At 45.7% G+C, this 61808-nt stretch overlaps 4 protein-coding genes across 6 annotated transcripts; 3 read left to right on the top strand and 1 right to left on the bottom strand.

Moving 5' to 3' along the window:
- Window positions 1–21682: 21682 nt before the first annotated feature.
- LOC100382282 (uncharacterized) lies at window positions 21683–25089 on the bottom strand. Of its 3 annotated transcripts, none has more exons than XM_008663922.3 (4): window positions 24895–25089; window positions 24285–24395; window positions 24072–24147; window positions 21683–23814 (listed from the first exon to the last, which is right to left on the bottom strand). In XM_008663922.3, the coding sequence occupies exons 2-4, from the start codon at window positions 24312–24314 to the stop codon at window positions 22265–22267; spliced, it is 1656 nt and encodes a 551-aa protein (XP_008662144.1). In that variant the 5' UTR covers window positions 24315–24395; window positions 24895–25089; the 3' UTR covers window positions 21683–22264. The 3 variants fall into 3 exon arrangements, with proteins under 3 accessions (XP_008662144.1, XP_020400727.1, NP_001348580.1); XM_020545138.1 differs by lacking the exon at window positions 24895–25089 and adding an exon at window positions 24631–24894; NM_001361651.1 differs by having other exon boundaries at window positions 21728–23814; window positions 24291–24395; window positions 24895–25058.
- Window positions 25090–42005: 16916 nt separating this feature from the next.
- On the top strand, window positions 42006–44512 carry LOC100191896 (uncharacterized). Its single transcript, NM_001358377.1, has 6 exons — window positions 42006–42195; window positions 42531–42664; window positions 43007–43218; window positions 43457–43654; window positions 43745–43804; window positions 44140–44512. Exons 2-6 carry the CDS (start codon window positions 42577–42579, stop codon window positions 44299–44301), a joined length of 720 nt encoding a protein of 239 aa, NP_001345306.1. The 5' UTR covers window positions 42006–42195; window positions 42531–42576; the 3' UTR covers window positions 44302–44512.
- Window positions 44513–45039: 527 nt separating this feature from the next.
- LOC100382492 (uncharacterized) lies at window positions 45040–50326 on the top strand. Its single transcript, NM_001175229.1, has 14 exons — window positions 45040–45058; window positions 45156–45320; window positions 46017–46115; window positions 46502–46588; window positions 46674–46742; window positions 46844–46940; window positions 47027–47129; window positions 47439–47646; window positions 47761–47874; window positions 48034–48165; window positions 48565–48645; window positions 49124–49240; window positions 49702–49801; window positions 49887–50326. The coding sequence occupies exons 3-13, from the start codon at window positions 46023–46025 to the stop codon at window positions 49795–49797; spliced, it is 1197 nt and encodes a 398-aa protein (NP_001168700.1). The 5' UTR covers window positions 45040–45058; window positions 45156–45320; window positions 46017–46022; the 3' UTR covers window positions 49798–49801; window positions 49887–50326.
- A 157-nt stretch (window positions 50327–50483) lies between these two features.
- LOC100283205 (RNA-binding protein 12) lies at window positions 50484–51903 on the top strand. Its single transcript, NM_001156107.2, has 3 exons — window positions 50484–51255; window positions 51384–51446; window positions 51597–51903. The coding sequence occupies exons 1-3, from the start codon at window positions 50568–50570 to the stop codon at window positions 51611–51613; spliced, it is 768 nt and encodes a 255-aa protein (NP_001149579.2). The 5' UTR covers window positions 50484–50567; the 3' UTR covers window positions 51614–51903.
- The last annotated feature ends 9905 nt before the right edge of the window (window positions 51904–61808 follow it).

Genomic DNA, 61808 nt, shown 5'->3' with positions numbered 1-61808 from the left:
TCCGGCCGCTCAATACGGCGCTCAACATATGCCCCCCTGCCTTTTGGTGGAGCTGAGCAAACCAAAAGCAACTAACTCGATGTGATTACATCGGTTTTCTTAGGCATCCTGCCACATACTAGGATGGTACTGTTTGAGGAAACGCCCATTCAAAGCCTTAGGCAAGTCCTTGCCTTGTAATGTTTGCAGCAAATAGGCGTTGCCAGACATCACCTGTTTTACTTTATAAGGGCCTTCCCAGCTTGGTGACCATTTCCCGAACTTCCGGTCTTTACTCCTTAGAGGCAGAATGGTCTTCCACACCAGGTCCCCTACTTGAAATGATTTTGCTTTGACCTTCTTGTTGTAGGCCCTGGCTACCATGATCTTGTCTTTCTCTATTGCTCCCAAAGCTATCATCCTCTTGTCGGTCACCTCATCAATATTATCCATCATTGAATTATAATAATCAGTAGCATTTAAATCATTTTGTCTGGCGAACCTGACAGCATTCAAACTTATCTCCACAGGTAACACTGCTTCCTGCCCATAGACAAGCTCAAAAGGAGACACTTGAGTAGCCCTATGTTTAGATATCCTATGAGCCCATAAAGCTTCAGATAAAATCTTATGCCAATGTTTAGGATTATCAGATATCTTCTTTTTTATCAAATTAATCAATGTCCTATTACTAGACTCGGCCTGTCCATTGGCCTGAGCATAATATGGAGATGAATTAAGCAGCTTAATTCTGTATAATTCAGCAAATTCACGTACCTCCTTTGACATAAAAGAAGTACCTTGATCTGTAGTTAAGGTTTGGGGAATGCCGAATCTATGAATAATATGCTCAGTTATAAACTCGATTACCTCCTTGTGTGTCATGTTCTTTAGAGCAACGGCTTCAGTCCATTTGGTGAAGTAGTCAGTGGCAACTAACACAAACCGATGCCCCTTTGATGATGAAGGATGAATTTCTCCAATAAAGTCTAATCCCCATCCTCTGAACGGCCAAGGTTTGATGATAGGATGTAATTCGGCTGCAGGGACTAACTGTAGGTCGCCGAATTTTTGACACACTTGGCAACCCTTGTAGTACTTGAAACAATCAGCTATCATACTAGGCCAATAAAAACCAGACCTTCGCAACAACCACTTCATCTTTGGAGCTGATTGATGAGTACCACAAATTCCTTCATGTACTTCGGCCATGGCTAATATAGCATCATCTGGGCCCAAGCAATTAAGCAGGATATCATTGACTGTTCGGCGGTAAAGTTCATCACTCATCAAAACATACTTGAAAGCTGTTCGCCGAATGTTCTTATCTGTCCTTATATTGGGATTTTGTAGATAATTAAGTATAGGTGTCCTCCAATCACTTGCATCGGCCTCATTGTTGGCCGAATTGATCGAAAGAACATTTCTGGTAACCCCGGACGGTCCGGCGTCATCACGCGGACGGTCCGCGACCTGGGAATTTGGCTTTGCACCGGTTATCAGATTTTCAGTTTTGTGAAACTTTCCTCTCTTTATCCGATAACCTGATGCATCTTGTGCCAAATCGTTAGCTCTATGATTCTCAACTCTAGAGATATGCCGAATACTGAATTCGTCAAAAGAATGAATCATGCTCCAACATTTCTCAAGGTAACTATTTAGAGTACCATCAAAACATTGATATTCTTCTAACACTTGTTGGACAATCAGCTGAGAATCACCAAATACCTTCACATGTTTTACTCCCATACCATTTAAAAGTTCTAAGCCGAATAGGAGGGCCTCATATTCAGCTTGATTATTAGTGCAATAAGTTTTCAATCGGCTAGAGAAGTCAAAGGAGACATTACTTGGTGAAACAAGCACAATGCCAATTCCTTGGCCTTCATTGCAAACCGATCCATCAAAATATAAAGTCCAAGGAGTAATAGTGAGGTATGACATGTCTAGTTCATGAATATCATTAACCCGATGTTCTACAATGAAATCCGCTATGACTTGGCCTTTCATAGATTTCAATGGTTCATAGGCCAAGTCATATTCTACGAGTGCATAAGCCCATTTACCAATTCTACCACTCATAATTGGGTTATGCAACATGTATTTGATCACATCGGCTTGACCAGAAACAGTACAATGACTAGACAGTAAATAACATCTACATTTGGTGCATGCAAAAAACAAGCATAAGCATAACTTTTCAATAAAAGTGTACCTTGTTTCAGCATCCACCAACCTTCGGCTTAGATATGTCACCACATGCTCCTTCCCCTCGGTTTCTTGTGTCAGAACAGCCCCAATGGCCTTATCCTCAGCTGCAATGTATAATCTGAATGGTACTCCTGCTCGTGGTGCTTTTAATACGGGAGCCGAAGATAAGTATTTTTTGATGAGATCAAATGCTTCTTGTTGTTCTGCCCCCCAAGCGAATTCGGCATCATTCTTAAGCCGAAGAATAGGGGTGAACGCATCAATCTTCCCGGCTAGGTTAGAAATAAACCTTCGTAAATAATTCACCTTGCCGAGAAACCTCTGTACCTCGACCTTACAGGTCGGAGGTCCCACATTCCGAATAGACTTGATTCGGTCAGGGTCTATTTCTATACCATGTTCATGTATGACAAATCCTAAAAACTTACCAGCCGACACTCCAAAAGCACATTTACGTGGGTTCATTTTCAAACCATACTGACGCATTTTATCAAAGGCTTTACGCAAATCAGCTATATGAGAACTAAACTCAGCCGATTTGACTACAATATCATCGATGTAAACTTCCACAGTGTTTCCTAACAATTCATGGAAGATCAAATTCATAGCCCTCTGATAAGTAGCACCAGCATTTTTCAGACCAAATGTCATGACAACCCACTCAAATAAACCAATGAAGCCTGGACATATAAAGGCCGTTTTAGACGTATCTTCTTCGGCCATGAAAATCTGATTATATCCGGCATTACCATCAAGGAAGCTAATAATTCTATTTCCTGATGCATTATTGATTAATGTATCGGCTATGGGCATGGGATATTCGTCTTTAGGAGTTGCTCTATTTAAATTGCGAAAATCAATGCATACTCTAAGTTTACCTGACTCCTTCTTCTCTACCGGCACAATATTGGAGACCCATTCTGCGTATCTGCAAGGTCTGATAAAATCAGCTTCTAGCAGCCGGTGGATTTCGTCCTTGATGCGTGGGAGAAGATCTGGACGAAATGTTCTAGCTCTTTGCTTGAAAGGTCTGAAACCAGATTTAATAGGCAGCCGATGCTCTACGATCTCTCGGCTTAATCCAGGCATTTCAGTATAATTCCAAGCAAAGCAATCTGAATATTCCTTCAATAGACCGATCATCTCATCTCTAGGATCGGTCTCTAGGGTCTTGTTTACAAAAGTCGGCCTTGGAGTTTTACCATCTCCTATGTCAATCTCCTCCAAAGGATCGGCCGATGTAAACCCCTGTCCTAGTTTATCAAGATCTCTGAATTCCTCTATCATGTCCCCCACAGAGGAATCAGATGATCTTTGTGTGATGGCGGACTTTCCGGTCTCGGGGACCGGATCATCCGTAATACTGTCTTTTCGCTGTGATAGATGCTCGGTCTTAAAGTCCGAACTCTTTTGTGAAAGACCAGACCATCCGGCCTTGGCGGCCGAACTGTCTGTGACCAAAGACTCATGAACTTTGTGTGTATTCATCATTTTAACTTTATTTAGGATTTAGCCGATTCTCCATCGGCTCTAGCATTACAGGAATGAAACCTTTCTTATCTATACTTATGAATTGATAATCAGAAAAGTCTACTCCTGTGAGACATGTAGCAGTCTCATAAGTCCAGAGTACAGGGGCATCGGCCACAGCGATGCAGGCCGATACATCAGCATGTACTTGTTCTATGTCATCGCCTACCCATTGTATCAGCATTTGATGTAATGTAGAAGGTATACATTGATTGGCGTGAATCCAATCTCTGCCTAGGATTAAACTGTAATTTCCTTCTACATCAGCGACGAAGAATGCAGCAGCAAGGGTCTTAGTCCCGATGGTTAATTCAACGGACGTGACTCCCCTGGCTTTGATCGAACTATCAGTTCCAACACCGCTGAGGGTCATGTTGGTCTTGACAAGTTCGTCATCTTGTTTACCTAATTTTCTGTATAATGAATAAGGCATCAGATTTACAGCCGCCCCTCCATCTACCAACATCTTAGCAATCGGTATCTCATCAATGTGGCCGCGCACGAAGAGCGGCTTTAAATGATTTACCGATTCTTTTGGTTTAGTAAAGGCGGCTTCTTTAGGACCAAAATCAAACTGGGCGACAACAGGTTCATCGTCGCCGATAATAGTACAATCGGCAGAAAATGTAATAATATTTACATCCATACCTGGGAGTTCTGGAGAAGCCTCGTAGTCGACCAGGTCTTCTCCCAGCAGATCGTCCTCTTCCATTGATGTTGTCGTGTCGTTGGAGGCTTCCTGGTGAACGGCGGACGGTCCGCGTGCGGGGGCCGGACGGACCGCGCCTGGTGCAGGTCGTCCAGAGACTTCCTGGTGAACGGCGGACGGTCCGTGCGCAGGGGCCGGACGGTCCGCGCCTGGTGCAGATTGACTTTCTATTTCTGTGGCCGTTTGTTTTTTCTCAACGGCCTTCGGTCTCCATTTCTTTTGCGGTGGCGGGTATAGTGGATGTGTGTCATTAAATGTCTTTTCCGCCTCCTTCTCCTGGCTCTCCTTTGCTCTTAGGCGCTGTAATTTTCTCTTTTGGGATCGTGTCAATCCCGCTGGGCACCATCGAGGCATGGAGTATTTTGGATCGACTGTTTTGATGGTAGCCGTATCCTTTTCGGTTGTGTTGGCCGATTCGCCGAAAATCATCGGCCCTTTATTATCTTCTTGTATGACAACATCTGCAGTGCCTATTTTGATGATGTCCTTTTTTGTTGTAGGCATATGCCCCCCTGCCGGATTGGTCGGCCTAGGAGGCCGAGTAGTCCGGCAATCTTGTTGGGCCTGTGCCTGATGACCAGATTCAGCAACGCTCAACCGGTCTTGCACTGGCGGCGCCAACCTATCAAAAACGGATGTTTGGGGTGCCCCCCAGGCGGGGTACTGTGGCATCCCAAATGGATATGGTGGCATGCCCCACATTTGATTTGGGACATATGGTGGAGGTAAGTATGTGTATGGATATGGCATAGATGGATAAGGGGGTGGAGGGGTCCATGTCGGCATGTTAGGTCTCAATTGTACAATAGGACCTTTCATTTCTTCCGATTGGTGAAGTGGTCCAATCGGCCTGACCTGACGTTGCTCATGAATGGGTGAGCGGGGTCGCTTCGGTGGCCGGTCACTGGGGCCGGTGATAGTCGCCTAGAGGGGGGGTGAATAGGGCGAAACTGAAATTTACAAAAATAATCACAACTACAAGCCGGGGTTAGCGTTAGTAATAATAAATGAGTCCGCAAGAGAGGGCGCAAAACAAATCGCAAGCAAATAAGGAGAGTGACACGTGGATTTGTTTTACCGAGGTTCGGTTCTTGCAAACCTACTCCCCGTTGAGGAGGCCACAAAGGCCGGGTCTCTTTCAACCCTTCCCTCTCTCAAACGGTCCCTCGGACCGAGCGAGCTTTCCTTCTTCTCAATCAACCGGGAACAAAACTTCCCCACAAGGGCCACCACACAATCGGTGCCTCTTGCCTCGGTTACAATTGAGTGTTGATCACAAGAGCAAAAGAGAAAGAAAGAATGCGATCCAAGCGCAAGAGCTCAAACGAACACGGCAAATCTCTCTCGCTAGTCACTAAAGGCTTGAGTGGAATTGGAGATGATTTGATCTCTTTGTATGTGTCTAGAATTGAATGCCTAGCTCTTGTAAGTGGTTAGAAGTTGGAAAACTTGGATAGCTATGAATGTGGGGTGGTTGGGGTATTTATAGCCCCAACCACCAAAAGTGACCGTTGGCTGGAGGCGTCTGCTCGATGGCGCACCGGACAGTCCGGTGCACACCGGACAGTCCGGTGCCCCTGCCACGTCATCGTTGCCGTTGGATTCTGACCGTTGGAGCTTCTGACTTGTGGGCCCGCCTGGGTGTCCGGTGCACACCGGACATGCACTGTTTGATGTCCGGTGCACCGGTATGGGCAGCCCTGACGTCTGCGCGCGCTGCGCGCGCATTTAATGCACCGCAGGGAGCCGTTGGCGCCGCAGGGAGCCGTTGCTCCGCTGGCACACCGGACAGTCTGGTGCACACCGGACAGTCCGGTGAATTATAGCGGAGCGGCTGCCGCGCGAACCCGAGGCTGGCGAGTTCAGGAGGCCGAGCTTCCTTGGAGCACCGGACATGTCCGGTGCACACCGGACAGTCCGGTGAATTATAGCGCGCCGGCCTCCACGAATTCCCGAGGGCGAAGGGTTGGAGTCTGAGTCCCCTGGTGCACCGGACAGGTACTGTTCACTGTCCGGTGGCACACCGGACAGTCCGGTGCGCCAGACCAGGGGTGCCCTCGGTTGCCCCTTTGCTCCTTTATTGAATCCAAACTTGGTCTTTTTATTGGCTGAGTGTGAACCTTTTACACCTGTATAATCTATACACTTGGGCAAACTAGTTAGTCCAAAGATTTGTGTTGGGCAATTCAACCACCAAAATTATATAGGAACTAGGTGTAAGCCTAATTCCCTTTCAATCTCCCCCTTTTTGGTGATTGATGCCAACACAAACCAAAGCAAATATAGAAGTGCATAATTGAACTAGTTTGCATAATGTAAGTGTAAAGGTTGCTTGGAATTGAGCCAATAAAACTACTTACAAGATATGCATGGAATGTTTCTTTCTTATTTAACATTTTGGACCACGTTTGCACCACATGTTTTGTTTTTGCAAATTCTTTTTGTAAATCCATTTCAAAGATCTTTTGCAAATAGTCAAAGGTACATGAATAAGAGTTTGCAAAGCATTTTCAAGATTTGAAATTGTCTCCCCCTATTTCAAATGCTTTTCCTTTGACTAAACAAAACTCCCCCTAAAAGAGATCCACCTCTTAGTGTTCAAGAGGGTTTTGATATACTATTTTTTGAAATACTACTTTCTCCCCCTTTTGAACACAATAGGGTACCAAATGATAAAGACTTTTGGAAAGCACTAAGTTTTTGAATTTGGTGGTGGTGGTGCGGTCCTTTTGCTTTGGGCTCATTTCTCCCCCTTTTTGGCATGAATCGCCAAAAACGGAATCATTAGAGCCCTCGAAGTGCAATCTTCCCCTTTGGTCATAAATAAGTGAGTTAAGATTATACCAAAGACGAAGTCCTTTTGCGTTTGAGCTTTTACTCTCTCCCCCAAGGATGAAGTCCTTTTCCTTGATGCTCATTTCTCCCCCAAAGACGAGAGAGTTGCTCGGAGTGATGGCGAAGTATGAGTTACGGAGTGGAAGCCTTTGTCTTCGCCGAAGACTCCAATTCCCTTTCAATATACCTATGACTTGGTTTGAAATAAACTTGAAAACACATTAGTCATAGCATATAAAAGAGATATGATCAAAGGTATTCAAAAGAGCTATGTGTGCAAGCTTAGCAAAAGAAATTTCTAGAATCAAGAATATTGAGCTCATGCCTAAGTCTGGTAAAAGATTGTTCATCAAGTGGCTTGGTAAAGATATCGGCTAATTGATCTTTAGAATTAATGTAAGAAATCTCGATATCCCCCTTTTGTTGGTGATCCCTAAGAAAATGATACCGAATGGCTATGTGCTTAGTGCGGCTATGCTCGACGGGATTGTCGGCCATTTTGATTGCACTCTCATTATCACATAGCAAAGGGACTTTGGTTAATTTGTAACCGTAGTCCCGCAGGGTTTGCCTCATCCAAAGCAATTGCGCGCAACAATGTCCTGCGGCAATGTACTCGGCTTCGGCGGTGGAAAGAGCGACCGAATTTTGCTTCTTTGAAGCCCAAGACACCAAGGATCTTCCCAAGAACTGGCAAGTCCCTGATGTGCTCTTCCTATTAATTTTGCACCCCGCCCAATCGGCATTCGAATAACCAATTAAATCAAATGTGGATCCCCGAGGGTACCAAAGCCCAAACTTAGGAGTATAAGCCAAATATCTCAAGATTCGTTTTACGGCCGTAAGGTGTGATTCCTTAGGGTCGGATTGGAATCTTGCACACATGCAAACGGAAAGCATAATGTCCGGTCGAGATGCACATAAATAAAGCAATGAACCAATCATCGACCGGTATACCTTTTGATCTACGGACTTACCTCCCGTGTCGAGGTCGAGATGCCCATTAGTTACCATGGGTGTCTTGATGGGTTTGGCATCCTTCATCCCAAACTTGGTTAGAATGTCTTGAGTGTACTTCGTTTGGCAAATGAAGGTGCCCTCTTGGAGTTGCTTGACTTGGAATCCTAGAAAATACTTCAACTCCCCCATCATCGACATCTCGAATTTCTGTGTCATGATCCTACTAAACTCTTCACATGTAGACTCGTTAGTAGACCCAAATATAATATCATCAACATAAATTTGGCATACAAACAAGTCATTCTCAAGAGTTTTAGTAAAGAGTGTAGGATCGGCCTTGCCGACTTTGAAGCCATTAGCAATAAGGAAATCTCTAAGGCATTCATACCATGCTCTTGGGGCTTGCTTGAGCCCATAAAGCGCCTTAGAGAGCCTATAGACATGATTAGGATACTCACTGTCTTCAAAGCCGGGAGGTTGCTCAACATAGACTTCTTCCTTGATCGGTCCATTGAGGAAGGCACTTTTCACGTCCATTTGATAGAGCTTAAAGCCATGGTAAGTAGCATAGGCCAATAATATGCGAATTGACTCAAGCCTAGCTACGGGTGCATAGGTTTCACCAAAATCCAAACCTTCGATTTGTGAATACCCTTTGGCCACGAGTCGAGCTTTGTTCCTTGTCACCACACCATGCTCATCTTGCTTGTTGCGGAAGACCCATTTGGTTCCTACAACATTTTGGTTAGGACGTGGAACTAAATGCCATACCTCGTTCCTCGTGAAATTGTTGAGCTCCTCTTGCATTGCCACCACCCAATCCGAATCTTGGAGAGCTTCCTCTACCCTGTGTGGCTCAATGGAGGAAACAAAAGAGTAATGTTCACAAAAATGAGCAACCCGAGATCGAGTAGTTACCCCCTTATGAATGTCGCCGAGGATGGTGTCGACGGGGTGATCTCGTTGGATTGCTTGGTGGACTCTTGGGTGTGGCGGTCTTGGTTCTTCCTCATCCTCCTTTTCTTGATCATTTGTATCTCCCCCTTGATCATTGCTATCATCTTGAGGTGGCTCGTCTTCTTGATTTTGCTCTTCATCATTTTGAGCCTCATCCTCATTTTGAGTTGGTGGAGATGCTTGCATGGAGGAGGATGGTTGATCTTGTGTACTTGGAGGCTCTTCGGATTCCTTAGGACACACATCCCCGATGGACATGTTCCTTAGCGCGATGCATGGAGCCTGTTCTTCACCTATCTCATCAAGATCAACTTGCTCTACTTGAGAGCCGTTAGTTTCATCAAACACAACGTCACAAGAGACTTCAACTAGTCCAGTGGACTTGTTAAAGACCCTATATGCCCTTGTGTTTGAGTCATAACCAAGTAAAAAACCTTCTACAGTTTTAGGAGCAAATTTTGATTTTCTACCTCTTTTAATAAGAATGAAGCATTTGCTACCAAAAACTCTAAAATATGAAATATTGGGCTTTCTACCGGTTAGGAGTTCATATGATGTCTTCTTGAGGATTCGGTGAAGATATAACCGGTTGATGGCGTAGCAGGCGGTGTTGACCGCTTCGGCCCAAAACCGGTCCGGTGTCTTGTACTCATCAAGCATGGTTCTTGCCATGTCCAATAGAGTTCGATTCTTCCTCTCCACTACACCATTTTGTTGTGGCGTGTAGGGAGAAGAGAACTCATGCTTGATGCCCTCCTCCTCAAGGAAGCTTTCAATTTGAGAGTTCTTGAACTCCGTCCCATTGTCGCTTCTTATTTTCTTGATCCTTAAGCCGAACTCATTTTGAGCCCGTCTCAAGAATCCTTTTAAAGTCTCTTGGGTTTGAGATTTTTCCTGTAAAAAGAATACCCAAGTGAAGCGAGAATAATCATCCACAATAACTAGACAGTACTTACTCCCGCCGATGCTTATGTAAGCGATCGGGCCGAATAGATCCATGTGTAGGAGCTCCAGTGGCCTGTCAGTCGTCATTATGTTCTTGTGTGGATGATGAGTGCCAACTTGCTTCCCTGCTTGGCATGCGCTACAAATCCTGTCTTTCTCAAAATGAACATCGGTTAGTCCCAAAATGTGTTCTCCCTTTAGTAGTTTGTGAAGATTCTTCATTCCAACATGGGCTAGTCGACGGTGCCAGAGCCAACCCAAGTTAGTCTTAGCAATTAAGCATGTGTCGAGTTCAGCTCTTTCAAAATCTACTAAGTATAGCTGACCCTCTAACACACCCTTAAATGCTACTGAATCATTACTTCTTCTAAAGACAGTAACACCAGTATCAGTAAAAAGACAGTTGTAGCCCATTTGACATAATTGGGATACGGAAAGCAAATTGTAATCTAATGAATCTACAAGAAAAACATTGGAAATAGAATGGTCAGGAGATATAGCAATTTTACCCAAACCTTTGACCAAACCTTGATTTCCATCCCCGAATGTGATAGCTCGTTGGGGATCCTGGTTTTTCTCATATGAGGAGAACATCCTTTTCTCCCCGGTCATGTGGTTTGTGCACCCGCTGTCGAGTATCCAACTTGTGCCCCCGGATGCATAAACCTACAAAACAAGTTTAGTTCTTTGTTTTAGGTACCCAAACGGTTTTGGGTCCTTTAGCATTAGATACAAGAACTTTGGGTACCCAAACACAAGTCTTGGAGCCCTTGTGTTTGCCCCCAACAATTTTGGCAACTACCTTGCCAGATTTGCTAGTCAACACATAAGATGCATCAAAAGTTTTAAATGAAATGGCATGATCATTTGATGCATTAATAGTTTTCTTTCTAGGCAACTTGGCATGGGTTGGTTGCCTAGATCTAGATGTCTCACCCTTATACATAAAAGCATAATTAGGGCCAGAGTGAGACTTCCTAGAATGAATTTTCTTAATCTTATTCTCAGGATACCCGGCAGGGTACAAAATGTAACCCTCGTTATCCTGAGGCATGGGAGCCTTGCCCTTAACAAAGTTAGACAAGTTCTTAGGAGGGGCATTAATTTTGACATTGTCTCCCCTTTGAAAGCCAATGCCGTCCTTAATGCCCGGGCGTCTCCCATTATAGAGCATGCTTCTAGCCAATTTAAATTTTTCATTTTCTAAGTCATGCTCTCTAATTTTAGCATTAAGTTGTGCTATGTGATCATTTTGTTTTTTAATTAAGGCAAGGTGATCATGGATAGCATCAACATTAATATCTCTACATCTAGTGCAAATGGACACATGCTCAATAGTAGATGTAGAGGGTTTGCAAGACTTTAATTCAATAACCTTAGCATGCAACAAATCATTCTTAGTTCTAAGGTCAGAGATAGTAGTATTGCAAACATCAAAATCCTTAGCCTTAGCAATTAATTTCTCATTCTCATTTCTAAGGCTAGCGATGGAAGCATTCAATTCATCAATCCTAGCAAGCAAATCAACATCATCATTTCTAGGATCAATGCAAACATGAGAATCAACCTTAGCCAACAAATTAGCATTTTCATTTCTAAGGTTGTCTAAAATCTCATGGCAAGTGCTTAGCTCACTAGATAATTTTTCACATTTTTCTCTTTCTAGAGCATAAGCATTTTTAACCTTAACATGTTTCTTGTTTTCCTTGATTAGGAAGTCCTCTTGGGAGTCCAAGAGATCATCCTTTTCATGGATAGCACTAATTAGCTCATTTAATTTTTCTTTTTGTTCCATGTTAAGGTTGGCAAAAAGAATACGCAAGTTATCCTCCTCATTTTTATCATCCTCATCACTAGATGTTTCATATTTAGTGGAGGACTTTGATTTTACCTTCTTTTTGCCGTCCTTGGCCATGAGGCACTTGTGGCCGACGTTGGGGAAGAGGAGGCCTTTGGTGACGGCGATGTTGGCGGCGTCCTCGTCGTCGGAGGAGTCGCTTGAGCTTTCGTCGGAGTCCCACTCCCGACAAACATGGGCATCGCCGCCCTTCTTCTTGTAGTACTTCTTCTTCTCCTTCCTCTTGCCCTTCTTGTCGTTGTCCCTGTCACTGTCACTTGATAATGGACATTTAGCAATAAAGTGACCGGGCTTACCACACTTGTAGCAAACCTTCTTGGGACGGGATTTGTAGTCCTTCCCCTTCCGTTGCTTGAGGATTTGCCGGAAGCTTTTGATGATTAGGGCCATCTCCTCGTTGTCGAGCTTGGAGGCGTCAATTGGTTGTCTACTTGGTGTAGACTCCTCCTTCTTCTCCTCCGTTGCCTTGAAGGCCACGGGTTGCGCCTCGGATGTGGAAGGCTCATCAAGCTCGTTGATCTTCTTGGAGCCCTTAATCATGCATTCAAAACTAACAAAATTCCCGATGACTTCCTCGGGGGTCATTTGTGTATATCTAGGATTGCCACGAATTAATTGTACTTGAGTAGGGTTAAGGAAAATAAGGGCTCTCAGAATAACCTTAACCACTTCGTGGTCATCCCATTTTGTGCTCCCGAGGTTGCGCACTTGGTTCACCAAGGTCTTGAGCCGGTTGTACATGTCTTGTGGCTCCTCCCCTTGGCGAAGACGGAAGCGACCGAGCTCCCCCTCGATCGTTTCCCGCTTGGTGATCTTGGTGAGTTCATCACCCTCATGCGCCGTCTTGAGTAGGTCCCAAATCTCCTTGGCGTTCTTCAACCCTTGTACTTTGTTGTATTCCTCCTTGCTTAAAGAGGCAAGGAGAATGGTTGTGGCTTGAGAGTTGAAGTGCTCGATTTGGGCCACTTCGTCCGTGTCGTAGTCCTCATCCCCTACTGATGGTACCTGTACACCATACTCAACAACATCCCATATACTCTTGTGGAGAGAGGTTAGATGAAATCGCATTAAATTACTCCACATAGCATAATCTTCACCATTAAAAGTTGGTGGTTTACCTAATGGGACGGAAAGTAGAGGTGTATGTTTAGGAACACGAGGATAGCGTAGGGGAATCTTACTATACTTCTTACGCTCTTGGCGTTTAGAAGTGACGGATGCCGTGTCGGAGCCGGAGGTGGATGTCGATGAAGTGTCGGTCTCGTAGTAGACCACCTTCCTCATCCTCTTGTGCTTGTCCCCACTCCGATGCGGCTTGTGAGAAGAAGATTTTTCCTTCTTCTCCTTGTAGTGAGAAGAGGGCGATCTTTTCTCCTTCCGTTTGGAGGAGTTCTTCTTCTTCTCCCTTTTCTTGGTGCGGGACTCTTTCGATGAGGTGCTCCCTTGGCTTGTAGTGGGCTTGTCGCCGGTCTCCATCTCCTTCTTGGCGTGATCTCCTGACATCACTTCGAGCGGTTAGGCTCTAATGAAGTACCGGGCTCTGATACCAATTGATAGTCGCCTAGAGGGGGGGTGAATAGGGCGAAACTGAAATTTACAAAAATAATCACAACTACAAGCCGGGGTTAGCGTTAGTAATAATAAATGAGTCCGCAAGAGAGGGCGCAAAACAAATCGCAAGCAAATAAGGAGAGTGACACGTGGATTTGTTTTACCGAGGTTCGGTTCTTGCAAACCTACTCCCCGTTGAGGAGGCCACAAAGGCCGGGTCTCTTTCAACCCTTCCCTCTCTCAAACGGTCCCTCGGACCGAGCGAGCTTTCCTTCTTCTCAATCAACCGGGAACAAAACTTCCCCACAAGGGCCACCACACAATCGGTGCCTCTTGCCTCGGTTACAATTGAGTGTTGATCACAAGAGCAAAATAGAAAGAAAGAATGCGATCCAAGCGCAAGAGCTCAAACGAACACGGCAAATCTCTCTCGCTAGTCACTAAAGGCTTGAGTGGAATTGGAGAGGATTTGATCTCTTTGTATGTGTCTAGAATTGAATGCCTAGCTCTTGTAAGTGGTTAGAAGTTGGAAAACTTGGATAGCTATGAATGTGGGGTGGTTGGGGTATTTATAGCCCCAACCACCAAAAGTGACCGTTGGCTGGAGGCGTCTGCTCGATGGCGCACCGGACAGTCCGGTGCACACCGGACAGTCCGGTGCCCCTGCCACGTCATCGTTGCCGTTGGATTCTGACCGTTGGAGCTTCTGACTTGTGGGCCCGCCTGGGTGTCCGGTGCACACCGGACATGCACTGTTTGATGTCCGGTGCACCGGTATGGGCAGCCCTGACGTCTGCGCGCGCTGCGCGCGCATTTAATGCACCGCAGGGAGCCGTTGGCGCCGCAGGGAGCCGTTGCTCCGCTGGCACACCGGACAGTCCGGTGCACACCGGACAGTCCGGTGAATTATAGCGGAGCGGCTGCCGCGTGAACCCGAGGCTGGCGAGTTCAGGAGGCCGAGCTTCCTTGGAGCACCGGACATGTCCGGTGCACACCGGACAGTCCGGTGAATTATAGCGCGCCGGCCTCCACGAATTCCCGAGGGCGAAGGGTTGGAGTCTGAGTCCCCTGGTGCACCGGACAGGTACTGTTCACTGTCCGGTGGCACACCGGACAGTCCGGTGCGCCAGACCAGGGGTGCCCTCGGTTGCCCCTTTGCTCCTTTATTGAATCCAAACTTGGTCTTTTTATTGGCTGAGTGTGAACCTTTTACACCTGTATAATCTATACACTTGGGCAAACTAGTTAGTCCAAAGATTTGTGTTGGGCAATTCAACCACCAAAATTATATAGGAACTAGGTGTAAGCCTAATTCCCTTTCAGCCGGCCTTCTTTTTCACATATTTAGACAACAATTGATCGAAAGTCGGGCCAGGCTTGATCAGCCGACCAGCTGCTTTAAATGTATTTGTTTTCCACGTACCTATCTCTGGTCGTCGTGGTTTGAAGGTACGTGGTCGCTGCGAGTCCTGAGCATGGCCGGACCGTCCGCTAGAGTCGTCCGGACCGTCCGGGGAAGCGTCGGACCGTCCGCGTCGGGACGGCGGACTGTCCGTGATACGCAGCACGGGTTCCCGCAACTGTCTCCCTGTCTGCGCTTGCCCCCCAGTGTTAGAGGCTGTGATGGTCACCTTCAGTGTCTCCCCTCCATCGGGAGTCTTCTCGGCCACCACCTTCCTGCAAGCAACTTTACAATCTCCATCGGCCCTTTTAGCATTGCCGATGATTGTTTCCTTGCCTTTGCCTTTATCGGCTGTATTTGGCCGAACCAAGACTTTCTTGCCCTCGAAGTCAATCATGTTCATCGGAAAGGGTTCTGTATCCACCTGCATTTCCTGAAATTTCAATCGTCCTTCGTTAATGGCCGATTGAATCTGTCGACGGAATACATTACAATCACTAGTGGCATGAGAAAATGAGTTATGTCACTTGCAATATGCACGACGTTTTAGCTCGTCGGCGGATGGAACAGTGTGATTTATTTTAATGTTGCCATTTTTAAGTAATTCATCAAATATTCTATCACACTTACCAACATTAAATGTAAACTTAACCTCCTCTTGCCGTTTCTTTTGAACCGGCTGTAAGGAGGCACAAGCCGAAGATTTGGCCTGCTTTGGCCAAACCATTTCAGCAGCATACACCTCTGCTGATTCGTCTTCTGAACTACTTTGGTCGCATTCTACTACATGTACGTTGTGACGAATTGTTTTAGCAGTTTCTTTGCTTCGGCCTTCACAAGCCAAAGCTCTCTGGTGTAATTGTGCTAATGTAAAGAATTGGATGCCTTCTAATCTTTCTTTTAAATAATATCGCAGACCATTAAAGGCTAATCCTACTAGCTGTTTCTCTGCTAAATGAATTTGAAAGCATCGGTTTCTTGTATCTCGGAATCTCCGGATGTAATCATTAACCGATTCATCTTTTGTCTGTCGCAACGACACTAAATCTACCAAATCCAACTCATAGTCACCGGAGAAAAAATGATCATGAAATTTTTGTTCTAGATCCCCCCATGATGAAATGGAATTAGGAGGTAAAGTGGCATACCATGCAAACGCGGTTCCTGTTAGCGATAATGAAAATAAACGTATGCGAAATGCCTCTGTGTCGGCCAATTCTCCCAATTGTGCTAAGAACTGGCCTATATGTTCACATGTGTTTTTCCCTTGATCACCCGAAAATTTTGCGAATTCGGGTATCCTGGTTCCCTGTGGGTATGGGTGGTGATCAAATCGGCTGTCATAAGGTTTCCGATATGATTGCCCCCAGGGACCATGCTTACTCCGAGCTTATCTCGGAACGCCCCGGCTATTTCTTCCCTTACTATATCAATGGCAGCCGGTGCGAGACCACCGGCTCTCTGGTCAAACATAGGTGGGGTTGGTTGGACATTAGCATGTTGTCTTTCCCCCCATTGGTTTGAGTTACGTGGTGCATTTTCATTTGCCCCATATGGGTCATAGGTTTGATCGTTTCTTTCCGGCCTCCTGGGTGGGGCCGGGAAGCTTTCCTGGGCTCTGGATCTTGAATTAATGGGTTGATGCATTGTATAGTGCGATGGGAAGTGCTGCTGGGACGGGTGAGGATTCCGGTAACAATCCTCCTCAAAAAGGTCATGTGCGGACTGTCCGTACATTGGCCCGGACCGTCCGTGATTATGTGCGGACCGTCCGTTGTTGTACGCGGACGGTCCGACTGGGTAGTTTAGGTTCTGTGCCGTGCGTGGTGGCTCGGGCGCATATCTAGGTAACTCATTAAAAATAGGCCTGACTGTTGCTGGCCCGGACGGTCCGCGCTCACGTGCGGACGGTCCGGGCATGTGCAGATCGGCTGGTTTGCTGCCGATTTGCGGTTGATTAGGGTATGTGTCCATCGGCATCCCATAAAGGGGTTGTGACTGGTCGTGACAACCTGTAGCCGATGTGTTACACGCGTTATCTCCTAACTCAACCTCGTGCGAAGGAAAATTTGCGGTACTAGATTTATCAAATGCACGTACTAGTCTCTTAAGATCGCTTTGCATACCCCCTATGATATTCTGCATTTGTTCACGCTGATCTTCTACATAATTTCTAAGAGATTGCAGATCGTTGGTATTACTTACATTGGGGATATCTGGCGTGGGTTGGAGCGAAGCCGGATCCGTCGCCCGATGTCGGACGACCTTGTTGTTCCTGTCCACTTTGAAGTTGGTCAAGAACTTTGCTTTCGCCTCTTGGATCATCCGCTCCTTGTGCTCCTCGAACTGGAGCTGCTCGTCAGCCGGCAAGGTTTCCCAAGTCGGCTCTATGATGTTGCTTGGAGAAATATCAGAGCTATCCCTTGAACCGGCCATTGAGGGCCGATTTGATGAGCTTAGATATGTGTCCCCAGCGGAGTCGCCAAAAAGTATGTTGACGCCTTTTCGGAGCGCCAAATACTCAAGAAGAACCGGCGGCGGTGCTCTCTGGTCAGGCGCGGACGGTCCGCGGCCTGGGGCCGGACGGTCCGCGACCTGGCGCAGGGGCTAGGTTTTCCTGCCTGACGTCCGGACGGTCCGCGCCCTGGGGCCGGACGGTCCGCGCGTGTGCAGGGGCGGCGGAAGATCGCCGGCGGCGCCTGGATCTCGCTCCCGGGAGGGACCCCGTCGGGGAGGAGGGATCCTAGGGGTTGTCTAGGCTCGGGCCGGCCGACCTAGACTCCTCTAATCGACGTAGAGTCGAGGAGAGGCGGAGAATTTGGGGATCGAGAGGCTAAACTAGAACTAGGCTAGAACTACTCCTAATTGTACTGGAAATAAATGCGAATAGAAGTTGTATTGATTCGATTGTTGATGATTACAAATCGGCCGTAGACCTCTCTTTATATAGAGGAGGGGGGCTGGACCCTTTACACGACTGGATTCCGTGTTAATTCCGCAAATCTAGCCAACAAACATAGCACAAAACTCGGAACCCTAAACTGCTCTGCGCATGCGCGGACCGTCCGGCTCACAGGCGCGGACTGTCCGGACCGCGGACCGTCCGGCCTCAGGGCCGGACCGTCCGGCCGCTCAATACGGCGCTCAACAGCTCCTAACTAGCTGCACTAACCATGGAGTACAGTCGTGCACCTGGCCAGTAAATAAACAAAAAAATAAATAAAGATGGCTTTGAAGGAATGGAAGGGAAGCAAAGCAATGGAGCACCCACCCACCCAAGAAGCGACCAACCTTCCCTCTCCGGCCTACCGGTGTCTGCGTGCGCTGTTCAGGAGTGGACTGCAATGATTCTTTCCATCTCGATCTCGATTCAGTGCGCCCGGACCAACCCAACCCCAAAACATGGTCCCGGAATGGATGAACTCCGTCGGTCCATCGCGTCCCGGCGGGCCTGCTTGTGCTGTCTGCCTTTTTCTCTTTTTTTTGACCTACTATGGTGCGACGCATATACTCCCTCCGTTTCTTTTTATTTGTCGCTGGATAGTGCAAAATTACACTATCCAGCGACAAATAAAAAGAAACGGAGGGAGTACTAGTATAGCATATAGTAAACACTGAGACTTTGGATCTACTTTTTTCGAAAGAATCTGTCTCTTATACTTTTTTTAGTTAACCTCGTATCGTAAGTGCACCTGCAACACTAAAACATTGGATCGGTTTTTCAAGCATAAGATATATATATATATGCATGGCACAATCCTAGACTTCTGGATCACAAGTGTAGGGGAAAAAATATAAAAGTTTTAGATAAAACAGTTTTGCTCGCTGCTCCGTTTTCGCCACCGACCCATTCTCGATACGACGCTCCTTCCTGGCGGCTCCGTCCCTTGCCCCGTTGTCATCGTGACGACAATTCATCCGACAAGCTAGATCCCGCTCGTCGCAACGATATGATATGATCTGTTCCTGGCAATCGGTAGGCTTGGCTCTTCTGTTGTCTTTCTGACCCTCCATATTCTCATCGTGCTTCCGGTCACTGGTAACAGGGTTGTAGCCAATAAGAGAGCTTAGCTTTTATTTCCGTCTGGGACAAGCTTTCGTCCGGCTTCACGCATCACGGGCCTCGATCGATCATTGCAAAGCAACAGCACAAGAGATGTGCCTTGAAACATTATTTTTTGTTTATGTATGGGGGGTTATTAAATTATTATGGCGTGGCGTGTCCCGTTTAGTAGTAGTAGTGGCTGCGAGAGGCGTGATGAATGATTATATATGATGACGATGATGATGATCAAAAGCGTGCTGCTGCTTCACCTTCACCTTCACGGGCGATCCCACTAGTGGTCCTAAAACGACTAATTAATTAATTAATTGATTGATTAGTGGTAATAATATAGGAGTACTAGTACTGCAGGCCCGCGCGCAGAGAGAGCATGATCCGGTGCTGCCGACAAGCAAACACCGAATCCCAACCCAGCCCAGCCACCATCGGATGACGATACTGCTGCGTACGGCACCATGATACTCTCTGCACACACACTGCACTCTATCTATCCTTCCTCTAGCTGTGTGACCGACGACGACGACGAAGACGACGAGGCCATGTTTGTGCCCAGCCAGCCCAGCAAAAGAGGGTTTTTTTTACTGCGGTTGGGGGTGTGGGTGCTTTGGAGTGACACTGGGATCGGTCAACTATGAGCGTGGAATATTACTAGTACTGAAAAAATAAATTCATTCGTTCGTTCATAGGACTGAGTGGTGACGTGGCGCAGGTGCAGCTGTCTGTCAGTGGCACTAGTAGAACGGGGACAGCGACAGCACTATCTTTCTATCTATCTATCTATCTATCGGAGCTACTAGTATTCTTTACCCCGTCAAAATCAATAATGCAGTGACATGCATGCATGGGCCATACATGCTCGCACAGTACGCGGCCAAATCAAGCACCCACACTTGAACCACGTGGACCCACCCACCTGCTCCATTAGCCATAGCCCATAGCCATCCATCATCATGGTTTCCTCCATTGCGGCCGCAATTATCACCCACCACCACCCTTCGTTTCCTTCCATCTTTTCTCTCTGTCTCCCCCCCCCCCCCCCCCCCCCCCCCTTCCCTTTTTTCTTCTTCTTTTCTTGCTCCAAGCAATCAGTAGCCGCGTTGGACTTGGAGAACCGAGACACGCGGTCATTATTATGTTTGCATCAGCTACGTGCTCACTTAGATCATGTACAACTCCGAGACAACGATTTAGTTTTCTAAGTATAATATACGGCTAAAAAATTACATGGTATAATCTTAAGAAGCCACATATTAAATGAGATTGTACATGCCCTTAACAGTAAATAACCGCTACTACTTTATGATTAGTCGGCTAAACTGCATTGCAAAACTTAAAAAAGGCTAGTCTCTATTTATAAGGCTTAAGAGCATCTCCAAGAGACTCGCTAAAGCTAAATTTTAGCTACTCAATAGTAAATTAAATCTCCAACAGACTAGCTATCTAACTCGCAAGCTATCTGATTCTGTAAATTATCTCTCTCACTAGCTAAATTTGACTAGCCACCTGACTAGCCAAACTAGATAGATAGTCTGTTGCACTGAGATGCTATATATATAGTGTAATATTTATGAAAACGTAAATATATAGTCAAATAGAGAGCAAAAAATGAAGAGTCTCTTGAAGATGCTCTAAAGGCTAGAGACTAAAACAGTTTAGTCTCTATTTTAGTCTTACTGTTTGACAATTTATAGACTAAATGAAGAGACTAATCTTTAGTATCTCAAATCAAACGCGGCCTTAAACTTCTATATTACTACGTAAAATACAAGTTTTTACGCGACGAGCCAATCTTAGCTCTGCCCACACCTACATTTTTCTCACCCTCTTAGGGCTTATTCGGTTCTACCCTAATCCATATAGATTGAGAGGGATCGAGAGGTTTTAATCCCTAGTAAGTCAAAATCTCCTCCAATCCGTATAAATTCCCTCCAAAACATATGGATTGAAAATAACCGAACAAACCCTTATCCGACTTTCTTTCTCGTGCAGTCCGGGGCAAGCTGGTTAGGAGAGAGAAAGAGGGAAAGCGGTAGAAAAGATAGTTTGGCAGGAGCGACTTTTTCGACAGTTTCTTTCTATCCACCGCTAGTTGGCTAACAGCTAGTAGTTCTTGGCTTCACTGTCAATGAGTTCTTTTTTCTATCTCTACTTTTGTAAAAGCATTACTTTTCCTGGTTTCAGGGTTTTCATCGTTATTACACATATTTAAATAATAAAAATATTAAAATTATGTACAATAGGAATTTAAACCGTAGTTATAGGCTCTAACTGCACATCCACATCCACCTAGCGAGAAGAATGTGTTTCATATTCTATACTTAAACATAAATGGTTTCATATTCTATATTTAAACATAAATGAAAAAAATCGAAACAGAGTACTGGTTAAAAGCATCGTCGAGAGCTCCCTAAAAAATAACTCATTAAAATAAGTATGCACTTGGAGATGCTCTTAACTTATATGTTAGAGTTTTTCCAATAGTTGTTGGTTTGACGACTAATTAGTCAATTTAGCTCAGATGTCTGTGCTAATTGTTAATCTCCCGAAGTCTTTTTCTATGTAAAGCTTAGATGACCACTTAGATTTTTATCGGGTGCTCTTTGAACATACAAAGTCTAACCTAAAATTCAACTTCTAAATTTTAATCTGGTGATCCGATGAGCATGCAGAAAGCCATAAAGATTAAAAAAAATGAACGGGGGGACACCAGAGACATTCCATTCCACTAGGGACAGACACGGCACTCGAAAGCACATTGAGATTCACCAAGCTTTTCTACCATGCCACCTCCATACCATCATCACATTGTGGAGCAACAAGAAGGGGGGAGCCATGAGAGCCACCCTTCTTGAGCTACTCCTTACTATAAACCCCATGAACCACCACCACCATCATGTCTTATGCCCACCACTATTGATAATTACTACTATACCTACCTTCGCCTTCAAGGAAGTTGCTTCTTTTTCCCCCTCTTTGTCCAAAGAAAGTAAAGGTGAAAAACAAGCTAGAAAAAAAAGAGAAATACTAGTAGTAGTAGTGAAAAAGAAAAAAAAAGAAGAAAAAAGGGGTAGGGGGGGGCTTCTCATGCATGTCTCATGTATACTGAGATCCAATCCAATCCAATCCGGGGACTTTGTTCCAACCATGGTGACGCTGACCCATGATCGGTCTCTCCCTCCTCCGGAAGAATAGCAGGCAGCAGGAGAAAAAGCTTCGACAGGCCGCAGCGACCTTTGCCTCCTCGCATGCATGACAGGGACATGATCACATCACCGTGCAGCTGTTGGGGTTCTCGTCGCTGAACATGTTGTCGTGCGGGTGCCGCTGCGGCATCGGGTGGTAGTAGTACGGCGGCGGCGGTGGGTACTGCATCGCCGGCCGGCCGTACCCGTACCCCATCGCCGGGTACCCGCCGGCGCCGCCGGCGCCGTGACCATTCATCATCTGCTGTTGCTGCATCATCGCCATGTACTGCTGCTGCTGCGCCGCCATGGCCATGGGGTTCCCGGCCGCCTGCAGCATCTCTGGCCCGGACGGCATGCCGCCGCCGGCTGCACCACCGCCGCCTTGGTAGAACCCAGCAGCATGTCCCGGCATGGCGCCGGCTGGCATGCCATGCACGGCACCGCCACCGCCACCGCCAGGCTGCATCTGCATGCCATTGCCACCCGCACCCATGTGCTGGTGCGGGTGCGGGTGCGGGTGGTGAGGGTGGCCCATCGGCGCGCCGCCCATCTGGCCCATGCCCGGCCCCATGCCACCACCGGGGAAACCGGCGCCGCCCATCATGTTCGGCGGCCTCATCATCATGCCCGGGCCCGGCTGTTGCTGCTGCGGCAGCGGCGGCCGCGGCGCTGGCATTGCCATGCTGCCCATCATCGGGGCGCCAGAACCGGCAGGCGGCCCACCACCGCCGCCGCCGCCGCCCTTCTTGCCCTGCTGGTTCCCGTTCCCGCCGCCCTTGCCGTTCTGCGGCGCCTGCGAGCCGCCGCCGCCGCCGCCGTTCTTCCCGCCTCCCTGGTTCTGCTTCGCGCCCGAGTCCTTCTTGCCGCCGCCGTTGTGCGCGTTCCCCTTCACCTGCACGGGGATCTCGTTCCCACCGCCACCGCCCTTCTTGCCACCGTTCCCGCCTTTCTTGCCGGCGGCCGGCGGCATGGCCACGGGCTTCGCCATCATCTTGGGGTCACCGTACAGGTCGTCATCGTCGAAGCCGTCGTCCTCGAAGTCGTCCTCATCGTCGAAGTCATCGAACTCGTCGTCGAACTCGCTGCCTTCGTCCCCGAACTCGTCGTCCTCGGGGTAGCTGAACTTGGCGGGCTTGGGGTCCTTGGCCGCCGGCGGCGGCGGGCCGGGTGCAGGCGCGGGCGACGGGAACGGCGGCATCTTGCTGCCGCCCATGCCCATGAGGAGCTCAGGAGGCAGCTTCATGCCCTTCATCTGCATCAGCTGCTGCATCTGCTGTGGTGTCGGCTGCGGCAGCACCATGTTCGCATCTTTCCCGCCCTTGCCTCCTCCTCCTCCTCCGCCGCCGCCGCCCTTGGTCTGCTGGCCCTTCCCGCCGCCGTCGCCACCCTTAGGCTGCTGACCCTTGCCCCCGCCGTCGCCACCCTTGGGCTGCTTGTCCTTGCCACCGCCGCCACCGCCGCCGCCGCCAAGCTGCAGCTTCTGGAGCTGGCTCACCACGCCAGGCTTGGCGCCCCACAGCTGCGCCGGCTTGCCCGCCTTGTTGAGCTTCTTGATGACGGTGGCCGGATCCATGAGGCCGGACACCGTCACCTTCCCCTGCTCCGCATCTATGCTGCTCTGGTACACGCCTGCAGATCAGCGCAGCACTTTTTCATTTCTACTCCTACTTAAGATAAGATTAGGAGGGGGCAAATGCTTTTCAGAATAGAAGAACACAGAAGCAGCAAATCTGAGCAGAACAGAACCAAGCATTTACTAGGATCCAACGCAGTGAACTGTGTGAGCACAACACAAGAGAGCAAAGCTCGGGGTCTTTCTTTTTTAAAAAAGAAAAGAAAAGAAAAAGAATGAAGCAATTTGACTTAGAAGAATGTTTGTTTGTTACCATCGATCTTGTGGAGGATCTTCTTGACCTTCTTCTCGCACCCATCGCAGTGGATATTCACTTTCAGCACGCAAGTCTGGGAATGAACCAACCATCCAACAGAAAGAAGAAGAAGAAAAAAGAACGAATGTTCAGAGAACAGGCATGCACACACTTGGTTGAGTCGATCGGCAAGAAAAGAAGAAGAAGCAGAGCGGAGCGGAGCGAACTCACCTGCACCTTGAGCACGTCCTCCTTGCTCATCTTCGCCTCGACTTGACCACGCACCTCAGACAACGCTGCAGCCCGCCGCAACCAGCAATCGCAGAGCAAGCGGCTTCACATCTGGTTCGGAAACGCTGGGATCAGCGGCGGGAGAAGAACACGAACAGCAGCAACATTTCCCGGCGGCCGGTGTGTGTGAGTGTGTGTGTGGGGGTGTGGGGGGGAGTGGGTGTGTGTCGGAGAAGACGGCTCTCATTCAGTAGCGCGCGCGCGTGAGTGAGAGACACAGAGGACTTTAATGGCGCGCAGTAAAACACCGTCCTTGCACACACATACACGCACTCACTCCACTCACTCAGTCACTCACTCACTCACTCACTCAGAGAAGAGTGAATGCAGAGAGAGAAGAAGCAGATCCCTGTCGTCGGCCAGAAAGCCATGAGCGACGCTTGCGATCCAAGCGCCTGCGCCTGCGCCCTGCGGTGTGGTCCAGAGGAGGTGGAGGAGGAAGAAGAGTTCGTGATGGGAGGCGGGAGGAGGAAGAGGAAGAAGAGACGCGCGCCGGCCGGACCCAACTCAGCTCTGCCTACACGTACAGAGACGGGTGCTTACTGCTTACCAAGCTTTTATTTTTGCCTGAGAGAGTCGCTCCCCCGCCCCGCCTTTGGATGGGAAAGCCTTTGCTAGCTCTGCTGCGCCTTCAGCAGCCAGCAGCAGCAAGCAAGCTTCCGAGTAATGGCTGGCTGGCTGGCTGGTTGGGGTGCTTGTGCAAGAGACTGCTAGAGGCAGCGAGCGAAAGAGCGAGGCCGGCCGGTGGGATTTAAATAGGGAGGCCTTGTCAGGAAGTGCTTTATTATTATTTTTATTTTTATTATTATTAGCAGGGAGAAGGGAACGAACGGGGCCGGAGCGGAGATGTGTGAGTGTCGTCGCCGATGACGAGGAGCTTGTTGGGTTAGTAGTAGCTTGAGCGTGCATGTGAGTGGAGGCGCTCGTACGGTACACAGTCGTACTGCTACGTGAGTACAGACTACAGAGTACGTACGTATTATACCCAGCCAGCCAGTCAGGTACAGAACGAATACTCCAAGAGATGTCGTTATACTAGCAGCAGTAGGGTGTACAGTGTGTGTGTACGTGAGAGAGAGAAGCGGTGTGGGTGTGTGTGTGTGAGTGAGTTGTGGGTTGTGGCCGCTGTTTGGGTTGCATGACAGCATGAGTGGAGCGGGAGCGGGCCGGGGGGCCACGCGCGGCGAGCAGAGAGGGGCAGCGCCGCTGCTGCTGCGGCTGCTGCTGCATGAGGCAGGCGCCATGTGACCCTTGTCTCCCCGGCCCGTCGACCTCGAATTCCTAGCTGCTGCTGCCACCTGCTCATCTCTCCCTCTCTCTCTGCACCTGCGCCTGCAGCTGCACCACACCACATCACATCCGGCAGGCAAAAGTTCCATGCGTTCCCTCGACTCGAGCACGAGCACGGGCGCGGGCCACAGGGGCGACTGGCGAGGGCCGGACGAGGCCGAGATCGCCGGGCACGCACCGCACGGCACGGGACGGCAATGCCAAGGTTTCTGCTTCTAACGGCCGGCCACCGTCAGACTGTAGATCGACATATATAAGGGCCTCCTCGTCTCCTCCTGTTCAGTTCAGTTCAGCTTTCTTTCTTCCTTCCTTCCTTCCTTCCCTTATGCAATATACATCTTTTTATTTTCTTTTTTCTAGATCCTATAGGACTTGGCTGGCTTCACTGGCTGCTGGTTTGAGTTCGTTTTGCCTCACAGATTGTAGCATGTTGCGAGCCGTACAAATACAATACGACCTCTCTCCATGCACGTACACGTACTCGCATATATATATAGTACTAGCAGTAGTAGCAGAGAGAGAAGTACTAATAAATAAATAAATAAATAAATAAATAAATAAAACCAGGGCAGGGCATATCACTACTCCTGGTACATGTCAGCAGGCAGCAGGTAGCAAGCATCTTTTTCGTCTGTCTCTCCCTGTTGCGAAACGAGGTCGAGTAGGCAGGGCAGGCAGGCTCGGCTCGCGTCCGGAGAGATTCTCCCGGTCCACTGCGCAGCCGGCACGGACGTGTGCGTGACTGTCCGAACGGACGTACTCGGCGCCATGAATTCGCTGGATGCGTCACTTCACTTCACCAGCACCAGGCTCAGGCTCAGGCTCAGGCCCAGGCCCAGGCCCATCCATCGGCGCCCGCGTGCGTAGGGACGGACGGACGGACCAGATTATATATCTCTACTACTATATAAGACGATAGTGTAGACGTACACACCCAGGATGGTGCACGGTTCTGCCTCCCACGCCGCGGGCCCCACCAAGGCGCAGCTCTGCTCCCTCTCGCGCCCTGCCTTCCCTCTCGCGCCCTGCCTTCCCTCTCGCGCCGTCCCAACGCATGCAACCCAGCAGGCCCATTTCCTCGCCAAGCAAAACAAATATCTACATTACCTAAATTGTTCTCTACTAACGCCATTGAGTCACAAACAAGTTGACATTTGGGGCTGCACCAACGCTTATAAGTCGTTCTCTACCTGTTTCACTAGCCGGTATGGCACTAACCACATTAGTAAAGAAAGCACCACAAACAATGCTGGTGTCGTGGGCTAAAATCGTCATGTGGCCCATATTCCAGCGATGTTTGGTGCGGCCCAGATAGCGAATCAGTACAGCTCGCTCGTGATGCCCCCGCCGCGACACCCGTGTCTCCCTCTCGCCCAACCACCCCCGCCCTCGCCCTAGCCTCGAACCCTCCTGGCGGCGGCCTAACCATCCGCCTCACTCCCTGTCGTGGTGCTCTCCGCCGACCACCATCTGGCCTTGGAGCACCGGTCCCCGCCGCGACACCCGTGTCTCCCTCTCGCCCAACCACCCCCACCCCCGCCCTAGCCACGAACCCTCCTGGCGGCGGCCCCGCGCGTGCAGGCACGCGACATCCTATCGGGAGGCGAGGGGGCTCCGATGACCACCAGCGCCAACCTGATGAACCATCCGCCTCACTGCCTCGCTCCCCGTTGTAATGCTCTCCGCCGACCACCATCTGGCCTTGGAGCACCGGTCCCCCGTGTGACATGATCCTCTGCTCCTACCGACCTCAACCAGTGGGTGAGCAACAGATTCTCCCTTCCCCCGATCTGATCCAACAAGATCTCATGGTGGACACTACCGCGCACGTCAAGTGAGCCATAGATTCTTCCTTCCTCATGCTCCATTTACTGGACCATTATCCGATCCAGCATCATCTCATGGCAGATTCTTTGGTTATTGGTTTGTTTCGTGCAGAGCTGGAAGGACGTCGAGGGGTCGCTGTTTGTTGTCAGGAGGTGAGGGTTTGTGTTGGGTTTTTTTTTTGGCTTGCACTCCTATGCGGTCTGGTTCTGTCAAAAATGTGCTTGATTGGTCCAGGAACTCTGAGTCCCGCTTTCAGTTCATTGTCATGAACACGCACAACACTGGTACATCGGCGATCACTGCTTGGATCGATCACCCGCGGCGCCTAGACACGCATATTGTCAAACTGCTATTATTCTAGAGTTAAACAAAAAAAGCAAGTGTTCTATTGGTTTAATTAATCTAAACTACACTGTTCAAGCAATAATTGAGTTTATTCCCTATAACTTGCAAAGTGTGGCCATGTTATGCCCTGTGGCTGTGCGTGGCCATCTAACCTCCACGTCTATGTTTCCGGCTGCTAGGTTGCTTTGAGCCGTGGTGGATCTCCCGGTGTGACGACATGGGGCTGGGTCTGGGAGCTCTTCTCAAATCCGGGGGCTCTCAGTCTGCTCTTCTCAATTTAGTGTTATCTTTTTCTTTTAGAACAATGCCAAAGAAACATGACAGACTGCCTTTGCTTGTTTTTGACATAATGCAAAAGCAATGGAATCTTTACTTTTAAACCTTTGTTATTTTTGTTTTGATTCAATTTTGATACTGCATAAATGTACGAATATCTATTATTTTGATGCAATAGTGGTGTTTTGCGATGTTTAACAGCTTGTGTGATCCAATTATTATCCCTGCTTTGTATATAAGAGTTTCTTCAGAATATATCAATTCATGTATCCTGCACTTTGAATCGCTTATGTCATTGTTAGCAATCACATAATATTTTTCTTTTCTCTTAGATTTAATTTGTATAATCATATAATCATTCATATATTGGTACAACAGGATTTGGTTTAGCTTCTCACTTTGTTTTTTTAAATGAGAAGAAGCGGACAACAAATTATAGTGAAGGCTCCTCTCATCCCCCGTCGCTTGGTGGATCACCCCCACGAAACCAGTCTAGCCAAAGACAGGTATGTGCATGATGTCATTCTTGGTAGCCTATCATCATCTTTGGCTCAAAGTGCTTCTATAGTTAAATGGATGTAGTGCAAGTTTTATTTTTATTTTCTGCTCCAGTTGTTTTCTATGCTACTTCCTTGGTATTAGTTCACCGTGCATAAGTGATCTGCAGCAAATGTTCTTCTTCCTAACCAACTATATATGCTCTTAATTGTCCTCTAATTTCAAGGAAGTAGCATAGATATGGAATGGAACTGTCAAGGGTGTTTAAATGGGTTCACCCCTTTTACCATCTTGGAGATCTGGAAGAAACAGAATGCAAGAAATTTTTAGAAAGTGCAGAACGAGCTCTCTGTCTGTCTACCTTTTTTTGGTTGCACAAATCAAAGTCGATCTATAGCAGGAGATACATCAAAGGAAAGAGAGCTGCATTTGATTGCTTATTAGATATCTGTTTTTCATCCACAGATATCAAAGGAAAGAGAGAAAAATCCTTGCCTGTTCTGGCGGAGGAACATCAGGCATGATTGCAGCCTGATGCTCAAAACCCACTTCTTCCTTCTGCAAGAGAATCAGTTGAACAGATAGTCAGACCAAATTCACACTGGCATATTTCATGAGGCTGACCTTTGCAGTCCTAAAAAAATTCAACCTAGCAGTAATGCAGTATATATTCTAGCAGTTGTACCACAACAATTTATCCATGGATCATAAGCAACTACACTAATCAAACTAAGACCAAGTCACCAAGAATGATATTGTCTGGTAACTATTGAGACTAAGGATGATATTAATTGGTAGCTGATGAAGATATACCATAAACCTATGGGTTCAATGAACATAAATTTTAGTGAGGTGGGCAAGGGCTACAAGGAGCCATTTTATACAACAGTTCATGTTTCCATTTCAATTAATCTTAAGTTTGATAACAGTTTGGAACAGTACCATTTAATCTAACCAAAGTAACAGTGACTTCATGCGGCGTTTTGGGAGATACAAGGTTCAAAATAGTCATTGACCTTATAACTCAAAAATTGTCAGCATGTACAAGGTAGAGGCATTTTCAAGTTCAAAGGATTCAAAAATGAGAATCATAACTGGTATGAGTTCGTATAAATTATTTAATCCATCCAAAGAAGTTTCAAATATTATCATGTCTAGAAGTATAAGCACCTGGAAAGAAGCAATCAAGGTGAATACAACTAGGCCCTTCTCTTTGCCTCCACTTTTCTTGTATCCAATTTTGTTTCATGTACAATTTGTTTCATGTATCCAGGTGAATAAGATACTCCCTACATCTGCATCCAATTTTGATCTTTGTATGGGCAGCGAGATCAAATAGTGTGCATGCATGTTATATTGATTATTTTGCATGTAGCCAATTTAGATAGCAAAGCTGCATGTATGTTCTCATGCAGGCGAGGTGAGGGATATCCTAGGAGAGGAAAGACTGTACTAGGGGGTTCCTGAGGAAACTTCACTATGGGGTCTCGTAGTCTCTTTGTCGTTCTAGCATTCTCAAACTAGCCCTCACCATGGCAGCTTTTTCCTTCCATTTGGTTCCCTATTTATATATATTGGTTATTTAAGGTGTTTTTACAGCATGCATTGGATAACCACCCCAAACATGCATTTAAGGTGCTTTTACTTTACTGTTTTCAGTTAACAACAAGTTGATAGTCGCCTAGAGGGGGGGTGAATAGGGCGAAACTGAAATTTACAAATATAAACACAACTACAAGCCGGGGTTAGCGTTAGTAATAATAAATGAGTCCGCAAGAGAGGGCGCAAAACAAATCCCAAGCGAATAAGCAAATGAGACACGGAGATTTGTTTTACCGAGGTTCGGTTCTTTCAAACCTACTCCCCGTTGAGGAGGCCACAAAGGCCGGGTCTCTTTCAACCCTTCCCTCTCTCAAACGGTCCCTCGGACCGAGTGAGCTTCTCTTCTCTAATCAAAGCCGGGAACCAAACTTCCCCGCAAGGGCCACCACACTATTGGTGCCTCTTGCCTTGATTACAATGGAGTTGTGATCTCAAGAACAAGTGAGAAAGAAAAGAAGCAATCCAAGCGCAAGAGCTCAAATGAACACGGCAAATCACTCTCTCTAGTCACTAGAGTTTTGTGTGGAATTGGAGAGGATTTGATCTCTTTGAATGTGTCTAGAATTGAATGCCTAGAGCTCTTGTAGTAGTTGAGAAGTGGAAAACTTGGATACTATGAATGGTGGGGTGGTTGGGGTATTTATAGCCCCAACCACCAAACTTGACCGTTGGCTGGAGGCTTCTGTTCGATGGCGCACCGGACAGTCCGGTGCACACCGGACAGTCCGGTGCCCCTGCCACGTCACCACTGCCGTTGGATTCTAGCCGTTGGAGCTTCTGACTTGTGGGCCCGCCTGGGTATCCGGTGCACACCGGACATGCACTGTTTGATGTCCGGTGCATCGGTATGGGCAGCCCTGACGTCTGCGCGCTGCGCGCGCATTTAATGCTGCGCAGGGAGCCGTTGGCGCCGCAGAGAGCCGTTGCTCCGCTGGCACACCGGACAGTCCGGTGCACACCGGACAGTCCGGTGCACACCGGACAGTCCGGTGAATTATAGCGGAGCGGCAGTCGTGAAAACCCGAGGATGACGAGTTCCGGAGGCCGCGGTTCGTTGGCGCACCGGACATGTCCGGTGCACACCGGACAGTCCGGTGAATTATAGCGCGCCGTCTTCCGAGAAATCCCGAGGGCGAAGAGTTTGAGTCTGAGTCCCCTGGTGCACCGGACAGGTACTGTGCACTGTCCGGTGGCACACCGGACAGTCCGGTGCGCCAGACCAGGGGTGCCCTCGGTTGCCCCTTTGCTCCTTTATTGAATCCAACACTTGATCTTTTTATTGGCTAGATGTGAACCTTTTGCACCTGTATAACTTATACACTAGAGCAAACTAGTCAGTCCAATATTTGTGTTGGGCAATTCAACCACCAAAATTATTTAGGAACTAGGTGTAAGCCTAATTCCCTTTCAATCTCCCCCTTTTTGGTGATTGATGCCAACACAAACCAAAGCAAATATAGAAGTGCATAATTGAACTAGTTTGCATAATGTAAGTGAAAGGTTACTTGGAATTGAGCCAATAAAACTACTTACAAGATATGCATGGAATGTTTCTTTCTTATATAACATTTTGGACCACGTTTGCACCACATGTTTTGTTTTTGCAAATTCTTTTTGTAAATCTATTTCAAAGATCTTTTGCAAATAGTCAAAGGTACATGAATAAGAGTTTGCAAAGCATTTTCAAGATTTGAAATTGTCTCCCCCTATTTCAAATGCTTTTCCTTTGACTAAACAAAACTCCCCCTAAAAGAGATCCACCTCTTAGTGTTCAAGAGGGTTTTGATATACCATTTCTGAAATACTACTTTCTCCCCCTTTTGAACACAATAGGATACTAAATGATAAAGACTTTTGGAAAGCACTAAGTTTTTGAATTTGGTGGTGGTGGTGCGGTCCTTTTGCTTTGGGCTCATTTCTCCCCCTTTTTGGCATGAATCGCCAAAAACGGAATCATTAGAGCCCTCGAAGTAAGTTCTTCCCCTTTGGTCATAAGTAAATGAGTTAAGATTATACCAAAGACGAAATCCGGTCCTTTTGCTTTTGAGCTTTTACTCTCTCCTCGAAGGATGAAGTCCTTTTCTTTGATGCTCATTTCTCCCCAAGGAATAGAGAGTTGCTCGGAGTGATGGCGAAGCATGAGTTACGGAGTGGAAGCCTTTGTCTTCGCCGAAGACTCTAATTCCCTTTCAATATACCTATGACTTGGTTTGAAATAGACTTGAAAACACATTAGTCATAGCATATAGAAGAGATATGATCAAAGGTATTCAAATGAGCTATGTGTGCAAGCTTAGCAAAAGAAATTTCTAGAATCAAGAATATTGAGCTCATGCCTAAGTCTGGTAAAAGATTGTTCATCAAGTGGCTTGGTAAAGATATCGGCTAATTGATCTTTAGTATTAATGTAAGAAATCTCGATATCCCCCTTTTGTTGGTGATCCCTAAGAAAATGATACCGAATGGCTATGTGCTTAGTGCGGCTATGCTCGACGGGATTGTCGGCCATTTTAATTGCACTCTCATTATCACATAGCAAAGGGACTTTGGTTAATTTGTAACCGTAGTCCCGCAGGGTTTGCCTCATCCAAAGCAATTGCGCGCAACAATGTCCTGCGGCAATGTACTCGGCTTCGGCGGTGGAAAGAGCGACCGAATTTTGCTTCTTTGAAGCCCAAGACACCAAGGATCTTCCCAAGAACTGGCAAGTCCCTGATGTGCTCTTCCTATTAATTTTGCACCCCGCCCAATCGGCATCCGAATAACCAATTAAATCAAATGTGGATCCCCGAGGGTACCAAAGCCCAAACTTAGGAGTATAAGCCAAATATCTCAAGATTCGTTTTACGGCCGTAAGGTGTGATTCCTTAGGGTCGGATTGGAATCTTGCACACATGCAAACGGAAAGCATAATGTCCGGTCGAGATGCACATAAATAAAGCAATGAACCAATCATTGACCGGTATACCTTTTGATCCACGGACTTACCTCCCGTGTCGAGGTCGAGATGCCCATTAGTTCCCATGGGTGTCTTGATGGGTTTGGCATCCTTCATCCCAAACTTGGTTAGAATGTCTTGAGTGTACTTTGTTTGTCAAATGAAGGTGCCCTCTTGGAGTTGCTTGACTTGGAATCCTAGAAAATACTTCAACTCCCCCATCATCGACATCTCGAATTTCTGTGTCATGATCCTACTAAACTCTTCACATGTAGACTCGTTAGTAGACCCAAATATAATATCATCAACATAAATTTGGCATACAAACAAGTCATTTTCAAGAGTTTTAGTAAAGAGTGTAGGATCGGCCTTGCCAACTTTGAAGCCATTAGCAATAAGGAAATCTCTTAGGCATTCATACCATGCTCTTGGGGCTTGCTTGAGCCCATAAAGCGCCTTAGAGAGCCTATAGACATGGTTAGGGTACTTACTGTCTTCAAAGCCGGGAGGTTGCTCAACATAGACCTCTTCCTTGATTGGTCCGTTGAGGAAGGCACTTTTCACGTCCATTTGATAGAGCTTAAAGCCATGGTAAGTAGCATAGGCCAATAATATGCGAATTGACTCAAGCCTAGCTACGGGTGCATAGGTTTCACCAAAATCCAAACCTTCGACTTGTGAATACCCTTTGGCCACGAGTCGAGCTTTGTTCCTTGTCACCACACCATGCTCATCTTGCTTGTTGCGGAAGACCCATTTGGTTCCTACAACATTTTGGTTAGGACGTGGAACTAAATGCCATACCTCGTTCCTCGTGAAATTGTTGAGCTCCTCTTGCATCGCCACCACCCAATCCGAATCTTGGAGAGCTTCCTCTACCCTGTGTGGCTCAATGGAGGAAACAAAAGAGTAATGTTCACAAAAATGAGCAACCCGAGATCGAGTAGTTACCCCCTTATGAATGTCGCCGAGGATGGTGTCGACGGGGTGATCTCGTTGGATTGCTTGGTGGACTCTTGGGTGTGGCGGTCTTGGTTCTTCCTCATCCTCCTTTTCTTGATCATTTGTATCTCCCCCTTGATCATTGCTATCATCTTGAGGTGGCTCGTCTTCTTGATTTTGCTCTTCATCATTTTGAGCCTCATCCTCATTTTGAGTTGGTGGAGATGCTTGCATGGAGGAGGATGGTTGATCTTGTGTACTTGGAGGCTCTTCGGATTCCTTAGGACACACATCCCCGATGGACATGTTCCTTAGCGCGATGCATGGAGCCTGTTCTTCACCTATCTCATCAAGATCAACTTGCTCTACTTGAGAGCCGTTAGTTTCATCAAACACAACGTCACAAGAGACTTCAACTAGTCCAGTGGACTTGTTAAAGACCCTATATGCCCTTGTGTTTGAGTCATAACCAAGTAAAAAGCCTTCTACAGTTTTAGGAGCAAATTTTGATTTTCTACCTCTTTTAATAAGAATGAAGCATTTGCTACCAAAAACTCTAAAATATGAAATATTGGGCTTTTTACCGGTTAGGAGTTCATATGATGTCTTCTTGAGGATTCGGTGAAGATATAACCGGTTGATGGCGTAGCAGGCGGTGTTGACTGCTTCGGCCCAAAACCGGTCCGGTGTCTTGTACTCATCAAGCATGGTTCTTGCCATGTCCAATAGAGTTCGATTCTTCCTCTCCACTACACCGTTTTGTTGTGGCGTGTAGGGAGAAGAGAACTCATGCTTGATGCCCTCCTCCTCAAGGAAGCTTTCAATTTGAGAGTTCTTGAACTCCGTCCCATTGTCGCTTCTTATTTTCTTGATCCTTAAGCCGAACTCATTTTGAGCTCATCTCAAGAATCCCTTTAAGGGCTCTTGGGTTTGAGATTTTTCCTGTAAAAAGAATACCCAAGTGAAGCGAGAATAATCATCCACAATAACTAGACAGTACTTACTCCCGCCGATGCTTATGTAAGCGATCGGGCCGAATAGATCCATGTGTAGGAGCTCTAGCGGCCTGTCAGTCGTCATTATGTTCTTGTGTGGATGATGAGTGCCAACTTGCTTCCCTGCTTGGCATGCGCTACAAATCCTGTCTTTCTCAAAATGAACATTGGTTAGTCCTAAAATGTGCTCTCCCTTTAGAAGCTTATGAAGATTCTTCATCCCAACATGGGCTAGTCGGCGGTGCCAGAGCCAACCCATGTTAGTCTTAGCAATTAAACATGTGTCGAGCTCAGCTCTATCAAAATCTACTAAGTATAGCTGACCTTCTAACACACCCTTAAATGCTATTGAATCATCACTTCTTCTAAAGACAGTGACACCTATATCAGTAAAAAGACAGTTGTAGCCCATTTGACATAATTGGGAAACAGAAAGCAAGTTGTAATCTAATGAATCAACAAGAAAAACATTGGAAATGGAATGGTCAGGTGAAATAGCAATTTTACCCAAACCTTTGACCAACCCTTGATTTCCATCCCCGAATGTGATAGCTCGTTGGGGATCTTTGTTTTTCTCATATGAGGAGAACATCCTTTTCTCCCCGGTCATGTGGTTTGTGCACCCGCTGTCGAGTATCCAACTTGAGCCCCCGGATGCATAAACCTACAAAACAAATTTAGTTCTTGACTTTAGGTACCCAAATTGTTTTGGGTCCTTTGGCATTAGATACAAGAACTTTGGGTACCCAAACACAAGTCTTGGAATGCTTGTGTTTGCCCCCAACAAATTTGGCAACTACTTTGTCGGATTTGCTAGTAAGCACATAAGATGCATCAAAAGTTTTAAATGAAATGGCATGATCATTTGATGCATTAGGAATTTTCTTCTTAGGCAACTTGGCACGGGTTGGTTGCCTAGAACTAGATGTCTCACACTTATACATGAAAGCATGGTTAGTGCCAGAGTGAGACTTCCTAGAATGAATCTTCCTAATTTTGCTCTCAGGATAGCCTGCAGGGTATAAAATGTAACCCTCGTTATCCTGAGGCATGGGAGCTTTGCCCTTAACAAAGTTAGACAAGTTCTTAGGAGGGGCATTAAGTTTGACATTGTCTCCCCTTTGGAAGCCAATGCCATCCTTGATGCCAGGGCGTCTCCCATTATAAAGCATGCTACGAGCAAATTTAAATTTCTCATTTTCTAAGTTGTGCTCGGCAATTTTAGCATCTAGTTTAGCTATATGATCATTTTGTTTTTTAATTAAGGCTAGGTGATCATGGATAGCATCAACATTAATATCTCTACATCTAGTGCAAATAGAAACATGCTCAACATTAGATGTAGAGGGTTTGCAAGATTTAAGTTCTACAACCTTAGCATGCAACATTTCATTCTTAGTTCTAAGGTCGGAAATAGTAGCATTGCAAACATTAAAATCTTTAGCCTTAGCAATTAAATTTTCATTCTCTAATCTAAGGCTAGCAAGAGATGCATTCAATTCATCAATCTTAGCAAGCAAGTCAACGTTATCATCTCTAAGATTGGTAATTGAAACATTACAAACATGTGAATCAACCTTAGCATTTAAAGTAGCATTTTCATTTCTAAGGTTGTCAATCATCTCACGGCAAGTGCTTAGCTCACTAGACAGTTTTTCACATTTTTCAACTTGTAGAGCGTAAGCATTTTTAACCTTAACATGTTTCTTATTCTCCTTGATTAGGAAGTCCTCTTGGGAGTCCAAGAGATCATCCTTTTCATGGATGGCACTAATTAGTTCATTTAATTTTTCCTTTTGTTCCATGTTAAGGTTAGCAAAGAGAATGCGCAAGTTATCCTCCTCATTTTTATCATCATCCTCATCACTAGATGTTTCATATTTAGTGGAGGACCTTGATTTTACCTTCTTTTTGCCGTCCTTGGCCATGAGACACTTGTGGCCGACGTTGGGGAAGAGAAGGCCTTTGGTGACGGCGATGTTGGCGGCGTCCTCGTCGTCGGAGGAGTCGCTTGAGCTTTCGTCGGAGTCCCACTCCCGACAAACATGGGCATCGCCGCCCTTCTTCTTGTAATACTTCTTCTTCTCCTTTCTTCTTCCCTTCTTGTCGTCGCCCCTGTCACTGTCACTAGACATAGGACATTTTGCAATAAAGTGACCGGGCTTACCACACTTGTAGCAAACCTTCTTGGAACGAGGTTTGTAGTCCTTCCCCTTCCGTTGCTTGAGGATTTGCCTAAAGCTTTTGATGATTAGGGCCATCTCCTCATTGTCGAGCTTGGAGGCGTCAATTGGTTGTCTACTTGGTGTAGACTCCTCCTTCTTCTCCTCCGTTGCCTTAAAGGCCACCGGTTGCGCCTCGGATGTGGAGGGCTCGTCAAGCTCGTTGATCTTCTTGGAGCCCTTAATCATGCATTCAAAACTAACAAAATTCCCGATGACTTCCTCGGGGGTCATTAGTGGATATCTTGGATTACCACGAATTAATTGAACTTGTGTGGGGTTAAGGAAAATAAGAGCTCTTAGAATAACCTTAACCACTTCGTGGTCATCCCACTTTGTACTCCCGAGGTTGCGCACTTGGTTCACCAAGGTCTTGAGCCGGTTGTACATGTCTTGTGGCTCCTCCCCTTGGCGAAGACGGAAGCGACCGAGCTCCCCCTCGATCGTTTCCCGCTTGGTGATCTTGGTGAGTTCATCACCCTCGTGCGCCGTCTTGAGTAGGTCCCAAATCTCCTTGGCGTTCTTCAATCCTTGTACTTTGTTGTATTCCTCCTTGCTTAGGGAGGCAAGGAGGATGGTTGCGGCTTGGGAGTTGAAGTGCTCGATTTGGGCCACTTCGTCCGTGTCATAGTCCTCATCCCCTATAGATGGTACCTGTACACCATACTCAACAACATCCCATATACTCTTGTGGAGAGAGGTTAGATGAAATCGCATTAAATTACTCCACATAGCATAATCTTCACCATTAAAAGTTGGTGGTTTACCTAATGGGACGGAAAGTAGAGGTGTATGTTTAGGAACACGAGGATAGCGTAGGGGAATCTTACTATACTTCTTACGCTCTTGGCGTTTAGAAGTGACGGACGCCGCGTCGGAGCCGAAGGTAGATGTCGATGAAGTGTCGGTCTCGTAGTAGACCACCTTCCTCATCCTCTTGTGCTTGTCCCCACTCCGATGCGGCTTGTGAGAAGAAGATTTTTCCTTCTTCTCCTTGTGGTGAGAAGAGGAAGATCTTTTCTCCTTCCGTTTGGAGGAGTTCTTCTTCTTCTCCCTTTTCTTGGTGCGGGACTCTTCCAATGAGGTGCTCCCTTGGCTTGTAGTGGGCTTGTCGCCGGTCTCCATCTCCTTCTTGGCGTGATCTCCCGACATCACTTCGAGCGGTTAGGCTCTAATGAAGAACCTTGCTCTGATACCAATTGATAGTCGCCTAGAGGGGGGGGGGGGGTGAATAGGGCGAAACTGAAATTTACAAATATAAACACAACTACAAGCCGGGGTTAGCGTTAGTAATAATAAATGAGTCCGCAAGAGAGGGCGCAAAACAAATCCCAAGCGAATAAGCAAATGAGACACGGAGATTTGTTTTACCGAGGTTCGGTTCTTTCAAACCTACTCCCCGTTGAGGAGGCCACAAAGGCCGGGTCTCTTTCAACCCTTCCCTCTCTCAAACGGTCCCTCGGACCGAGTGAGCTTCTCTTCTCTAATCAAAGCCGGGAACCAAACTTCCCCGCAAGGGCCACCACACTATTGGTGCCTCTTGCCTTGATTACAATGGAGTTGTGATCTCAAGAACAAGTGAGAAAGAAAAGAAGCAATCCAAGCGCAAGAGCTCAAATGAACACGGCAAATCACTCTCTCTAGTCACTAGAGTTTTGTGTGGAATTGGAGAGGATTTGATCTCTTTGAATGTGTCTAGAATTGAATGCCTAGAGCTCTTGTAGTAGTTGAGAAGTGGAAAACTTGGATACTATGAATGGTGGGGTGGTTGGGGTATTTATAGCCCCAACCACCAAACTTGACCGTTGGCTGGAGGCTTCTGTTCGATGGCGCACCGGACAGTCCGGTGCACACCGGACAGTCCGGTGCACACCGGACAGTCCGGTGCCCCTGCCACGTCACCACTGCCGTTGGATTCTAGCCGTTGGAGCTTCTGACTTGTGGGCCCGCCTGGGTATCCGGTGCACACCGGACATGCACTGTTTGATGTCCGGTGCATCGGTATGGGCAGCCCTGACGTCTGCGCGCTGCGCGCGCATTTAATGCTGCGCAGGGAGCCGTTGGCGCCGCAGAGAGCCGTTGCTCCGCTGGCACACCGGACAGTCCGGTGCACACCGGACAGTCCGGTGAATTATAGCGGAGCGGCAGTCGTGAAAACCCGAGGATGACGAGTTCCGGAGGCCGCGGTTCGTTGGCGCACCGGACATGTCCGGTGCACACCGGACAGTCCGGTGAATTATAGCGCGCCGTCTTCCGAGAAATCCCGAGGGCGAAGAGTTTGAGTCTGAGTCCCCTGGTGCACCGGACAGGTACTGTGCACTGTCCGGTGGCACACCGGACAGTCCGGTGCGCCAGACCAGGGGTGCCCTCGGTTGCCCCTTTGCTCCTTTATTGAATCCAACACTTGATCTTTTTATTGGCTAGATGTGAACCTTTTGCACCTGTATAACTTATACACTAGAGCAAACTAGTCAGTCCAATATTTGTGTTGGGCAATTCAACCACCAAAATTATTTAGGAACTAGGTGTAAGCCTAATTCCCTTTCACAAGTTCCGTTTCTCCCTTAGGATCAAAATAACTTTGAATCGTGTATTGATACTATATCAGATAGACGGTTTCTTCTTTATTAAAGTTTATGTAGCCTGATGCAAGATTGGAGAGTGAATTGTGATGCCCAGCTTCGTATTCTGGTCTTGAAGCATTAGTGGAAGAAAAGGACAATCAAATCCAGAAGGTATATGCTACTTGTGACTTTTTCATGTGTATTCATCCCAACATCTTTGTACATGAAGAAACATAGTAACCATAGTGAACTAACTGCACATGTTGCATACGTCATTTAGCATGTCGGTTGTCTTCACTATGAAAATATGACGACTTCAATGACATGATGTAAAATTTCACTTGTTTGTTGTAGATAGAGAAAGAAATTAAGGAACTAAAGTTATGGCATGATTTCATAGGCGGAGTTCCTCATGGACATCGTCAGGAACGAAGAGATGGCGCTCATCGACACCGCTAGGAGAAGAAACTTATAAGTGATGGGTCTTTATAATCAAACAATTTTATGAGCTTAAAATAATTTTCTTAGTTTCTTTTATACTTAGCCCATGCATTTTCGTCCAGTTCACTTCTGAATTGTTGCTCCTTGAGAGCTTCTAGAACCCATGGAGAAAGTTACCAATTTGTGACATGATATTAGAAAGCTAGAAGTTTAAAGTTGGCATTCATACATGTTCTTAATGACATAGGCAAACTTAATTTAATTTTTACCAGCCGCAAGGAACTAACTGTTACATATTATAGTAAAAATAATTTTTATGAGCTACAATTCATTTGAAACATGATTACCCTTTATTATTTTTTACGCATTTGGTTTTATAACCGTGGTGGTCTCATGTATGATTATACAGATTTAGATAACGTATTCCCATTCTTCTATAATGTGTGGAGTCGTCAGATGTGCGACAAACCAGTTCTCTAGGTTGCTCCTAATGGACACTCCTTTGATGTACCCTTTATCATCTTTTGAGTTCTGACGGTGTAGAGTAGAGATGCCTGTTGATTGCCTCTTTGTAGATACTCTTTCTATTGCATGTGTATAAACTTCAGAGAGACTAGATTTGGGTTTAGTCATTTCATGTATTTAGTTTATTTATTAATTTTCATGATTTAGTTTAGTTTTGTATTGGTTGTTGCCAAAGAATTTGTAAGATTTTGAGGTCGATAGTATATATGATATTTGATTTATATAATCGTTGTGCACTGACATTTTATCAAATATTTTGTATACCGTTGCAACGCACGGGCATATACCTAGTAGATTTATATATGTAGCTTACGTAGGCAGGCAGGCAGGCTGGCTGGCTGGGCGGGAGGCCCGAAAGGCCCGCGCGCGCGCGCGCCAGGCACAGGAGGCGAACACGGCGGCATGGTGGTGATGCACTGCACTGCACTTGAATACTTGATTGATGGAGTCCGCCCACCCACATCCTTTTGGCGCGGCAGGCGGCCTGCCAAGATGCTGCTGCACTGCAGCTGCAGCTGCAGCGACGCCGACGCCCCGACCGAGGTCAAAAAAGGAGGTGACCCAGCCCCCGCATCTGCATGCGGATCCTCCTGGGTACGGAAATCCAGGGAAACCCATATTCTTCGGGCCTCGCCCTCGTTTCACGCCCGTCCTACTCCTACTGTTTGCGAGTGCGCGCCGTCGATGCGTTGCTTGCTCTCTCTACTCTACTACTCCGACTCCGATGCCGGCCCGTCGTCACTGTTTCACGTGGTTGGTTTGTTGGGTCAAAGTCAATCCGCCCCGGCCGGTTTGTCAAACGCTCCTGACACGGGTACACGTACGCGGCTCGGCTCGGCTGTGCCTGTTTTTTTTTAAAAAACAAACGTTTGGGGAGCGTGCTGGGGTACTCTAAATTCCTGTTACAAACAAACAAACAAACAAACAAAGGGACAACAAAAAAAAAATACACGGCGCTCGAGTGCGGGCTCGTCGTGCTTCACGCATGGTAGGACGCCGCATAGTGGCTGGTTTGTCCGTGTATCTGATTGGTTACAACGGATACTACTACCTACCTCCTCCGACTTGTCCGGTGGGCTTGGCAGCCTGCACATGTTGGGCCGGACCCGGACCCGGACCCGGACCGGGGGAGGGCCTGTACCCCTCCTCGGTTTCTTGCCGTGCCGAACGACCCCAAGTCCCCAACACGGAACGGAACCGTCAATCCGCTACGCCACAGCAACGACCAACCGGAGCCGCCGCCGCCGCCGCCGACGGGGACGGGGACAGGGAAACCACCACCACCACCACCGGCCATATTAACAGCTGCGCGTGCACGGTGGAGTTCTACTTCCGCCCGCGATTCGACTCGACTCGACTGCTCGTTCCGTCTCGACCTTCAGGCGGGTGAGGCGACCTTTCCTTCCCCCTCAATTCTCTGTATTTTTGCTCGCCCACCCGGTCCGTAATCTGCAATCTCGCCGGCGATGGGTGGGTGGGGGATGTCCGATCGCTTGCTTCGATGATTGAGCCCCCCTTCCTCCGTTGCTCTCCGTCCCCCCACCCTCCCGCCCCGATCGGCTTCCCCAGTGGATCTCTCGTCGTTCAGGGGGTTGGTTCCATGTGTTCCGCCGGATCTGGAAGTGGGGCTACCCTGGGATCCTGGCTAACCGAAACGAACTGGAATTCGTTTTAGAGCACCCTACCGCACGTAACAGTATATTTCTTCCTTCCCATGGCAGGTAAGCAGGTTGACCGTCCGCGAATTCACCGTATCCCGGGATACGTATGGGTTCCAAAGCGTCCTTCCGCGTCACGCTCCTCTTGCTGCTCCTCGCCGCCGCCTGGGGACCTGCTGCACAGGCCGACGACGCTGGTATTGGTAACAGGCTTTGCCATCCTTTTGGTTGTCTTCTAATCACATCTTGGACTCCACTCCATTATCTGCTGCTAGCTGCTGCACCTTTTTTTTGACTACTTAGTTAAAACCCGGTTTCCAAACCGTTATTAGCGGCTAAAACTTAGCTGAGAGATCTAGAGCCGGTGGTCTATTTGAGAGGTTTGGAACGGGTGATCTAATAGGCCATCTAATTGTTTGCCTATATCTCTCAAATAGCTGTTACTTGTTATCTGCTCCAACCCAATTCTTCCTTACTATTAGTTGTTGTTGGACCATACCCAATTCACTGCCCTCTCACTTTTTCTCCATCTTGCACAGCTGAGCTCCCGGATCATATTGCTATTACCTTGAAGGAGCAGGTTTCTTCGACCAAGATTCCTGTCCGTCTCAAGAGTGGCAGCCCGCTGTGCTCAGCCTGTGAAAACTTCACGGGCAAAGCTGTCAGTTATATCAGTGAGAAACAGACGCAAGATAAGGTCATGGGATTCCTTCATGACGCTTGCTCTCAGTCATTCTCGTTTGAACAGAAGGTGATCATCTTGAGCATGTTTTGTATGTTCTTATAACCAGTTGTGTGTGTGTATTGTAGAGAGTTAAAATACTGCCGTGGTTGCAAGATATGTTAAATAAATTTCATAAACATTTGGTTTCCATACTGCATAGTACATACTGCTGGAAGGTGCCCCCCCCCCCCCCCCCCCCCCTAAAAATGAACTACTATGTGAGTTTACCGTAATTTTTCTCTTGACAGCTGCGCTATCCCTGCAGTGTGATGAATTGATGGACTCTTACGCAACCCTCCTGTTTGCCAAGATCACGGAGATCAAACCAGAAGCGTTCTGCAAACAGTATGGCCTGTGCAGGGGCACGGCTCTTTTCTCTGGTGTGACAAGTGACAGCACATGTGTGTTCTGCCACCACCTGCTTGATGAAGTTATGTCCAAACTGAAAGATCCGGACGCGGAGGTAATTAGCTTCGCGCGCCATTTACGTGCTTCACTACCACGAGTTGCCATTCTTTGTCTGACGTCTTTCCCACTTGTTTGATGCCTGTAGTTTGAGATAATTCAGATTCTTATCAAGGAGTGCAATAAGATTGAAGGCCACGTCCAGCAGGTAAGCTATTTGGCTCGTTCATGTGCGAACTTTTCACGCCCCACAACTCACTCAGTATATGTCAGAATAAACAATCTGAATGACCTGCAGAAACGCTACTATTTGGCTCGTTCATGTGCAAACTTTTCACGCCCCCACAACTCACTCAGTATATGCCAGAATAAACAATCTGAATGACCTGCAGAAACGCTTGGTTCTTTATTGAAAAAATATATATATCCAGAGATGCACATGCACAACTTACTTATATCAGGAACCGTCTTCTAACTTGCTCGGTTGATTTGTGATGGCGTGCAACAAAATGGCATGGGCTGATCTTGTTTTCTTGCTGGCAGTGCAAGCGACTGGTCCTGCAATACATTCCCCTCATCCTGGTGAACGGCGAGAAGTTCCTCGAGAAGAACGATGTTTGCGCGCTCGTACAGGCTTGTCCAGCCACCCATAAGAAGACTTTCAGCTCAGTCTTGAAGGGAGCCTTGTTGCTGAGTGACGCTTGAAGGTTGGAGAAGAACACGCAAAGCGTTTAGCAGTGGTTGGAAATAGTGTGTCCAAGTGCCGTGTTTGTACATATAATTGTCATATGAATGCATGAAGACGTGTCTTGTGCCCTGCATTGTTTTCATCTTGTATCATAATTCATAAACACGTTGTATTTATGGACATCCACAGGGGGTGAAGGTTAAAATATATTTGTATCATAATTCATATAAGCACATTGTCTTGAGCTACGGTGCAGTCAGTCAATTTATATCCAGAAAATTTCAGCGCTGGTGACTAGAAACCGCAGATGCTGCGGTATTTTATTTGCAGCAAAATTTTAAGGTTTCAGAGCACGAAAGGGTAATGTTTTTTTTTTCAGAAACAAGAGAAACTTCCATTGCATCAAAGCAACACGACTCATTTCGTTCAGTGGTTGCTTCGATCAACGAAAGCATTGCTCCTAAAATGATGTCCTGATCATGCACTTGCACTTTGACCAGAGAATGAATTTTGCTCAAGGTGGGCACGGGATTCGCTGGATCTCGCCTAAACAATGACTCTTCCAGGCACATCACATGGCTGGCCGATGCAGGAGGCATAGGACTGCGGATGCGGAAGAGTAGAGTCAACCCAAGCCGTCAGGAGAGGAGCGGGGGAATGGCGACGCCTCGCCGGCTCATCCGGGAGCGCGCCGAGGCGGCGGTGGCTACTCTCGTGGCAGTCCGCCCCCACGAGATCCCCCCGTTGATGAGCGCGGCCGCCACCTTCTTCTTCGTAAGCCAACCTTTGATCCATCTCGCCGTAGTCCTCCCGTCCCGTTCCTGCAAGGTTACGATACGCCATCTGAATTATGTTTGTGCTGGAGGTGCAGATCCTGAGCGCCTACTTCGTGGTGCTGCCGCTGCGGGACGAGGGCGCCATCTCCCTGGGGCTCGACACTCTCCCGGGCCTCTTCGCCGGCTCCCTCCTCCTCACCGTCGTCGCTGCCCCCATCGCCTCCCTCGCCTTCTCCCTCCCCTCCATCCCCAAGCCCAAGGTTCCACCTCCCTTTCCTAGCTTGGGCGCATACATTCGTTTGGGAATCATAAAACTAACCCCGGTGATAAATTGATAATGTGGGTCTGTATGGATCAGCTGCCCCCTATAACAATGTGTCGCTGGTTGGTAATCCTATAGAAATCAAGCAATGGCCCCATTGGTACAATAGAGATGACCCCAATGGAACCGATAGCTGGCTTCAACCCTGGTCCGGTTCAAACATTTCCCTCACGATTGATTCATGGTATCTTGTTTCATGTAGACAAATTAGGATTTTATTTTATTGTTTTAGGTTCTAAAGATGCGAGCTTTGTCTTTGTTATATGTTGCAAGATGTAGGTGGACTCCTTACAGCACCTGGCCCTCCTTTTTCTGCAAGATTCTTGCAGTATTTGTGTGCTTTTGTGTGTTCCTGTTAAAAGTGACACTGGAACACTGACTTACTTGCTGCACTTGCTGTTTAAGTATAAAAAATAGCAAAGTTAGTTGAATGATTGTGGCCATTTTCTCCTAAAAGATTTTCCACCTCTTTAGTATTGATTGTTTGCTTTAGCTGGTTTTTTTCTTTTTTAGTGAACTTCCGCTTTTAGAATTCAGATAATCCTGTAAAACTATTTACGTATTAGAAATTACATGGCAATTATTTCTTTTACAATGATACACGTTAATGTTATCATGTATATATCTTTTTCAGGCTTTGATGATGATACACAGGTTTTTCAGCATATCTCTTCTTGCATTTTTTGTGCTTTGGTATACCTCTACACCAGGGCAGTCCGGACCTACCTCCCAGGTAATAGATGTTGATGAAAGCTTGCTGTTCATATCCATCAATAGTACATTAGTACCACATTTCCTTGCAATCTTTGGAAAACTAACTGTCCATGAATAGTTCTTTCTTTCACTTCACCACTTCCTATGTGCTTCAATTTTTATTTTATTTCAATTTTGAGCAAGAAGGGTAGGCCTGGTGCAGTGGTGAGAGCTATCTCACGGAGTCACCAAGTCGCGGTTCAAAGCATCCTCTCTGCATTTGCGGGGGAAAGCTTGTCTCGGTTTATCTCTTGCGCAGACCCCACTCATGTGGGACCTCCAGCGCTGGGTTTGCCCTTGAACTTGAGCAACAATTCCTGACACAAAAGAGCTGTTGTCCTTTTGTTCTCTTATCCAATGATGAAGTCAAGTGAAGGAGGTTCAGATAAACCTGCAGGATGGAGAAACCAGAGCTGGTTCTACATAGTTGTGAGAATAAGTTTGTTCCTTTGGGTATGTCCTTAATAATGGTGTGATGCTCTTCATATTTTCAGTACTCAAGATGATAATTGATTTGAATAACTCTCTGCATCTGAAGGTTGCTTTGCTAAATCTCATTACCATATCGTCAACTTGGGCAAGGGTAATTGATGTCATGGACAGTGAGGTACCATTTACTATTACACCAATAATCATGTAGTTCTTATTACTTACTGCCTGTTCAACCCTTTTTTGGTTATTCAGTTTCTTATTTCTCTTTTAGTTCAGTCAGGTTCAAGGTTATTTGGTTTTATTGGAGCTGGTGCTACGCTAGGGCAACTTTTTGGTTCATTGTTCGCTGCGAGTATGGCATGGCTGGGACCATGTATGTATCATTGTCTTTAGTAAGTTAATGAGTTAGTTTCTAATGTCTCATGGAATGTGACTTCACATCTCCCAATTGATCCTCAGTTCTGCTCCTATTTTCTTCACTCTTGATGGAACTTGCTGCCCTGTCATCAAAAGGAATTTGTCTTGATGGAAATCATGCTTCGGCTGAATTACATCAAACAGGGTATGAAATCTTTTTGGACACTAATTACATGTTATCCATTCATCTCCTGATAAGTTTGACCTGGGCAATCTGTATGTTTTATTGAAAACATTTCTGGGTTGATTTCCATTATCAAACGTTGAGCCACAAACATTGCCCTTCTACTCATGATCAACTATAGCTCTGTCACAATCTATATTGACAATTTATTAGAAAAGTTGGCTTTTGCAATAAATTTATAGGCTTCACTGATGATTTTATTTTATATTTTCCTGCTTCCCATATCTGTGGGTTGCAATCTAAGACATTCCAATCTATTGCTAACTGCAGGGCAGGACAAGCTCCTAATACCATGGCTGATGATGAAATTTCTTCACTAGTCACTTCACCTAGACAACCTGTCCAATCTCAAGAATCCAAACCTGAACTTTTCATAATGTTTGAAGGTTTCTGGCTGATCTTGCGATCACCCTACCTGATATACATATCTCTGTTTCTTTGGTTAAGTGCAGTTGTCTCGTCTGTATTTTACTTTCAGGTATGGTTATTCTGTATATGTGTATTGTAATGCATCATTGAGCTTGTTTCTCTATTACATGAATACAAATGAGTTATCTTTTACTCCCAAGTATATCTTCTCCATGATTTTCAGAAAGTGACGATAGTTGCTACTACAATATCAAGCCCAACAGCCAGAAGGAGAACGTTTGCTCTGATAAACAGCTTTATAGCAGTTTTTATTCTTGCGGGACAGCTCACTTTGACGGTATTTTGCATCTACTGATTATTCTGTGTTCACTGTTCACTCTATTTCGGTAGTCCCAATATATTATGACACATCAACCAAAATTGAAATTGATGAAGTCTAGTCCTTTTGCAGACGTTTTTTTATTAATTCTTGGTATGTTTTTGACAAATATTTCAGGGTCATATTCTTACAGTAGCTGGTGTCACAGTTGCTATCTGTGCATCTCCCTTTGTTGCTGCCTCAAATTTGGTTGCCCTTGCTGTATGGCCAACTTGGGTTGCCGTGGCTGTCACTGAAACAATTAGAAAGGTACCAGTTTAATAGCTATTTTTCCACAGGTAGATGCCAACATGTTAACTATGTATCAAGACAAAAATACATTAAGGAAAGCAGAGTAGTCATTATCATCTAGTGGTGAATATGCATAATCTGAGATGCTTTAAAACTTGTCTTTTTTATTTAGTTAGTAGTATTGTAGACATGATACAAAAGAGCTTGTGCATTTCATAAGTTGAGGGCAGTTGCACTTTATCTACAACTAGTTGTTTTTCATCTATCAATGCCAGATTTGGGCATGATAAAATAACAGATGTAGTTCAATAATTGGAGCCTGTTGTGCACCCCTATCAAATATTTTTTTCTACTCCATCTTATCATTTCTAAATTCAGCTATATTCAAGAATACAACTAACATTCGATTCTTTGCAGGTAACAACTTATGTTTTGACAAGACCTGGAAGGGAGTTATTATTCACTGTTGTCTCACAGGATGAAAAATACAAAGCAAAGGTAAACGATGTTTCTTGGAACCTTCTAAAACCTTAATTATAGGAAACAAAAGGGTGATGAGTTGGTACTTCCGAAATGATCAGGCACTGTGGTTTAGCCCATATTTAATATTGCCATGGCTTCTTTCACACACAAAATAATTATTCCACAATATTGTAAAAAATGGTGATATAATAGCTTGGTGTGAATTGACCATCCTGCATTGTAGCTCCATGAGATTTACAGCTCTCTTAACATAGAAAGGTAATTATCTAAAAAATGGAAGTTACTAAATAGCAGTAATAAACTCAAAAGTCTGTTTTCAGAAACATTAGACCGTTAACTGGAAAGAGTCAGTTTTTGCAATTGCCTACCTAGCTTTTGAGCATTAGATCATTTAAAAACAGTTTCCTTCATATATGCAAATCATCCAACATTGTTCTTGCTTTGTACCTATCTTGCCATAATTTTGAAAAAAAACTTTCAATTTTTTATGTAGGTCTGTATAGATGTGATTGTCCAGAGGCTTGGTGACGCAACAGCTGCTGGAATTTACAGGTGGTTGTTCAGTAGCCTTGAGAAGAAAACATCCAAGGTCACCCTGTTTGCATTGCCGGTATGAATCGCATTGTGATCAGTTGATTACTTTGTTTCTAGTGATATATGTGTTGTTTTATATTCAAATAGTGGCTCATGGTGGTCCTCGGGTCTTGCATCACTCGATCTAATGGCAAATGCAATGCTCCATACTTCTAGGGAAATTTAGTCAATTTATAATCCTAGTCATCGTGCCATTCTGTGGCAAAAAGGGGGATTTGCATTCCCCCTTCTGTACTTTTATCACTTGCACAAAGTATCTTTATACATGAACTAGATCACCTGAAAGGATCAATAAAGGTTGTTTACACTGAACATGCATGTTCTTTTTATTTATTTATTTATTTTCTCGAAAGCGTAGGAGAGCTATGCATCATATATATTAAGATAAGAAGAAGAAACATGTCTAAAATAGGCCAATACAAAGTTCTGGGAGATGGTAATGAACATCTTTTTTTTGTATTTCTTTTCAAATGACAGCTCTGCTTCCTGTGGCTTGTCATTGCATTTCACTTGGGCCGGCTGCAGACTAATCTTGCCAGGCTTCAGGCTGCTTCTGCTCCGTCCTACTCCTGAACAGGTATATAGCGACCAAAAAATGGTGCCCCGTCACCTTTCATGTTCTTGTGCTCACTGCAATGGTTCTGAGTTTTGACTGAACACAGGAAGCTGCTGCGAGTGTCTTTGGAGATGTGCTTCCAGAATGTTTGAACAGGCATGGCGAGAAGTGGTTGTCATCAATAGTTAGTTACTTAGTTTACACGTCTTGCAGGAATTTCAGGTTTTATTGATGGAGAAACCTTCAGAATACAGTAGCAACCATTACTACACTACAGAAGAGTTTAGCATACACAAGGGGGGAGAAATAGTACACCATAGACATAGACTAGCACACTATATACAAATTCAATATCCCATTTCGATGTGCACTGCAGGAAACTGTAGCATGCAATCTGTGAGTTTATTATAAATGATGTAGTAGTAGGGCCGGATTTGTTGGGCACTGCTCTGCCTTTGGAACTACTGCTGTCCTGACAGACACTGCATCATTCTGCATTTCACCTACCCCAGTTCCCAGACTAAATGGCTGTAAAGACAGATTCATAAAAATGTCTGCTTTATGGAACATGAACATTTCTTTATAGACAGGAGGAGTAAAGAGATATCTCACGTTCTTCGTGTTAACCATATAAGAAAATGGCAAGCGACACGAGTTGAACTATAAAGACGAGGCAGTGAATCATCGGATGGGCACCGGCATAGCACAGACCTCTCTAGCTAGCTACCTTCTAGCTGCATTTCATCTGCTCGCTCCGGTCCTGTGGTTGATCTGAACTGTCACAGCAATGCAAGCCATCATCAGTAGCAAGGAGGCGACAGCAGCATCCATGGCCAAGTGCATTGCCACCATGCTCGCCGTCGCGGCCATGCTCACGTCGGTGCAGCCATCGGTGGCGGCGAGCAACCCGGCAGACGCCGACGCGCTCCGGTTCCCGGGCCGCCCGGGCAGCAGGCCGCGTAACCCCGTGTTCCCGGGGTACCCGAGACCGAGGCCGTCGCCGCCGGTGTCCAGCGGCTCGTCCTCCCCGGTGGTGCCGTCACCCATGCCCGGCCTGCCGTCGTCGTCGGGTCCAGTGTCACCGGCGCCCTGCGCCAGGCCTGGCGCGGTGGTGCCGCAGCTGCCGGGCTTCCCCGGCCTGCCGGCGGGCAGCGTGGGCGGCGGCTCCACGCCGTCGTCGCCGACCGACTGCGTGACCCCGCTCGCGGGGCTGATGACGTGCGGGACGTTCCTGACGGGGAGCGAGCCGGAGACCCCCACGCCGCAGAGCGAGTGCTGCGCGGGTCTCGGGGCGTTCCTCAACAGCTCCAGCTCGGCGGCGGAAGGCGACGACCGCATCCTTCGGTGCCTGTGCCCCGTCATCCTCGGGGACGTGAACAAGATGCTGCCCAAGCCGGTGGACCCCGTGCGCATGATGTACCTGCCCATCGCCTGCGGCGTCGTGCTGCCGCCACAGGTCCTCTACATCTGCTTCAGTGAGTCCTCTCTTCCTCCCTCATCCATCGATTCTTCCATGCACATGGCTATTCGTACGTGGACGAGCATTACGCGCAACTGACCGTTGCACTGCCGCATGGTGCTGCTGCTGCCATGGATGATGCAGCTGGGCAGCAAACCGCGCCGCTCGTCGGCCGCATTCCTGACGTCTGGGAGAAGCCGACTTCAGGCAAGGAATTACTACTATACTAGTTCTTCTCTTCAAGATTTAGCAGCTCGCTTTTCAGTTGTTCATGCATGGTTCACGTTAATTACTGTTCTTGGAAGTGGATGTCTCTGATGTTGTCTGCTTCTCCATGCATCTGCTCCATATATGCAGCAGCCTTGTCGCCCTGATGAGCAACTTGAATCTGAATGGAGGCCGGCCACGAATGATCCGATCCAATCAGCATCGTCATTTATAGTTCATATAAGCACACAAGATCAAATTTATTAGCAGCTGCGTGCCTCTCTACAACATGCATGCTTCCATATATATAGTTGACTTGATACGTATATAAATAGTTCCTATATAAATTTGAATATATGACAGTTTCAAGTTATCAGAAATTAGTAGCCCGAGAAATTGACCATCAGGTCTCATGTAAGAGCATGCTCTTTTACACGAAAGAATTAATATATAATGTAAGCCAGGTAATTGCACTTCTTTGAGCGCCGCCGATCATCCACAGCGAAAGAACACTACGATCCAATTACCTGAGGAAAGAAAAGAAATTTGACAACAAATAACTGCATTGCAGGAAATAAACTTTCTATTGGAATGCCATTTCTTTGTCGACGTAACTTACTCATAAACACGTATATATGGGTTAGCAGCAAAATGCAAAATACACATTACTTCTAACAAAAAGAAGGAAAAAAGAACTGGACACGCCTGAGCTCCCAAGAGTAACAACTAACAAGCACATCGTCTGTTTGGGTGCACGTTCTCTGCATCTTTACGTCGTGGTAATGGCAAATTTGCAGAGCAATCGACCTGGTAAGTAAAGAAGGCGGCTTCTTCTTGCTAGCTTGGTATCTGTGTAAATTTCCAGCTGCTTCCACAAAAGGCTGTGCAGATGTTTATCTGTTCATCTTTATTTTAGTTTCCTTCCTTTGTCTTTTTCTTTTCAAAAACATAAACTGCATGTTTCATCCCGTCACAGATGTTTTGTTGCGCAGCCGCCGTCATACTAGTCGATTGGAGCTAGCATGATTGATAAAAAGGAACATCGCTTAGCACCAGCTCGACATCGTTGTTGTTGGCACAGCGGCTTCTTACCTGTCTCCAACCTTCCGGGATTGACAATTTATTAAGTTAAGATGCATAATATGGCCCTGTTTGCATAGCTTATTTTCAGCTTCTTCACAAATTTAAGCAGAAGTTTTGTCAAACAGGCAGCTTCTGCATCAGTTCAGTTGCTTCTCAGAATACACTAAAACAGCCAATAAGCAGAAGCTGCTTTTCACCAGCTTCTCAGATAAGCTGCTTTTTCAACAAGCAGCAGCTGTGCCAAACAGGACCTACTACCTCTATTTTTATTTATTTGACGTCATTTAGTTTAGTTGTGTACTAACTGGCGACAAATAAAAATAAATAGAGGGAGTACAACACACAGGAAGCACCCAGAAATGGTACCCAGCAAAGTGGAAATATAGGTTTGGTTCGCTGATTAACTTACCATTAGGCAGCACATGGAGACGAAGAATCAAGCTTGCCAAAGATATGGTAGAGCAAAAATTTGGCCATATATATCTTCGAATGAACTTCTACATAAATGAATTTAGTGGTGTTCCTATAATGAATAGTATACCGTGGAATACATCCACGGGTTTATTAGATAATGGAAAAAAGATTATGGCTTTTGTCTCATAGGGACTACAACCGTTTTAATACAGACTAGATAGTGTTACAACAAAGTAAAGCACACTAATCTACACCACATAGTTTGAATAAAGAAATCTAAAAACAAAGCTTGTATAGATCCCTATCCATGATATCGAAAAATCTGCATCACCGGCACCTCCATATTATATTATATGCGGTCTTTATTAATTCTTGTTGTTCTTCTTTCTTTATATTGTAGTTGAGCCTATAAGCGAAGCTAGTGAGTAACCCTCCTGCAATGGATTTTTGATTGGTGCGTTATCAAACACTGTATATTTTTTAATCAACCAAATTTCCCAACATATTATCGAAGCTGCTAGAATAAAGTGTTTTCTCGTCCTACCATCTAAATCGGTTAACCACGAATCAAAGATATGTCCTATATTGGTTGGTGGGCGTAAGGCACATCTTATCTCAACCAAGGGCCAAACAAATTTAGAAACGTGGCACTGAAAAAATGTGATCTATTGTCTCACTTTTACTAAAAACATTTTTAATTTTCTTTCCAATTACGCTTAACTAGATTATCTTTAGTTAGCGTAACTCCACGCTGAAGATACTATATGAAGATTTTAATCTTCAATGGCATCTTAGTTTTTGTTATTAATTAACGCTGTGATATATAAGCAAATTTGTTGAGTTGGTAAGTTAATTACAAAGAAAGAAAGATGAAATTTATTGTCACATTTAAAGACTAATAGCTAGGTTGACTGTTTTGTTGTACATATTGAAACTATTACTAGGTTCACTTCCATACTCTTCTTTTTCTCACCATATATCCACATATTTTGGAATATGGTGTTACAACTAACTATTAGCTGATTGCACGCTTCTTCTCTTTATTCTCTAGCATCTCCTCAATTATTAGCCCGCTTATATCATTCTATTATATTTGCTCTAAGTAATTATATCTGTATCCTACATCATGCATCTGCGTCGTATCGATATTCACAATAACTCTTTTAAGCTTTTCAGCGACTCTAGGTTAAGCCCAAGGCTCATGAAAGCCACAATATTCTTGTACTATAATCATCTCAACGATAAAATTTGCATTAACTTGTACGTTATTTTTTGCATTTTCTCCCGATCAATTAGATCCAGTTGTAATCTTGTTAGGAAAGTGAACCAAAAGTCTTCTCTAGCAACAATTTTGTTTTCCAAAACGCAAACTGCCGTTACACCGGCCGGTGCATTGGCTAGACGAGATGTTATCTTGAGGTGATTATTCTCTAGCATCTCCTCAGTTGTAATCATTATTTTCTACTTTAAGTTATATTGCATATAAGTATTATAATTCTTTATACTTATAAGTAGTCTAAGTTAGAGCTTTTTAATTGCAAACTGATTAGTGACGAACTAGAGATAAACAAACGAGTTACCATAAAACAAATGAAAAGAGAAGTTTTCCTAACAAGTCTCTCTCTCCCCCCACCCCCCACCACAAAACACAAACCGACACAAACCGCCACCTCATGCGCCACATCTAATGGATGAGGTGATATCTTGGCAAACATGAATGACTTATAACGTGAAACTGCTTATTTTCTACTTAAAATTTGCACAAGTTCTATAACTGAATGCTTATATGTAGTAAGTTAAAGTTTTTAATCACAAACCGATTAGGGGTGTTTGGTTTATAGGACTACTTTTTAGTCTTTCCATTTTATTCCGTTTTAATCTATAAATTACCAGATACGAAAACTAAAACTCTATTTTATTGCCTTTATTTAATAATTTATACCAAACACTCTACTAGTGAAGACTGAAGCAAACGTAAGAATTGCAAAAAATGAAAGATTTTCAAAACAACCTTTTCCCCAAAAACATAAACTACCATTGTGGCGTAATGAGGCATTATCCGGCAAATATGCACGATTTATATTATATGTGAAACTCATCATTTCTCTATATCCCGTTGTGCTTATCAGTAACCTAAATTAATATTTTAATTCAAAACCGGTTATTTGAGATAAACATACACTACAACAGGTACAGTCATTTTCGGCGGTTTCTGGCCGCCAAAAAAACTGGCCGAAAATAAGTCTTTATTTTCGGCGGCTAGAGCCTGGCCGCCGAAAATAGCTTATTTCCGGCGGCTGCCTGTCTGGCCGCCGAAAATAACAGATTATTTTCGGCGGCTATACAGGCAGCCGCCGGAAATTAAAAATGCCGAAAATAAAATACTTATTTTCGGCGGCCAGGAGGGGCCGCCGAAAATTACTAATTTCAGAGCAAAAAAATTGAAAAAAAGCGAAAAATAACAGAATTTCATACAAAATTCATACAATAACAGAAAATTCATACTTTAGTTCACAACCTAAAACTTGAGTCCATACAAATATAAAGTCCACAAATAGTCCATACAAACATAAAGTCCACAAATAGTTTATTACAACACAGTGCGGCACAAAGCTAACTTAATCACACATTGGGGTCGTTGGAGTTGTGTCCACTACCTCCAGAAGCCAATAATTGGTCGACGAAGTCGTGTAACGGGTTTGGATCCTAAAAAAAAGATGACATTAATAACGGCATTGGTTACATGTATAACGACTATTCAAACAAATTGTTTCTCAAACTAACCTCTCCTGCATAAGCTCCCTCCCCTGCATAAGCTCCTCCTGGTGCTGGTATGACCGGTGGTGGCGTGTTGTGGCCCATGACCCCGGATCCCTACAAAATCAAGTTTAGTAAAGATTTGAAATTAGGTTGATACAAACGACAAATCTTAACTAAATTGAATAACCTGAGGTGGAGGTGGAGGTGGCGGAGCATGTAATCCCCACTGAGGCATCGGCGGCTGAAATTGAGGGAAAACAAATGGTTGCTGCTGTGCCTGCTGTGGAAACCAAGACTGTTGCAAATATAATATATTAGTTATAGAACCAATATCGAGCGTGTTGAGAATAAATAAGACACTCACGTTCATTGCTTGTTGCGCCTGTGCGTTGTAAGCAGCCATGTACTCTGATTGCTGTTGGAGAAATGCCATTTGTTGTTGCCGCATCTCTTCACGAAACTTTTCTTGCTGCTCCCTCATAGCTTCCTCCATGCTAGATACAGAGCGGCGACTACGGCTGCTACTACCACAGCCCGCCTGCGACGAAGAGCCGCCACGAGAACGCAACTCTGTTGAATCGATAACACCGGTAAACATAGAATATCTTGAAGAACAAGAAAATTAGCTATTCGGTCGTAGTTCCAATATTATTGAAAACAATTCACAAGTTCATACCGTCCATGCGCCTTGCCTCCAAGTGAATGCACAACCTCAGCGTCGATGGTAGGCGCTCCTCGCCAATCGTAGTCTTCTCCATACTTCTTAACCATCTCCTGCCCGTATGTCTCCTGCAATACAATATGAAGGTTCAGCACACATGTAATTTATAGCTATATGGCAAGAAAACATAAATCATAACAACAACTAACCATACGCTCAACGGCCGCTTGACTACACAGCTCATCGGAGATTTCACTGTTTTTCGCTCGATGCCCTCTCCTATAAACATCGATTGGGCTCGGGACAACTCCAGTTTGAGCCTCCTGCAAATATATGAGTTCAATCCTGTTTCATTTCTGAGTAAAACAGAATACTACATACTCACCATTCGCTTAGCCAACCGAATGTGTCCATCAGACCCATAGGTATGGTTGACTACGATCTCATCATCGTCCTCGTCCTGCTGATGGCGCTGCCTATGTCGATTTCTGTTTGACTTCTCAATCCACTCGGGCGAAGCCCATATCTCACACAAAGCCTTGTAAGCCTGCGGCCGGTGTTCCATCCATGGAAGAGTTACCTGCATATAAAGCGTTAGCTCAAAATTACATTCACATCTGAATGAGCTGTTAAATTAGATTTTTACCTCCATGTACTGGTCTACAGTCAAGTAGACATCTGAATATTGTCGAAAGTTGTTCATAGAATGACCTCGGCGCTTCATGTACGCGTTCACAACCTGTAGACGAGCATTGGAAAATGCATCCCTGCACACCTTTTTCGCATTTTTCTCTAATACTCGGTCTGCATGCTCTTGAGCCTCAGGTTCCACACGATAGCGTCTCTGTCCAACATCGAAAATAAAATTAGTTCAAAAACAACTAATAAATGTTAGGTTGAAACAACTAATAAATGTTAGTTCGAAAAAATTACCCAAAAGTCGTGCTTGACGGCGCCTTGAGCTGTTCCATATGTAGCATGTGGAGCTAGTGCGAAGTGCGACTAGCTAGTGCAAGGAACCACCACACCTTTCGGGTCGGTGACAATTCCTGGGTTATGTAGACGACAGAGGTTACCTAAGACTTGATTAACCTGTCTATGGTGACCTCGACCGTCAAATGACGTGTCTTCCCATTGGCTGCATGACAAAAAACAAGAAAGTCATGTCATATATATAGTGTAAAATAAACAAATAAGTAAGAACAAAGTGGCCAAACGTGAGTACCTATCACCAACCGGGATGATCAGTACTCGAGCTTCAGATTGTGCAGGCGCTGACGGAGGTAGGACAAAGTGGCCCTTCCGAGTGCCCCTTCGTCGAACGATAGGAGCCTCGGTGGTATCGTCATCCGCCTCAGCATCTATGCCCTCATGGGCCTGCTCGTCCTCCTCGTCATCCTCCTCATGGGCCTGCTCGTCCTCCTCCTCATGCTGTTGCACCTCCTCCTCGTCGTCCTCCTCTTCCTATGCACATGAAATAGAGACACGTAAAAATTTACATAAGATCAATTACATAAGTGACTGACAAATAAGATCAATTACATAAACATTTACATCAGTACTTCGTTGTAGAGCGATAGGTGTATCACGTAGTTCTGGCCGAGCGTGTCTCAGCAATGCCTCCTGTCTGCTCTGGCTAGAAGAACTCCCTTGGAAAAGGGAACGTGCACCAGGGAGTATCCTGCTAGCCGCATTAAGAAACCCCCTAGCAGTGCGCTTTGGTTTATTCCTACCACTCATCCTGTTCAATAGAAAAACATTAAATGTATTAGCTCCATAAAATTAAGTGAACTAATAAAAAATCAAATAATACATCACATAATATGAAAATTTGCATTACACATCAAAATTCATCAGAATCACGATCAAGGAGTCTTCTTCGATCCAAAGCTCGCAATGTGGCTTTTTTGTTCCTTAGATTTCGTTTTCGTTTCGGTGCAACACACTCATCAGTAGTGACATCGTTACGGTCTCCGACTAGTGAGTTCAGTGCAACACCCTCATCGATAGTAAAAGTAGTTGGCAATTCTTCTTCTTGATAAACATCATCGGCCTGTTCGTCTTCGAATTGATAACCAGCAGTGCAAGGAGTATGTAAACGTTCCCTAGGGTTCACCTTATGAACTACCCACCATGCTTCAAACTTCGGATTTGGGTACGACATATAGTAGACCTGCTCGCACTGGTGTGCAAGGATAAAATTATCATGGCCTCGAAGTCGTTCCTTGTGCTTTACTTCAGTTATACCATATTGACTTTGTCTAATCCCATTAGTGCTGTCAAACCAATCACATAGAAAGAATACTAATTTCAAAGGTTTGTTCCCTGCAAAATTAAACTCTAGGATGTTTTGAATGATGCCATAATAATTAGTTTCTCTGCCGAGTGCATCGAGTGCCCTAGTCAGAACTCCAGTGTTACGTGTGGCTGCACGAGGACGAGACTTTTCAAATTGGTCTGAACGAAAACGAAAGCCATTCACATCGTATCGACCAAATGTTCTGCAAGTGACCGTCCCATAAGATAGCTGTCTCAAGTCCTCGTGTATGTTAGGAGTCTTTGTGCACTGCAAATAATATACAGTTAAAATGACTACCTCGCGTAAAAGGCTAAATGACATGAAAGTAAGGAATATAGAGAGTTTACATGCTCGCGAAACCAGTCAACAAAATTAGGTCTTCCTTGCCTCCCATGTCGTCGCATAGTATCTAGTTGTTTGCTTGTAGGCTGATGGGAATAAGTCCAATTTTCCTCGTCGAACTTACTGTCCGACAAATAAGTAATTAAATATGGCTCCTTTGGTAAAGAAATTAAGGGGTAAAATAAAGACTTACATGAAATATGGCTCCATCTCTTCCATATTAGAGTACATGTATAGCAATGCGGACATTCTTTCTTCCATGCTAAGGTGGTAGAACGTGCCCTTACTAGTACTTGTGCCTCTCCATTGGAAAATGTTGAGATCACTGACAGGAGGTTCCTCATCGACATTGTATCGCATGGTAGCAGCATAGACATTATGTTCCTCTGCGAAATACACACTCGTGAAGTATGAAACCTCCTTTAGCAAAAAAGCTTCAGCGATGCATCCTTCTACTCTAGCCTTATTTCGAACCATGTCTCGCAGGTTTTTGAGTGCATGTTCAATGTGATACATCCACCTATATTGTACAGGTCCACCAACCTTTGCCTCATATGGAATGTGAATAAGTAGATGCTCCATCGGATTGAAGAATCCAGGTGGGAATATTTTTTCTAGCTTGCATAACAACACTGGTATTTGTTTCTTCAACTTCTCCATCATATTTTTACTTATTTCTTTGGCACATATCTGCCTGTAGAAATAACTTAGCTCAGCTATTGCTTGCCACATGGCGTCGGGCATATAACCACGAAACATGACAGGGATAATCCTCTCCATTAATATATGGAAGTCATGGCTCTTTAACCCAGTTAGTTTTCCCGTTTTCATATTCACAGCTCTTTTCAAGCCCGCAGCATAACCATCGGGAAATTTAATTTTTTTCATCCATCCCATTACCTCGATCTTGTCTTTAGAGGTAAGACAGAACAAGGCACGTGGCGGCTTACCGTTGTCATTGAGCACTTGGGTTGGTCGGTCACAAAGCATTGCTAGATCTCTTCGAGCTTTCAGATTGTCCTTTGTTTTGTCAAAATGCGTGCAGGTGTGTATGAGGGCTTCAGCAACATTACTTTCTTGGTGCATGACATCAATGTTGTGCACAAGAATCAATGACGACATATAAGGGAGCTCCCAGAGACCACATATATGTGTCCAGTTGTGGTCCACTCCGAATCCTTCGTACTTGTCCCCCTTTTCATTTAGGACAAGGTTGTTCAGCTGAACATATATTTCTGCCGCGTTAAGACGTTTAGGCGGACCTTTGGTGACCACAGTGTTCTTTATAAAGTTTTTCTTATCGCTCCTAAAGGGGTGTTTCCTGGGCAACCAGCGTCGATGACAATCGAAGTAAGTGATCTTTCCACCATGAGCAAGACGGAAGCAATCTGTATCTGAACCGCAATATGGACATGTCAATCTACCATGTGTACTCCAACCGGTAAAAATAGCATACGCCATGAAGTCATGCACCGACCACAAATACGCAACTCGAAGTTTGAATATCTGTTTTGTAAAAACATTGTATGCTTCAACACCTTTCCAAAGCTCCTTCAACTCTTCAATCAAGGGTTTTAACATGACATTGAGGTTCTTTCCAGGATAGTCTGGGCCAGGAATGATTAAGCAAAGAAATATAAATTCATATTTCATACAAAGAGAAGGTGGAAAGTTGTATGGAATAACAAAGACGGGCCAACATGAGTATGATGATGCCATTTGACCAAAAGGTGTAAAGCCATCGGTCGCGAGGCCGATTCGAACATTCCTCGGATCAGCTGCAAACTCGGGATCAAATGTGTCGAGAGCCTTCCATGCATCCCCATCTGAAGGGTGCACGATTAGGTCATCGTTATCACGGACACCTTCTTTGTGCCATCGCATGTGCATAGCGGTTTTTTTAGATAGAAACATCCGTTTCACTCGAGGAGTTAGTGGCAAGTAGCGGAGCTACTTATGTGCAACATCTGTCATCACCTTCTCACCCTCATCATTAACAACTTCCACAAATCTAGATTGTCCACATTTCAGACATTTTTTCTCTTCCGCATGCTCCTTCATGAAAAGCATACAATTATTTTTGCACACATCAATCTTCTCATAATCCATACCGAGACCTTTGATAATTGTCTTTGATTGGTACATGTCTTTAGGCAACTTATTGGGCTTTGGGAGCACATCTCCTAATAACTTTAAAATCTCATTGTAACAATTGTTCGAGAAAAAGTACTTGGACTTAATGGCCATGAGCCGAGTCACAAAAGCGACTATACTCACATCTGTGTGTTCATGCAACGGCTCTTCAGAGTCTTTTAGTAGTTTAAAAAATCTGGAAACCTCTGGTGTGGCAGGATCCTCGGAGCTTAGGTTGAATTCTGGACGTAGCGAATCTAGCATCTCATGCATCGCATCATCGCCAGCCCAATCATTGTTCTCCTCCTCTTCTACATTCCGGTTGGGTACTACCTCACCATGATGTTCCCACACATCATATCCGGGCATAAATCTAAACTGACAAAGATCTAGGCTAACTCTTTCCTTATTAAGAAATATACTGTTTTCGTGCCGCCTACAAGGGCATCTGACAGTGCCGGTTAAGGACAAGGCGAATACGTGGTCCACAAAATCTTTGGTCTTGGCTACCCACTCATCAGAATGACGTCCATTCCTACTCCAGCCATTGTACATCCATGCACGACCGAATTTTTTGTATTTTAGCCCCTAAACCGAATTAAATTTACGTTTAGACCTAAAAAAATTTTAAATGCAGTTTTGGACCCTTTGCTCGGCGCCATAGGCCGTG

The sequence above is a fragment of the Zea mays genome, chromosome 10 (genome assembly GCF_902167145.1).
Source record: "Zea mays cultivar B73 chromosome 10, Zm-B73-REFERENCE-NAM-5.0, whole genome shotgun sequence".
In the NCBI taxonomy this organism is placed as follows: Eukaryota; Viridiplantae; Streptophyta; class Magnoliopsida; order Poales; family Poaceae; genus Zea; species Zea mays.
Note: the sequence above shows the minus strand (reverse complement) of the source record. Positions and strands in the feature narration are given on the sequence as shown.

Excerpts from the sequence above, each read along its gene's own strand:
- LOC100382282 (XM_008663922.3), bottom strand. The coding sequence starts at position 24,314 with ATGAGCAAGGAGGACGTGCTCAAGGTGCAG. Across the intron at positions 24,148-24,284 it reads AGGACGTGCTCAAGGTGCAG|ACTTGCGTGCTGAAAGTGAA; the intron begins GTGAGTTCGCTC and ends GTTCATTCCCAG. Across the intron at positions 23,815-24,071 it reads GATCCTCCACAAGATCGATG|GCGTGTACCAGAGCAGCATA; the intron begins GTAACAAACAAA and ends GCTGATCTGCAG.
- LOC100191896 (NM_001358377.1), top strand. The coding sequence starts at position 42,577 with ATGGGTTCCAAAGCGTCCTTCCGCGTCACGCTCCTCTTGCTGCTCCTC. Across the intron at positions 42,665-43,006 it reads TGCACAGGCCGACGACGCTG|CTGAGCTCCCGGATCATATT; the intron begins GTATTGGTAACA and ends CATCTTGCACAG. Across the intron at positions 43,655-43,744 it reads TGAAAGATCCGGACGCGGAG|TTTGAGATAATTCAGATTCT; the intron begins GTAATTAGCTTC and ends TGATGCCTGTAG.
- LOC100382492 (NM_001175229.1), top strand. The coding sequence starts at position 46,023 with ATGATGATACACAGGTTTTTCAGCATATCTCTTCTTGCATTTTTTGTG. Across the intron at positions 48,166-48,564 it reads TCACTGAAACAATTAGAAAG|GTAACAACTTATGTTTTGAC; the intron begins GTACCAGTTTAA and ends GATTCTTTGCAG. Across the intron at positions 48,646-49,123 it reads ATGAAAAATACAAAGCAAAG|GTCTGTATAGATGTGATTGT; the intron begins GTAAACGATGTT and ends TTTTTTATGTAG.
- LOC100283205 (NM_001156107.2), top strand. The coding sequence starts at position 50,568 with ATGCAAGCCATCATCAGTAGCAAGGAGGCGACAGCAGCATCCATGGCC. Across the intron at positions 51,256-51,383 it reads GGTCCTCTACATCTGCTTCA|CTGGGCAGCAAACCGCGCCG; the intron begins GTGAGTCCTCTC and ends TGGATGATGCAG.